The sequence below is a fragment of the Zea mays genome, chromosome 5 (assembly GCF_902167145.1).
Source record: "Zea mays cultivar B73 chromosome 5, Zm-B73-REFERENCE-NAM-5.0, whole genome shotgun sequence".
Lineage (NCBI taxonomy): Eukaryota > Viridiplantae > Streptophyta > Magnoliopsida > Poales > Poaceae > Zea > Zea mays.
The window spans coordinates 35,470,431-35,542,519 of record NC_050100.1 but is presented as its reverse complement, the minus strand read 5'-3'; the positions used below and the strand labels follow the sequence as shown (position 1 = coordinate 35,542,519).

At 45.5% G+C, this 72,089-nt stretch overlaps 2 protein-coding genes and 2 pseudogenes across 2 annotated transcripts; 1 reads left to right on the top strand and 3 right to left on the bottom strand.

Moving 5' to 3' along the window:
* Positions 1–16,775: 16,775 nt before the first annotated feature.
* Positions 16,776–22,774, top strand: LOC100193935 (uncharacterized). The gene is made up of 7 exons (NM_001139005.1): positions 16,776–16,994; positions 17,091–17,148; positions 17,237–17,341; positions 21,547–21,604; positions 21,710–21,885; positions 21,956–22,016; positions 22,257–22,774. Exons 1-7 carry the CDS (start codon positions 16,867–16,869, stop codon positions 22,565–22,567), a joined length of 897 nt encoding a protein of 298 aa, NP_001132477.1. The 5' UTR covers positions 16,776–16,866; the 3' UTR covers positions 22,568–22,774.
* Positions 22,775–32,472: 9,698 nt separating this feature from the next.
* On the bottom strand, positions 32,473–36,395 carry LOC103628132 (glycerol-3-phosphate acyltransferase RAM2-like; annotated as a pseudogene).
* A 2,130-nt stretch (positions 36,396–38,525) lies between these two features.
* On the bottom strand, positions 38,526–38,632 carry LOC111589503 (uncharacterized; annotated as a pseudogene).
* A 30,538-nt stretch (positions 38,633–69,170) lies between these two features.
* Positions 69,171–71,735, bottom strand: LOC100384111 (uncharacterized). The gene has a single exon (NM_001176700.2). It carries the CDS (start codon positions 71,687–71,689, stop codon positions 69,266–69,268), a length of 2,424 nt encoding a protein of 807 aa, NP_001170171.1. The 5' UTR covers positions 71,690–71,735; the 3' UTR covers positions 69,171–69,265.
* Between the last annotated feature and the right edge of the window lie 354 nt (positions 71,736–72,089).

Sequence of the window (72,089 nt, the reverse complement as noted above, 5' to 3'; positions counted from 1 at the left end):
TTGATGTGATTCTTGGATGCAACTGGTTGAAAAGTTGTGATGGAGTGATACGGTGTGCCAATGGAACAATTATGTTGACAAGTCCTCAAGGTGAAAGAATCCAAGTTAACATAGACAAGTCAACAGATGAAAAAGGGAAGACAGTGATCAATCACTTGGAAGAAAAGCCCTTGGAAAATATCAAAGTAGTGTGCGAATACCCAGACGTATTTTCGGAGGAATTACCAGGTATGCCACCTGACCGTGATATAGAGTTTTCTATTGAATTATTACCCGGAACCGCACCTATCTCGAAAAGACCTTATAGAATGGATGTTAAAGATTTAGTAGAACTGAAGAAACAAATAGAAGAATTACTAGAAAAATGTTTCATTCGCCCAAGTTCATCCCCTTGGGGAGCCCCAGTGCTATTTGTGAACAAGAAGGATGGTTCGAGGAGAATGTGCATTGATTATAGAAGTTTGAATGAAGTAACCATCAAGAATAAATACCCGTTACCTCGGATTGAAGATTTATTCGATCAAATGAAAGGAGCTAAGGTATTCTCGAAGATAGATCTGAGATCGGGATATCATCAGTTAAAGATTCGAGCAGAAGATGTACCGAAGACAGCCTTCACGACGAGATATGGATTATATGAGTTTTTGGTCATGTCATTTGGACTGACTAATGCACCAGCATACTTTATGAACTTGATGAATAAAGTATTCATGGAATATCTGGATCAGTTTGTGGTTGTATTTATTGACGACATACTGATATATTCTCCGAATGAAGAAACACACGAAGATCATCTAAGGCTAGTCCTACAAAAACTTCGTGACACCAACTGTACGCAAAGTTCTCTAAGTGTGATTTTTGGTTGAAGGAAGTTGCTTTCTTAGGGCATATTGTTACCGATGGTGGAATTAAAGTGGACCCAGGAAAGATAAGTGAGATACTAGATTGGAAGCAACCAAAGGATGCGTCCAAGATCAGAAGTTTTCTTGGATTGGCGGGATACTATAGAAGATTTATTGAAGGTTTTTCCAAGTTAGTAAAACCACTTACTTCTCTACTGGAGAAAGGCAAAGAGTTCAAATGGGATGAAGCTTGTCAGAATTGTTTTGAGGAACTCAAGAAGAGGTTAACCACTGCACCAATATTGGTAATGCCAGACATCCACAAGGGATTTGATGTGTATTGCGATGCGTCACACCTTGGACTTGGATGTGTGCTAATGCAAGAAGGAAAGGTGATTGCTTATGCTTCAAGACAGTTGAGGAAGCATGAAAAGAATTATCCTACGCATGATTTGGAACTAGCTGCCGTAGTGCATGCTTTGAAGATTTGGAGGCACTATATGATTGGAAACAAGTGCAAAATCTTCACGGATCACAAAAGCTTGAAATATATATTCACTCAAAAGGAACTCAACCTCAGACAGAGAAGATGGCTTGAGTTGATTAAAGATTATGATTTGGAAATACAATATCACCCCGGAAAAGCAAATGTAGTAGCTGATGCTTTGAGCCGTAAGGGTCAAGTGAACAACATCACTACTCATTTGATGTCACAAGAATTGTGCTGGGAAATGGAACGACTCAACCTTGGATTTCTCAATAATGTAGAAGCAACGATGATGGAAGTCGAATCTACTTTGGAAGAAGAGATTCGTAAAGGACAAGAATCTGACGAGAAAATTAAGGAAATTAAAGCTTTGATTGGTTTGGGTAAAGCACCAGATTTCACGGAAGATGAACAAGACACAGTATGGTTTAAAAAGAGAATCTGTGTACCCGAAATTGAGCACTTGCGCCAACTTATTTTGAGAGAAGCTCATGATTCAGCTTACTCTATTCACCCTGGAAGTACAAAGATGTACCAGGATCTTAAGGAAAAGTATTGGTGGTACGGTTTGAAAAGAGATGTCGCTACTCATGTTGCATTATGTGACGTGTGTCAGCGAGTTAAAGCCGAACACCAAAGACCAGCAGGATTGCTACAACCTCTCAAGGTACCTGAATGGAAATGGGAAGAGATCAGTATGGATTTCATAGTTGGACTACCCCGTACTCGAGATGGCTATGATTCAATATGGGTCATAGTAGACAGGTTAACTAAAGTAGCACACTTTATACCTGTGAAGACAACCTACTCAGGAGCCCAGTTAGCAGAGTTGTACATGTCGAGGATTGTTTGTTTGCATGGAGTACCGAAGAAGATCGTATCAGATCGAGGAACCCAGTTCACCTCGCGCTTTTGGAAAAGACTTCATGAGTCCATGGATACCAAGCTAAACTTTAGTTCAGCTTATCATCCTCAAACAGATGGGCAAACGGAAAGAACAAACCAAGTGTTGGAAGATATGCTAAGAGCTTGCGCTTTAAAGCATGGTAGAAGCTGGGATAAAAGTTTGCCTTATGCAGAATTTTTGTATAACAACAGTTATCAAGCAAGTCTCAAAATGGCACCGTTTGAAGCACTATATGGACGAAAGTGTAGAACACCGCTTTATTGGAATCAGACTGGAGAAAGTCAAGTATTTGGTCCAGAAATTCTCCAAGAGGCGGAAAAGCAAGTGCAAATTATCAGAGAAAATTTGAAGACAGCACAGTCAAGACAGAAGAGCTATGCTGATAATAGAAGAAGAGAATTGATGTTTGAAGTAGGAGACTTTGTCTACCTTAAAGTTTCACCGATGAGAGGAATGAAAAGGTTTAAGGTTAAAGGAAAATTATCACCTCGCTATATTGGCCCATTCAAGATTTTGGAAAGAAAAGGCGAAGTAGCCTATCAGTTAGAGCTACCCGATAGATTATCAGATGTGCATGACGTATTTCACGTATCACAACTCAAGAAGTGCTTAAGAGTACCAGAAGCACAGTTACCCATGGAAGAACTGAATGTTAATGAAGATTTGACTTATTCGGAGTACCCAATCAGAATTATGGAAACATCTCGCAGAATTACACGGAGTAAAGTCATTAACATGTGCAAAGTTCAGTGGAGTCATCATTCGGAAGATGAAGCCACTTGGGAAAGAGAAGATGAACTCAGAGCAGAATTCCCCCAGTTATTCTCGGAAATTTCTTAATCTCGAGGACGAGATTCTTTTTAAGAGGGGTAGGTTTGTAACACCACAAAAGCCATCTAATAAAAATAATGAATTTAGTTATTATATTAATTAGGGTAATAATTTTTTTAAGTGTTTAATTATTTATGTGCATTTTGATCGTTTTCTTTGCATGCGCTTGATTGATTATCGGATGTTTATTATCAATTCATTTTTAAAGAAAAACCTATTAAATAATATAATAATTAAATAATATAACAATTATTAGTCTAAAAATAAATATGTTATTTATAAATAGTTTTGGTGAAATTTTTATGTTTTTTAAAGCTATCTACAAATGCATTTCTAAATTAGAAAAAAAAACAAAAAAACAAATCCTAAGTCTAAACCGGCCCACCAGGGCCCATACTTCCTAAACCCTAGCTCCCACGCGCGCCTGCTCTCTCCCAATTCCCAGCCGCCTCCCACTCTTTCTCCCACTCTCTCTCTCTCTCCTCCCCTCGTTTCTCTCTCACGCGGGCAGCCGGCCGAACGGCCGCGCGCCTGCCCCGGGCTCCACCGCGGGACGCGCCGCGAGCGCCCACCGCGCCGACCCGCACGCTCGCCAGCAGCCGCGCGACACCGACCCGCGTCCAACCGCGCCACACGGCCGACGTCCGCGACCCCGAGTCCGTCCTGCGCGCGAAGAAGCCGCGTCCAACCGCGCCACACGCCCAGCCGTGCCCGACGTCCAAGCGCCATGAAGCGTGAACGTTTCGAATCTGGTTATGGAGCTTTAATTCTTCCGTTCCCTCCTCTCCATTACGTGCAGTAACAGCAGCACCATTGACAGTCTCTTTGATGACGCCAGTGACCTCTTCTCTCCCCTCCCTCTCTCTATAAAAGGGAACAGCAGAGCCTCCCCATTCCTGCCTACTCGAATTTGCCTCTCCCTCTAGCACTTCTCGCTCATCGCTAGTGCCGTTGCCGTTCGTTGTTGTTCGTCGCCGGAGTTTGCCGTTCGTCGCCGGAGCCCGTGGAGTTCGCCGGAGTGTGTCGTTCGTCGCCGGAGCCACGTATTCGCCGTCCGTAGTCGAGCCCCTGCTTTTCTTCACCCGGCCAAACCCCGTCGATCCATCCCCGTCACACGCACGGACCCGAGGTTGATGACGACCAAAATTTATTTTATGTATTTTATAAAGTACTTTTTGATTCGATTCATGAGTTGTATATTTTGTTTGTTGTAATATGAACACATGTGATTCCGATTTATGTATATATGAGCGTTATGGAATTGTTTGGTAGATTCATGCGATTATTAGCACCGTGTTATGTCATGTTAGTCGTGGCGTTGAATTTTGGATTAGAGAAATATGACAACATTTAGTAGTCACACGTTGGCGATAAAAATGCTAGATAGGAATTTTTGTAGTTAAATTTGGTCACAATAAATTTTAGAAACTACTTGGAGAATTATAGGTGCATTTTAAATGGATTTGGAAAATGGTATAGATGTCATATGAATATTATATGATTTTTAGATGATTTATCTAATTATTTTATTAGCATTTTCTTTTTAGAAAGAAAAGAGAAAAGATCACCGGTAGTGTGGTAAATAGATTTTTACTAGTTAAATAATCATGTTCGCAAATTGAGCACTTAGATTTTTATATTAAGCAAAATACTAGTTTATGTCAAATAACCCCGCTTGTGTTAGAAAATGTTCAATTAGTAGTTTATAAGGATTTTTAGAATATTATATTCATTTTTTTACTATGTTCAATAATTTGAGTTAGAAATAAAGAAAGATAAAAGGTATTAATTTATTTATTAGTATTAAAAGACAATAAATATTATTTATTTTTATTAATGATGTTAAAATATATTTATTACACTCACTCATAAATTCACCATTAGGATTCACATTAATAGCTGTAATTGAATTAATAAGTATTTACGCGATTAATACGTAATTAAGAGATAATTAGTGCGATGGGTAAATGTGTGCTTAATGACGTATTGGTGTATGTTTATGAATGGTGCATGTTTATTTATTGATGTATGTTTTATTTTTGTATGTGCGCTATGCGACCCTATTAGAAGCGGATTGTGCGGTAGACGATCCGAACTCGTTCGAAGACGATCCGCAGGACCCGCTTGAACAAGGCAAGTGGATTCTCCCTCTGCATACTCTTTTTGTACCCAGTCATTGCATTTAATAATGTTTACTTTTGATATACTGCATAATTTGATGGGTTTCACCTAATTAAGGATTTCCTAGATTTACTACCTGTATTCCTTGTTTAACCTGGGGAAATAATTAAGTTGTGCTAGATTTATGCTACCGCTCAACTTAATGATTTCTTAATGTCACTCATTAATTGGTTTTAATGTTCCAAAGATTTAATTGGCAATTATGGCATTAACCCGATGGTTAAGATAACTTTATTGCAAATTTAATTGAAACATGAAGTGACCACCCAGGATAACAGTGCAACAACGAGTGCTATCATGGCTCTGGCTTTGGTAAATAGCTCTATATGCTTAGTGATAGTCGCCTAGAGGGGGGGTGAATAGGGCGAAACTGAAATTTACAAATATAAACACAACTACAACCCGGGTTAGCGTTAGAAATATAAACGAGTCCGCGAGAGAGGGCGCAAAACAAATCGCAAGCAAATAACGAAGTGAGACACACGGATTTGTTTTACCGAGGTTCGGTTCTTGCAAACCTACTCCCCGTTGAGGAGGCCACAAAGGCCGGGTCTCTTTCAACCCTTCCCTCTCTCAAACGATCCACGGATCGAGTGAGCTTTCTCTTCTCAATCACTTGGAACACAAAGTTCCCACAAGGATCACCACAAGATTGGTGTCTCTTGCCTCAATTACAAGTGAGTTTGATTGCAAAGAAGGGATCAAGAAAGAAGAAAGCAATCCAAGCGCAAGAGCTCGAAAGAACACAAGCAAATCACTCTCTCTAATCACTATGGCGTTGTGTGGAGTTTGGAGAGGATTTGATCTCTTTGGTGTGTCTTGAATTGAATGCTAGAGCTCTTGTAGTAGTTGAGAAGTGGAAAACTTGGATGCAATGAATGGTGGGGTGGTTGGGGTATTTATAGCCCCAACCACCAAAAGTGGTCGTTGGAAGGCTGTCTGTTCGATGGCGCACCGGACAGTCCGGTGCACACCGGACAGTCCGGTGCCCCCTGCCACGTCATCACTGCCGTTGGATTCTGACCGTTGGAGCTTCTAACTTGTGGGCCCGCCTGGGTGTCCGGTGCACACCGGACAACTACTGTTCCTTGTCCGGTGTGCCAGTATGGGCACGCCTGCCATCTGCGCGCGCTGCGCGCGCATTTATTGCACCGCAGAGAGCCGTTGGCGCGGAGGTAGCCGTTGCTCCGGAGACGCACCGGACAGTCCGGTGCACACCGAACAGTCCGGTGAATTATAGTGGACTAGCCGTTGGAGTTTCCCGAAGCTGGCGAGTTCCTGAGGCCGACCACCCTTGGCGCACCGGACAGTCCGGTGAATTATAGCCGAGTCGCCTCAGGGAATTCCCGAAGGTAGCGAGTTTGAGTCTGAGTCCCCCTGGTGCACCGAACATGTCCGGTGGCGCACCGGACAGTCCGGTGCGCCAGACCAGGGGTGCCTTCGGTTGCCCCTTTGCTCCTTTGTTGAATCCAAAACTGGGTCTTTTTATTGGCTGAGTGTGAACCTTTTACACCTGTGTAATCTATACACTTGGGCAAACTAGTTAGTCCAATTATTTGTGTTGGGCAATTCAACCACCAAAATTATTTAGGAACTAGGTGTAAGCCTAATTCCCTTTCAATCTCCCCCTTTTTGGTGATTGATGCCAACACAAACCAAAGCAAATATAGAAGTGCATAATTGAACTAGTTTGCATAATGTAAGTGTAAAGGTTGCTTGGAATTGAGCCAATATAACTACTTACAAGATATGCATGGAACGTTTCTTTCTTATTTAGCATTTTGGACCACGTTTGCGCCACATGTTTTGTTTTTTTTTGCAAATTCCTTTTGTAAATCCATTTCAAAGATCTTTTGCAAATAGTCAAAGGTAAATGAATAAGAGTTTGCAAAGCATTTTCAAGATTTGAAATTTTCTCCCCCTGTTTCAAATGCTTTTCCTTTGACTTAACAAAACTCCCCCTAAAGGAGATCCACCTCTTAGTGTTCAAGAGGGTTTTGATATACATTTTTGAAAAACTAATTTTCTCCTCCTTTTGAACACAATAGGATACCAATTGATGAATACTCTTGGAAAGCACTAAGTTTTTGAAATTGGTGGTGGTGCGGTCCTTTTGCTTTGGGCTCATTTCTCCCCCTTTTTGGCATGAATCGCCAAAAACGGAATCATTAGAGCCCTCGAAGTACTATCTTCCCCTTTGGTCATAAGTAAATGAGTTAAGATTATACCAAAGACGAAGTCCTCTTGCTTTGGGCTTACTCTCTCCCCCACAGACGAAGAGAAGCTTGGAGCGACGGCGAAAGATGAGTTACGGAGTGGAAGCCTTTGTTTTCGCCGAAGACTCCAATTCCCTTTCAATATACCTATGACTTGGTTTGAAATAGACTTGAAAACACATTAGTCATAGCATATATGATCAAAAGTATAATTGAGCTATGTGTGCAATCTTAGCAAAAGAAGTTGCGAGAATCAAGAATATTGAGCTCATGCCTAAGTTTGGTAAAGGTTTGTTCATCAAGAGGCTTGGTAAAGATATCGGCTAATTGATCTTTAGTGTTAATATAAGAAATCTCGATATCTCCCTTTTGTTGGTGATCCCTAAGAAAATGATACCGAATGGCTATGTGCTTAGTGCGGCTATGCTCGACGGGGTTGTCGGCCATTTTGATTGCACTTTCATTATCACATAGCAAAGGGACTTTGGTTAATTTGTAACCGTAGTCCCGCAGGGTTTGCCTCATCCAAAGCAATTGCGCGCAACAATGGCCTGCGGCAATGTACTCGGCTTCGGCAGTGGAAAGAGCGACCGAATTTTGCTTCTTTGAAGCCCATGACACCAAGGATCTTCCCAAGAACTGGCAAGTCCCTGATGTGCTCTTCCTATTAATCTTACACCCCGCCCAATCGGCATCCGAATAACCAATCAAATCAAAAGTGGATCCCCGAGGGTACCAAAGCCCAAACTTAGGAGTATAAGCCAAATATCTCAAGATTCGTTTTACGGCCGTAAGGTGGGATTCCTTAGGGTCGGATTGGAATCTTGCACACATGCATACGGAAAGCATAATGTCCGGTCGAGATGCACATAAATAAAGCAATGAACCAATCATCGACCGGTATACCTTTTGATCGACGGATTTACCTCCCGTGTCGAGGTCGAGATGCCCATTGGTTCCCATGGGTGTCTTGATGGGCTTGGCATCCTTCATTCCAAACTTGGTTAGAATGTCTTGAGTGTACTTTGTTTGGCTGATGAAGGTGCCCTCTTGGAGTTGTTTGACTTGGAATCCTAGAAAATACTTCAACTCCCCCATCATAGACATCTCGAATTTCTGTGTCATGATCCTACTAAACTCTTCACATGTAGACTCGTTAGTAGACCCAAATATAATATCATCAACATAAATTTGGCATACAAACAAGTCATTTTCAAGAGTTTTAGTAAAGAGTGTAGGATCGGCCTTTCCGACTTTGAATCCATTTGCAATAAGAAAATCTCTAAGGCATTCATACCATGCTCTTGGGGCTTGCTTGAGCCCATAAAGCGCCTTAGAGAGCTTATAGACATGGTTAGGATACTCACTGTCTTCAAAGCCGGGAGGTTGCTCAACATAGACCTCTTCCTTGATTGGTCCATTGAGGAAGGCACTTTTCACGTCCATTTGATAAAGCTTAAAGCCATGGTAAGTAGCATAGGCCAATAAAATGCGAATTGACTCAAGCCTAGCTACGGGTGCATAGGTTTCACCGAAATCCAAACCTTCGACTTGGGAGTATCCTTTGGCCACAAGTCGAGCTTTGTTCCTTGTCACCACACCATGCTCATCTTGCTTGTTGCGGAAGACCCATTTGGTTCCTACAACATTTTGATTAGGACGTGGAACTAAATACCATACCTCATTCCTAGTGAAGTTGTTGAGCTCCTCTTGCATCGCCACCACCCAATCCGAATCTTGGAGTGCTTCCTCTACCCTGTGTGGCTCAATAGAGGAAACAAAAGAGTAATGTTCACAAAAATGTGCAACACGAGATCTAGTAGTTACCCCCTTATGAATGTCGCCGAGGATGGTGTCGACGGGGTGATCTCGTTGGATTGCTTGGTGGACTCTTGGGTGTGGCGGCCTTTGTTCCTCTTCCTCCTTGTCTTCCTCATTTGCATCTCCCCCTTGATCATTGCCATCATCTTGGGGTAGCTCATTTGATTGATCCTCTTCTTCATCAACTTGAGCCTCTTCCTCATTTTGAGTTGGTGGAGATGCTTGCATGGAGGAGGATGGTTGATCTTGTGCACTTGGAGGCTCTTCGGATTCCTTAGGACACACATCCCCAATGGACATGTTCCTTAGCGCAATGCATGGAGCCTCTTCATTACCTATCTCATCAAGATCAACTTGCTCTACTTGAGAGCCGTTAGTTTCATCAAACACAACGTCACATGAGACTTCAACTAGTCCAGTGGACTTGTTAAAGACCCTATATGCCCTTGTGTTTGAGTCATAACCAAGTAAAAAGCCTTCTACAGTTTTAGGAGCAAATTTAGATTTTCTACCTCTTTTAATAAGAATAAAGCATTTGCTACCAAAAACTCTAAAGTATGAAATGTTGGGCTTTTTACCGGTTAGGAGTTCATATGATGTCTTCTTGAGGATTCGGTGAAGATATAACCATTTGATGGCGTAGCAGGCGGTGTTGACCGCTTCGGCCCAAAACCGGTCCGGTGTCTTGTACTCATCAAGCATGGTTCTTGCCATGTCCAATAGAGTTCGATTCTTCCTCTCTACTACACCATTTTGTTGAGGGGTGTAGGGAGAAGAGAACTCATGCTTGATGCCCTCCTCCTCTAGAAAGCCTTCAATTTGTGAGTTCTTGAACTCCGTCCCGTTGTCGCTTCTTATTTTCTTGATCCTTAAGCCGAACTCATTTTGAGCCCGTCTCAAGAATCCCTTTAAGGTCTCTTGGGTTTGAGATTTTTCCTGTAAAAAGAATACCCAAGTGAAGCGAGAATAATCATCCACTATTACAAGACAATACTTACTCCCGCCGATGCTTATGTAAGCAATCGGGCCGAATAGATCCATGTGGAGTAGCTCAAGCGGCCTGTCGGTCGTCATGATGTTCTTGTGTGGATGATGGACTCCAACTTGCTTCCCTGCCTGGCATGCGCTACAAATCCTGTCTTTCTCAAAATTAACATTTGTTAATCCTAAAATGTGCTCTCCCTTTAGAAGCTTATGAAGATTCTTCATCCCAACATGGGCTAGTCGGCGGTGCCAGAGCCAACCCATGTTAGTCTTAGCAATTAAGCATGTGTCGAGTTCAGCTCTATCAAAATCTACTAAGTATAGCTGACCCTCTAACACACCCTTAAATGCTATTGAATCATCACTTCTTCTAAAGACAGTGACACCTACATCAGTAAAAAGACAGTTGTAGCTCATTTGACATAATTGAGAAACAGAAAGCAAGTTGTAATCTAAAGAATCAACAAGAAAAACATTGGAAATAGAATGGTCAGGAGATATAGCAATTTTACCAAGTCCTTTGACCAAACCTTGATTTCCATCCCCGAATGTGATAGCTCGTTGGGGATCTTGGTTTTTCTCATATGAGGAGAACATTCTTTTCTCCCCAGTCATATGGTTTGTGCACCCGCTGTTGAGTATCCAATTTGAGCCTCCGGATGCATAAACCTACAAAACAAATTTAGTTCTTGACTTTAGGTGCCCAAACTGTTTTGGGTCCTTTGGCATTAGAAACAAGAACTTTGGGTACCCAAACACAAGTCTTGGAACCCTTGTGTTTGCCCCCAACAAACTTGGCAACGACCTTGCCGGATTTGTTAGTAAGCACATAAGAAGCATCAAAAGTTTTAAAAGAAATGGCATGATCATTTGATGCATTAGGAATTTTCTTTCTAGGCAACTTGGCATGGGTTGGTTGCCTAGAGCTAGATGTCTCACCCTTATACATAAAAGCATGATTAGGGCCAGAGTGAGACTTCCTAGAATGAGTTCTCCTAATTTTACTCTCGGGATAACCGGCAGAGTACAAAATGTAACCTTCGTTATCCTGAGGCATGGGAGCCTTGCCCTTAACAAAGTTAGACAGATTTTTAGGAGGGGCATTAAGTTTGACATTGTCTCCCCTTTGGAAGCCAATGCCATCCTTAATGCCAGGGCGTCTCCCATTATAAAGCATGCTACGAGCAAATTTAAATTTCTCATTTTCTAAGTTGTGCTCGGCAATTTTAGCATCTAGTTTAGCTATATGATCATTTTGTTGCTTGATTAAAATCATGTGATCATGAATAGCATCAACATCAATATCTCTACATCTAGTACAAATAGTAATATGCTCAATGGTAGATGTAGAGGGTTTGCAGGAATTAAGTTCAACAATCTTAGCACGAAGTATATCATTTTTATCTCTAAGATCGGCAATTGTAACTTTGCAAACATCAAAATCTTTGGCCTTAGCAATCAAACTTTTATTCTCTAATCTAAGGCTAGCAAGAGAAATGTTTAATTCTTCAATCCTAGCAAGCAAATCATCATTATTAATTATCTCTAGGATTGGGAATTGAAACATTACAAACATGGGAATCAACCTTAGCATTTAAACTAGCATTTTCATTTCTAAGGTTGTCAATCATCTCACGACAAGTGCTTAGCTCACTAGATAGTTTTTGACATTTTTCTACTTCTAGAGCATAAGCATTTTTAACCTTAACATGTTTCTTGTTTTCTTTAATTAGACAATCCTCTTGGGAGTCCAAAAGGTCATCCTTTTCATGAATAGCACTAATCAATTCATTTAATTTTTCTTTTTGCTCCATGTTAAGATTGGCAAAAAGGGAACGCAAATTATCTTCCTCATCACTAGCATTGTCATCACTAGAGGATTCATATTTAGTGGAGGATTTAGATTTAACCTTCTTTTTGCCGTCCTTTGCCATGAGGCACTTGTGGCCGATGTTGGGGAAGAGGAGTCCCTTGGTGACGGCGATGTTGGCGGCGTCCTCGTCGTCGGAGGAGTTGCTAGAGCTTTCGTCGGAGTCCCATTCCCGACAAACATGGGCATCGCCGCCCTTCTTCTTGTAGTATCTTTTCTTCTCCTTTCTTCTCCCCCTCTTGTCGTCGCCTCGGTCACTGTCACTAGATATGGGACATTTAGCAATAAAATGACCGGGCTTACCACATTTGTAGCAAACCTTCTTGGAGCGGGATTTGTAATCCTTCCCCCTCCTTTGCTTGAGGATTTGGCGGAAGCTCTTGATGACGAGCGCCATTTCCTCATTGTCAAGCTTGGAGGCGTCTATTGGTTGTCGACTTGGTGTAGACTCCTCCTTCTCCTCCGTTGCTTTGAATGCAACGGGTTGAGCTTCGGATGTGGTGGCATCATCAAGCTCGTTGATCTTCCTCGAGCCTTCGATCATGCATTCAAAACTCACAAAATTCCCGATAACTTCCTCGGGGGTCATTTTAGTATATCTAGGATTACCACGTATTAATTGAACTTGAGTAGGGTTAAGGAAAATAAGAGATCTTAGAATAACCTTAACCATCTCGTGGTCATCCCATTTTACGCTCCCGAGGTTGCGCACTTGATTCACCAAGGTCTTGAGCCGGTTGTACATGTGTTGTGGCTCCTCCCCTTTGCGAAGCCGGAACCGACCGAGCTCCCCCTCGATCGTTTCCCGCTTGGTGATCTTGGTGAGCTCATCTCCCTCGTGCGCGGTTTTGAGCACATCCCAAATCTCCTTGGCGCTCTTCAACCCTTGTACTTTGTTATACTCCTCTCTACTTAGTGAGGCGAGGAGTATTGTTGTTGCTTGAGAGTTGAAGTGCTCGATTTGGGCCACCTCATCCTCATCATAGTTCTCATCCCCTACCGACGGTACCTGTGCACCAAACTCAACAACATCCCATATACTTTTGTGGAGCGAGGTTAGATGAAATCGCATTAAATCGCTCCACCTAGCGTAATCTTCACCATCAAAAGTTGGTGGTTTGCCTAATGGAACGGAAAGTAAAGGTGTATGTTTGGAAATGCGAGGGTAGCGTAGGGGGATCTTACTATACTTCTTGCGCTCTTGGCGCTTAGAAGTGACGGAGGGCGCATCGGAGTCGGAGGTCGATGATGATGAAGTGTCGGTCTCGTAGTAGACCACCTTCCTCATCCTTTTGTGCTTGTCGCCTTTCCGATGCGGTTTGTGGGAAGAAGACTTTTCCTTCTTCTCTTTGTGGTGAGAAGAGGAAGACTTTTTCTCCTTCCGTTTGGAGGAGTCCTTCTTCTTCTCCTTCCTCTTGGTGCGGGACTCTTCCGATGAAGTGCTCCCGTGGCTTGTAGTGGGCTTTTCGCTGGTCTCCATCTCCTTCTTGGCGTGATCTCCCGACATCACTTCGAGCGGTTAGGCTCTAATGAAGCACCGGGCTCTGATACCAATTGATAGTCGCCTAGAGGGGGGGTGAATAGGGCGAAACTGAAATTTACAAATATAAACACAACTACAACCCGGGTTAGCGTTAGAAATATAAACGAGTCCGCGAGAGAGGGCGCAAAACAAATCGCAAGCAAATAACGAAGTGAGACACACGGATTTGTTTTACCGAGGTTCGGTTCTTGCAAACCTACTCCCCGTTGAGGAGGCCACAAAGGCCGGGTCTCTTTCAACCCTTCCCTCTCTCAAACGATCCACGGATCGAGTGAGCTTTCTCTTCTCAATCACTTGGAACACAAAGTTCCCACAAGGATCACCACAAGATTGGTGTCTCTTGCCTCAATTACAAGTGAGTTTGATTGCAAAGAAGGGATCAAGAAAGAAGAAAGCAATCCAAGCGCAAGAGCTCGAAAGAACACAAGCAAATCACTCTCTCTAATCACTATGGCGTTGTGTGGAGTTTGGAGAGGATTTGATCTCTTTGGTGTGTCTTGAATTGAATGCTAGAGCTCTTGTAGTAGTTGAGAAGTGGAAAACTTGGATGCAATGAATGGTGGGGTGGTTGGGGTATTTATAGCCCCAACCACCAAAAGTGGCCGTTGGAAGGCTGTCTGTTCGATGGCGCACCGGACAGTCCGGTGCCCCCTGCCACGTCATCACTGCCGTTGGATTCTGACCGTTGGAGCTTCTGACTTGTGGGCCCGCCTGGGTGTCCGGTGCACACCGGACAACTACTGTTCCTTGTCCGGTGTGCCAGTATGGGCACGCCTGCCATCTGCGCGCGCTGCGTGCGCATTTATTGCACCGCAGAGAGCCGTTGGCGCGGAGGTAGCCGTTGCTCCGGAGACGCACCGGACAGTCCGGTGCACACCGGACAGTCCGGTGAATTATAGTGGACTAGCCGTTGGAGTTTCCCGAAGCTGGCGAGTTCCTGAGGCCGACCACCCTTGGCGCACCGGACACTGTCCGGTGTACACCGGACAGTCCGGTGAATTATAGCCGAGTCGCCTCAGGGAATTCCCGAAGGTAGCGAGTTTGAGTCTGAGTCCCCCTGGTGCACCGGACATGTCCGGTGGCGCACCGGACAGTCCGGTGCGCCAGACCAGGGGTGCCTTCGGTTGCCCCTTTGCTCCTTTGTTGAATCCAAAACTGGGTCTTTTTATTGGCTAAGTGTGAACCTTTTACACCTGTGTAATCTATACACTTGGGCAAACTAGTTAGTCCAATTATTTGTGTTGGGCAATTCAACCACCAAAATTATTTACGAACTAGGTGTAAGCCTAATTCCCTTTCACTTAGTGCCTAGCAACCTTACCTGAAAGATTGGCAAGAGGGGGAGCGGTAGGTGCTGGCAGCCCACGTTAACATGGGGTCGTATTCTTGGCTAAGGTACTTCACCCAGGGGGCCACCACCATCGTCTTAGAAACCTTAGCGGGTTGCTTTGTATTAAGTGTGTTTTGTGAAAACCTCATAATGGATCCCTAGCCATTCACCTCGGCAGTGTCTAAGGGTCCGATCAACCCGGGCTAGATGGGATACATGGCTTGTGGGTAAAGTTGTACCACCTCTGCAGAGTGTAAAACTGATATATCAGCCGTGCTCCCGGTTATGAGCGACCTGGACTCCTCACATGATAATTGAACTTAAAGATGGACATAAATTGAGATCCGATGATCTGCCAATAATTTGCTTAAGTGGTTTTCACTTAAGTGTTTTTGCTAGATTCATATTCCTTTGTTTAAATGGGATATGTGGGATTCACACTTATTAGTAAGACAGGTGTTGTTAATAAAATGTTGACCAATTAAAATGCTTACTGCTCAACCTTAGCCTCACCTTGTTATACCTGCATTAGTTTTTCCCCCACTTGCTGAGCCCCGACCATAAGTGAGCTCACCCTTGCTAATATTTTGATCAGAGGGTGATGCTGGAGACTTTGATGGAGATTTTATCGACGACGATGAATACTAAGTCTAACGATGCGCCGGTCATCTTCCTGTGGGAGATTGCCCAGTTGTTTATTTCCGCTTTACTTTGATGTGATACTTGTTAAAGATACAATGTTTCAGATGATGTAATAAAGTATTATACTCTCTTTACGCCTTTATTGCATTGTCTTTTGATATATTACACTTGTGATGTCAACATATGTGTGGAAAAGGATCCTGGCACACATATGGTATGCGCTCGGTTCTACCCCTAGAACCGGGTGTGACAATAGGACACGCTTAACAAGACACTACAATTCCTATTTACTGTTTTGTTGTGCATCTGTGTTCCTCATCTCGAGTGTTTGGACTCGCCTGATCACACGTGTCAGCTAAGTCTCGATAGAGCGAGAATACGAAACCTACATCAAATAAGGAGTTGGTGGGTGACAAATATTTATGCCGCAAATAGATATTTTCAAGTTTGGGAGCACCGATAAAAAACAGTTGAGTGCTGTTTTTTTCTTTTTCTCTAAGACTAGTTTAGCAACACTCTTTTTCAAAGAATTTTTTATTTTATTAAGAAAAATAAGTTTATTTTTTCTTGATAAAATTAGAATCTCTTAAAAAATAGGGTTGCCAAACTAGCCATAAAATAAAGATTAAAATTAAGGTTTTAAAGAGCTATGGAAATGCTCTATAAGAGCAACTCCAATAGTTATGTAAATTTTAGCTCTCTAAATCATAGATTTAAGAAGTTGCTAAATGTCTTTTGAAGTAAAAAATATAAGTTCTCCAATAGTTCTCTAAATATAGGTTGTAATTTTGTTTTGTATTTATCCACATAAAAAACAAGTCACAAAAACTATATAATGCAGTCAATATTTTTGTTTAGGGATTTGTTAAATGGTTGCTAAATGTAGAGAGAAAATGAGGTTAGATGACAAGTTGTTAAATTTAAAAAGTTCGTTTAGAGAACTGTTGGAGAATAGTTTTCATGTAACTACCTAAATTATTGATTTAGAAAGTCTTTTAGAGAACTACTGGAGTTGCTCTAACGGTCTAACCTGTCCCTTTTCATCTAGTCACCCTCTCCATTCTTCGTTCGGATCCACGTATTGCCGGACCCGCTGTCAGAGTCTGACATCGCTTGGGCGTCTGGACGGTCAACGTTAACCCCACGCACGCTTCTTCTCCCCCAGTTCAAGTGCCACACCGGCCGCTCGTCGCCTTCCCATCTCGCCGCGCCATGGATTTCTGCAGCCACCTCCGTCTCGCGGCTGTGCTCGCGCTCCTCACCGGATGCGCTTCTGCGGCGAGCCGGGGCGCTGGTTCCTTCGACCCATCCCGCGTGGTTCAACTCTCTTGGCGCCCCAGGTGGCGATCTGATCTCCCTCCCACTCTGCTCTCTCCTTCGCCAAACCCTAGGTCACGCGGGAGTTTGATGGCTGTGTGATTTCGTATGTCTATTAGGGCGTTCTTGCACAAGGGTTTCCTGTTGGATGCGGAGTGCGACCACCTCATCGCGCTGGTGAGTGCCCGAGGCTGGGTGGATTGGCTTGTGATGTATGCTTTGATTCGTTGGTTAGTTGGTTGATTCGGTGTTTGATTGGTTGAAGGCCAAGGACAAGCTGGAGAAGTCTATGGTGGCGGACAACAAGTCCGGTAAGAGTGTCCAGAGTGAGGTGCGCACCAGTTCCGGCATGTTCCTCGAGAAGAAGCAGGTGAGCATACGGCACTACGGTCGATTTCACTTTCTTTCCATCGTCATCTTCTGGGTTCGAATGGTTCGGAGATGGAAAGGAGTATCATGTAGAATCTTTGCCTGTGTACGGACTAATGGAAGGTAATGCTTGTACATTCATGGTGGTCTCCACAAGCAATTGAAATTTGTTAAACTGTTAAGGGCTAGTTTGGGAAGCCAATTTTTCCATGTGATTTTCATTTTACCAAGGGAAATTAGTTTTTCCCTTGGAAAAATAGGAATCCCTTAGGAAAATGTAGTTCCCAAACTAGCCCTAAGCAACAATTGCAACTTACTATGGGTATTGCAATCCTGAAATGAGAGGAAAATTTATTAGCTTGAATTACTGATAGTTCTAGATGGTTCTTAGGTTAATATTCCCTCCGTTCTTTTTTATTTGTCGCGTTTTAGTTCAAAAATGAACTAGCGGGTGATAAATATTCGAGAACCGAGGTACTTAACAGTGGTGATGGGTTAATGCTTTCATGCAATTAAATATTTGATGCTATAGCTCTTTTGTTGAAATTTCTGAAGTTTGATTGTTTCTTTGTGGGCTCTGCTGCAGCTAGCATGACTAAGTTCGGTTTTATACTTTTGGCGCTCGTACATAATTTTCATGTTGGGTTTCACTATCTATAACCAATAACTTCAACGATTAACTTCTTTTTAGAAAAACATTAAGATATAGTGATCCATTGAACACTGATGTTTGTAATTATCTGTACAAAAATGATACTAATTTACTGCCTAGAGCTTTTTATATGCTTTGTGATTTAAGGTCAACAAAATTGATTCATTCCTCTTTATTAAAAGTTTGTTTGTTTTACTGGCTTATTAATTATCTTGCTCTATTTTTTTTCTTGGACGCTGCACATCATTATATTAAGAAGGAAAAGAGAGTCCAAAGTGGACATTTACAAAACCACTTAATTATCTTGCTCTATGAAATTACCTGATTCAAATATGCATCTTAGATGTGAAACGTAGGACCATATGATCTCATATTTACACAAAACCACTAATAGTTATTCGTTCCCTGGGTTCCATCTTCACAAAATTTGTATCCTTTTTTTGGGGGTGCACATTTGATGCCATGTAGGTGCCAAAACAGGACACTAAATATTGCATGACTATGCAATATAACATTGTAATCTTGTACTGCATCTGTGATATTTTTAAGTTTCACGTTTTTAGAATAGTGCATCATGCACTTCTCACAATTATTTCTACAAATGGAGCATTGTACCTTAAACATATGGAAGGAAACTTGAATTTTATCGGGTGGCATAGAATGTTCTTATTTGCTTTCCACATTGTCCCCACACAAAATTTGGCTTGTCTCTTCAATAGACTTGAGTTTTGGTAGGACTGTTGTCCCTTGATAAGTTGATATTTTGGGTAATATGATGGATTTTGTCCTATGCCATCTTTGTTCTTTGAGTTTAATTGCCGAATTCGTTGTGCTAGACTGTATAAGATTTAAAATACCATGTTTGTATTGATGTACTGTTCTGCTGTAGTTTGTTTGATGGCATTTTGTCTTTGTTTTGTACATTATCTTTATTGGGTTATGGTTCAATGTCTGAGTTGTCCATGAAGTTCTGGCTTGTTTATGGATAGCTTTGTGTATGCTTGTTTCTGGCCTCCATAAGGAGTGCTTGTACTTGGGTCATTATGGCCCTTTATTTTCCCTCTACTTTAATATATGGGTGCGCAGTCCTCCTGCGCTCTTTCGAGAAAAAAAAGGATTTGGTCACAATCCCCTTTCACATATATGCATGGTCAACAACTCAACATGTGTTGTTGATCAACTTATTTGGTTACTATATGGCCCTATTTGACACAGCTCCTGCTCTGAAATGCATGAAGGATTTAGAGTTTTGGGTTTTCAGGATAAAATAGAAGGATTAGACATATGTGTTTAATCCAAAATAATACAATATTGTTTAATTTAAACCTTTAGCATGTCCTTAGCTCCAACTCCAAGATTTTCCGGAGCTAGGAATGACCAGCTCCAAATAGTCTTTGAGCTGGAGCTGTGCAAAAGAGACCCTATATGTGTGCATTATCATCTCATTTGAGGAAACCTGTTCGAGCTGTTGCTGAGTCATGTTCCACCTATGGGCATCAGTGTCTTAGCTCCATTCATCTCATGCATCTTACTGTGATAGTTTAGGACTTCCCAGTTGAACATGAGCTATCCCCCTAGGTTCAGAACATCATACACTTCTGTCTCGTGTCATGTGTATTAGTTAGATGGCCCTGAACCAGAGCAGCATGCTAATTGCTGATGACTGGTGGCCCACACAACATGGGCAGGGATAGATGATAAAATAGGACAGACCCAGTGCTGGTGGCTTCCACATGGGTGAGGTCTAGGGAAGGAATAATCGAGGCAAGTCTCAACCCTGCATTTTTATGGAGAGGCTGCGTCGAACCCAGGACCTTTGGCTCAAATACTAGATGGGATATACTAGAAATATTTCTTGATCATCGCATAGAGGTACAATCCTTATATAGATGAGATGACTGGACTTTTAATTAGTTAGTTAACCTCTATAATTAAGGAGAGTAACAATCCATTTCAGCTATAGCTGCGTTAAAAGTATTAGGCTCAAAAATTATGGTGACTGGTGAGTGACTAAGTCTGAGTTTGATGACCATAGGATGCACAGATTTGGGAATTCTTTTTTTTTAAATAACGGCAGGAGCTCTGCCTTTCAATTAAGAAGAAGAATAGAATTGATCTAGTTTTAAGGAAAATTGGGCCCGAAACCTTGTACAAACAGCTCAGACACTGGAAGCCCCCCACACAACCTATCCAAAGTTATCGTTGCTGAGCTCGACCCAAGGGACAAATGCCCAAACCTCCAAAACAAACCAGTCCACAAAAAGGGGGTCTCGACAATTATCATCGTTGTCGTGCCACATCCCCTGATACAGCAGCTTCGACTTCACGTTGCAAAGCCCCACCTTCACCCGCATACCGAACGCCGAGAAGCGAAAGCAACCACCAAAGGTGAAGCCGTGGCCGAGACAAACTTCAATGCGCCGCCATCAGGAAGGGAGTGACGTCGGGGACGACACTGTCGCGTGTCTGAGATGGACCGGGCTTTCGCCCAAGGAAGACATTGTTGGGGGATGCGACGCCCCCAACAGGGCAAGCGGCGCCCACGAGCGTCGTCTTGCCGAGGCTTTCGCCCAAGAAGCCCCCCAGCACCATCGTCAGGCCAAGACTAACCGGTTCCGCTGTCCTGACATCCCGCATGAGCCCCTCTAGAGGGGCATCGACGCGCCGGCAGCCGCAACAGCCACAAAGCTATGTCGGCCGCCACCCCTCCGGTTGGGCACACAGAACCAGACAACTCCTTGCCACGTGCGTCACAGTGGCGTGTGCCAGAGCTGAAGCCAGCTGTTGCCGGGCACCCTGCCACCGCCACCACCACCCTGCGCCATCCCGGGCGACTGGCCGGTGTCCGCTAGAGTCGATGCCGGTCGCCGCCGTCAGCTGGCACACACGCCACCAAAGGCAGCTGACATCGGGCACCCTGCCGCCACCACCACCACCCTGCGCTAGCCTAGGCCACTGGCACCCACGCCGCCAAGGCCAGCTGCCGACGGGCGCTTTGCCACCGTCGCCACCAACCCACGCAAGCCTAGGACACATGTTATAAACATGATGGAATTCTCTCCCGCAATATATTCTTGTTAGGCTAGCACATACAACATATTATAAACATGATGGATTATGCTTTGCGACAATCTTTACAGTGCAACTTAAGAATGCTATGCTCTAACTTTATACATTTCAACTGTCTATAAATATTTAATCAATATAATTTCATTTTAGTACCTAAAGTCTCTGATCTTAGTTGTTCAATGAATTTAATGTGCATTTATCCTCTGTGCATGTAACGCACAATAACTGTAGGGCCATTTTCTTTCGTTGCACAAATGCACACAGAATATTCTGAAATTCGGTACCCCCCGTGTCACCCAGGGAAAAAGACTGGGAAGGCCCCATGGTCCTAGGTTCAAAATGAAGCCTCAACATTTCATGGCTTATGTGGAATGAGTAATGTAGTGTAGAAGATCTATCTCTTGGCTGGCAACAATTATCTATGTACAGACTACAAAACGTAACATTGATATGACGATATGTTAACTGAGATACTCACCTGTCAGGATGAAGTAGTAACGAGGATAGAGGAGAGGATATCTGCTTGGACATTTCTTCCACCAGGTACCTCGAAAGCTTCAATTATATTACTCAAAAACCCTTTTAAGCTTGCATTTTTCTTCCTTTAGTTGTCGAACGTTCTTAACTCTATTATTCTGGTATGCTCAGAGAATGGTGAAGCCATTCAGATATTACACTACCAGAATGGTGAGAAATATGAACCCCACTACGACTACTTCCATGACAAAAATAATCAGGCCCTGGGCGGCCATCGCATTGCCACTGTGCTGATGTACCTATCAAATGTCGAGAAGGGTGGAGAGACCATCTTCCCCAATGCAGAGGTAGTGTACTTGTCCTTCCTGTGTTTACCCCCTTAAGAATGCCAGTTGTAATGACTTGAACATTCCATAGGGGAAGCTATTGCAACCCAAGGACGACACTTGGTCTGATTGTGCAAGAAACGGATATGCAGGTATAGCAGTTGTTTCTGGTAGAACTGTAGTTACATCGCAGATCTGCACTCTATATCATCTTGACCAGTTCTTACCTAATGTGACTAGCTATGGCCCATGGCTCCTTTTGCTTGATAATGTCACTAGAGTCTAGTTTCTCAGCAGGCTTTCTTACCTTGGTACTGCACATCACGCGAGTACCTTCCTCCATGCATATTCACTCACTCGGATGTCTATCTGCTGCTGGTTTCCTTCTGCAGTTAAACCGGTAAAGGGTGATGCCCTGCTGTTCTTCAGTCTCCACCCTGATTCAACAACAGACTCTGACAGCTTGCACGGTAGCTGCCCCGCCATCGAAGGCCAGAAGTGGTCCGCGACTAAATGGATCCATGTGAGGTCATTTGACCTCACCGTCAAGCAGCCGGGTCCCTCTGATGGATGTGAGGACGACAATGTCCTCTGCCCCCAGTGGGCGGCCGTGGGCGAGTGCGCCAAGAACCCTAACTACATGGTGGGGACCAAGGAAGCACCTGGCTTCTGCCGGAAGAGCTGCAAAGTATGCGCAGAGTAAGGTATCGGTCCTCTGCGTCTGATGAGTAATCGTGGCGTACGTGTTACGTAGTTGCTGTCACCATTTTACCAGGGTTTAGGTACGACCGAGTACAGCATGTATAAGACAGTACAAACCCGGAAGAAGGAATCGTAAGAGTTAGGGGACGAGTTACCAGGGTTTACCGAGTTAAAGCTGAGCAATCTAATCAATGGCAACAGTTCGAGCAAATCTTGTTTCCTTCATTTGTCATGGTAACTTGTCCTGTGGGAAATGAAAAGCTTGTTGGCGAGGGCGGTACGACGATGTGCTTTGTGGCGTGTGCGTGTGTGTATAAGAATGCCGCTTGGTGTCCGTTGAGCACCGTTTTGAGCCTGGCTGAGGCCAGACGGTCCGCGGTCCGGACAGTCCGCGCCTGTGGGCCGGACAGTCCGCGCATGCGCAGAGCAGTTTAGGGTTCCGAGTTTTGTGCTATGTTTGTTAGCTAGATTTGCGGAATTAGCTCGGAATCCAGTCGTGTAAAGGGTCCAGCCCCCCTCCTCTGTAAAAAGAGAGGTCTACGGCCGATTTGTAAGGATCAATCGAATCAATACAACTTTTATTTCACATTTTATCCTAGGAGTAGTTCTAGTCTAGTTTAGGTTTAGCCTCTCGATCCCCAAATTCTTTGCCTCTCTTCGACTCTACGCCGATTAGAGGAGTCTAGGTCGGCCGGCCCGAGCCTAGACAACTCCTAGGATCTCTCCTCCCCGACGGGGTCCCTCCCGGGAGCGAGATCCAGGCGCCGCCGGCGATCTTCCGCCGCCCCTGTGCACGCGCGGACCGTCCGACCCTAGGGCGCGGACCGTCCGGGCGGCAGGTAGGGAACCCGAGCTCCTGCACCAGGTCGCGGACCGTCCGACCCTGTGCCGCGGACCGTTCGTGTCTGACCAGAGAGCACCGCCGCCTCACACCAAGTCGCGGACCGTCCGGCCCCAGGCCGCGGACCGTTCGCGCCTGACCAGAGAGCACCGCCGCCGGTTCTTCTTGAGTATTTGGTGCTCCAAAAAAGCGTCAACATACTTTTTGGCGACTCTGCTGGGGAAAACATATTTAGACCTATCAAATCGGCCCTCAATGGCCGGTTCAAGGGATAGCTCTGATATTTCCCCAAGCAACATCATAGAGCCGACTTGGGATGCTGACGAACAGCTCCTGTTCGAGGAGCACAAGGAGCAGATGATCCAGGAGGCGAAAGCGAGGTTCTTGGCCAACTTCAAAGTGGACAGGAACAACAAGGTCGTCCGACATCGGGCAACAGATCCGGCTTCACTGCGACCCACGCCAGACATCCCCAATGTAAGTAATACAAACGAGCTGCAATCTCTTAAGAATTATGTAGATGAACAGCGTGAACAAATGCAAAATATCATAGGGGATATGCAAAACGACTATAGGAGATTAGCGCGTGCATTTGACAAATCTAGCATAGCAAATTTTCCATCACACGAGGTAGAATTAGGGGGTAACACGCGTAATACATCGGCTGCAGGTTGTCACGACCAGTCACAACCCCTTTATGGGATGCCGATGGACACGTACCCTGAGCAACCGCAAATCGGCAGCAAAACAGCCGATCTGCACATGCCCGGACCGTCCGCACGTGAGCGCGGACCGTCCGGGCCAGCCACGGCCGGACCTATTTTTAATGAAGTACCCACACACGCACCCGAGCCACCACATATGACACAGAACCCAAACTACCCAGTCGGACGGTCCGCATACAACGACGGACGGTCCACATATAACCATAGACGGTCCGGGTACGTATCCGGACAGTCCGCGCATGAGTCTTTTGAGGAGGATTATTACCTGAATCCTCGCCCGTCCCAGCAACACTTCCCATCACACTATGCAATGCACCAGCCCATTAATTCAGGATCCAGAGCCCAGGAAAGCTTTCCGGCCCCACCAAGAAGGCCGGAAAGAAACGATCAAACCTATGAGCCATATAGGGCAAATGGAAATGCACCACGTAGCTCCAACCAATGGGGGGAACGACAACATACTAACATGCAACCAACCCCACCTATGTTTGACCAGAGAGCCGGTGGTCTTGCACCGGCTGCCATTGATATAGTGAGGGAAGAAATAGCCGAGGCGTTCCGAGATAAGCTCGGAGTAAGCATGGTCCCTGGGGGGCAATCATATCGGAAACCTTATGACAGCCGATTTGATCACCACCCGTACCCACAGGGAACTAGAATACCCGAATTCGCAAAATTTTCGGGTGACCAAGGGAAAAACACGCGCGAACATATAGGCCAGTTCTTAGCGCAATTGGGAGAATTGGCCGACACAGAGGCATTTCGCGTGCGTTTATTTTCATTATCTCTAACAGAAACTGTGTTCGCATGGTATGCCACTTTACCTCCTAATTCCATTTCATCGTGGGGGGATCTAGAACAAAAATTTCATGATCATTTTTTCTCCGGTGACTATGAGTTGGATTTGGTAGATTTAGTGTCATTGCGACAAACAAAAGATGAATCGGTTAATGATTACATCCGGAGATTCCGAGATACAAGAAACCGATGCTTTCAGATTCATTTAGCAGAAAAACAGCTAGTAGGATTAGCCTTTAATGGTCTACGATATTATTTAAAAGAAAGATTAGAAGGCATCCAATTTTTTACACTAGCACAGTTACACCAGAGAGCTTTGGCTTGCGAAAGCCGGGCAAAGAAACTGCTAAAACAATGCGTCACAACGTACATATAGTAGAATGCGACCAAAGTAGCTCAGATGACGAATCAGCAGAAGTGTACGCTGCTGAAATGGTTTGGCCAAAACAGGTCAAATCTTCGGCTTGTTCCTCCTTACAGCCGGTTCAAAAGAAACGGCAAGAGGAGGTTAAGTTTACGTTCAATGTTGGTAAGTGTGATAAAATATTTGACGAATTACTCAAAAATGGCAATATTAAAATAAATCACACTGTTCCATCCGTCGACGAGCTAAAACGTCGTGCGTACTGCAAGTGGCATAACTCATTTTCTCATGCCACTAATGATTGTAATGTATTTCGGCGACAGATTCAATCGGCCATTAACGAAGGACAATTGAAATTTCAGGAAATGCAGGTGGATACAGAGCCCTTTCCGATGAACATGATTGACTTCGAGGGCAAGAAAGTCCTGGTTCGGCCAAATACAGCCGATAAAGGCAAAGGCAAGGAAACAATCATCGGCAATGCTAAAAGGGCCGATGGTGATTGTAAAGTTTCTTGTAGGAAAGTGGTGGCCGAGAAGACTCCCGATGGAGGGGAGACCCTGAAGGTGACCATCACAGCCTCTAGCACTGGGGGGCAAGCGCAGACAGGGAGACAGTTGCGGGAACCCATGCTGCATCACGGACAGTCCGCCGTCCAGACGCGGACGGTCCGACGCTTCTCCGGACGGTCTAGAGGACTCCAGCGGACGGTCCGGCCATGCTCAGGACTCGCAGCGACCACGTACCTTCAAACCACGACAACCAGAGATAAGTACGTGGAAAACAAATACATTTAAAGCAGCTGGTCGGCTGATCAAGCCTGGCCCGACTTTCGATCAATTGTTGTCTAAATACGTAAAAAAGAAGGCCGACCCCAGTGACCGGCCAGCAAAGCGACCCCGCTCACCCATTCATGAGCAACGTCAGGTCAGACCGATTGGATCACCCCACCAATCGGAAGAAATGAAAGGTCATATTGTACAATTGAGACCTAACATACCGACATGGACACCTCCACCCCCTTATCCATCTATGTCATATCCATACACATACTTACCTCCACCATATGTCCCAAATCAAATGTGGGGCATGCCACCATATCCATTTGGCATGCCACAGTACCCCGCCTGGGGGGCACCCCAAACATCCGTTTTTGACAGGTTGGCGCCGCCAGTACAAGACCGATTGAGCGCTGCTGAATCCGGTCACCAGGCACAGGCCCAACAAGATTGCCGGACTACTCGGCCTCCTAGGCCGACCAATCAGGCAGGGGGGCATATGCTTGTAACAACTCAAAGAACAACAAAAAAGGACATCATCAAAATAGGCACTGCAGATGTTGTCATACAGGGAGACAATAAAGGGCCGATGATTTTTGGTGAATCGGCCAACACAACCAAAAAGGATACAGTTACCATCAAAACAGTCGATCCAAAATACTCCATGCCTCGATGGTGCCCAGCGGGATTGACACGGTCCCAAAAGAGAAAATTACAGCGCCTAAGAGTAAAGGAGAGCCAGGAGAAAGAGGCAGAAAAGATATTCAATGACACACATCCACTATACCCGCCACCGCAAAAGAAATGGAGACCAAAGGCCGTTGAGGAAAAACAAACGGCCACAGAAATAGAAAATCAAACAACACATGCGCAGCACCTTGCAGGTATGGCAGATAGCACGACCAGCAAGGCTGGACAATCTGCACCAGGCACGGACCGTCCGGCCTCTGCGCGCGGACCGTCCGTCCTTCACCAGGAAGCGTCTGGACAATCTGCACTAGGCGCGGACCGTCCGGCCTCTGCGCGCGGACCGTCCAGCCTTCACCAGGAAGCGTCTGAACAACCTGCACCAGGCGCGGACCGTCCGGCCCCCGCGCGCGGACCGTCCGGCCCCCGCGCGCGGACCGTCCGGCCCCCGCGCGCGGACCGTCCGCCGTTCACCAGGAAGCCTCCAACGACACGACAACATCAATGGAGGAGGACGACCTGCTGGGAGAAGACCTGGTCGACTACGAGGCTTCTCTAGAACGCCCAGGTATGGATGTAAATATTATTACATTTTCCGCCGATTGTACTATTATCGGCGACGATGAACCTGTTGTTGCCCAGTTTGATTTTGGTCCTAAAGAAGCCGCCTTTACTAAACCAAAAGAATCGGTAAATCATTTAAAGCCGCTCTTCGTGCGCGGCAACATTGATGGAATACCGATTGCTAAGATGTTGGTAGATGGAGGGGCGGCTGTAAATCTAATGCCTTATTCATTGTATAGAAAATTAGGTAAACAAGATGACGAACTTGTCAAGACCAACATGACCCTCAGTGGTGTTGGAACTGATAGTTCGATCAAAGCCAGGGGAGTCACATCCGTTGAATTAACCATCGGGACTAAGACCCTTGCTGCTGCATTCTTCGTCGCTGATGTAGAAGGAAATTACAGTTTAATCCTAGGCAGAGATTGGATTCACGCCAAACAATGTATACCTTCTACATTACATCAAATGCTAATACAATGGGTAGGCGATGACATAGAACAAGTACATGCTGATGTATCGGCCTGCATCGCTGTGGCCGATGCCCCTGTACTCTGGACTTATGAGACTGCTACATGTCTCACAGGAGTAGATTTTTCTGATTATCAATTCATAAGTATAGATAAGAAAGGTTTCATTCCTGTAATGCTAGAACCGATGGAGAATCCGCTAAATCCTACATAAAGTTTAAATGATGGATACACACAAAGTTCATGAGTCTCTAGTCACGGACAGTTCGGCTTCCAAGGTCGAATGGTCTGGTCTTTCACAAAAGGGTTCGGACTTTAAGACCGAACATATATCACAGCAAAAGAACAATATTATGGATGATCCGGTCCCCGAGACCGGAAATTCCGCCGTCACACAAAGATCTTCTAATTCCTCTGTGGGGAACATGATAGAGGAATTCAGAGATCTTGATAAACTAGGACAGGGGTTTACATCGGTCGATCCTTTGGAGGAGATTGACATAGGAGATGGTAAAACTCCAAGGCCAACTTTTGTAAACAAGACCCTGGAGACCGATCCTAGAGATGAGATGATCGGTCTATTGAAGGAATATTCAGATTGCTTTGCTTGGAATTACACTGAGATGCCTGGATTAAGCCGAGAGATCGTAGAGCATCGGCTGCCTATTAAATCTGGTTTCAGACCTTTCAAGCAAAGAGCTAGAACATTTCGTCCAGATCTTCTCCCACGCATCAAGGACGAAATCCACCGGCTGCTAGAAGCTGATTTTATCAGACCTTGCAGATACACAGAGTGGGTCTCCAATATTGTGCCGGTGGAGAAGGAGTCAGGTAAACTTAGAGTATGCATTGATTTTCGCAATTTAAATAGAGCAACTCCTAAAGACGAATATCCCATGCCCATAGCTGACACATTAATCAATAATGCATCAGAAAATAGAATTATTAGCTTCCTTGATGGTAACGCCGGATATAATCAGATTTTCATGGCCGAAGAAGATGCGTCTAAAACGGTCTTTATATGTCCAGGCTTCATTGGTTTATTTGAGTGGGTTGTCATGACATTTGGTCTGAAAAATGCTGGTGCTACTTATCAGAGGGCTATGAATTTGATCTTCCATGAATTGTTAGGAAACAATGTGGAAGTTTACATTGATGATATTGTAGTCAAATCGGCTAAGTTTAGTTCTCATATAGCTGATTTGCGCAAAGCCTTTGATAAAGTGTGTCAGTATGGTTTGAAAATGAACCCACGTAAATGTGCTTTTGGAGTGTCGGCTGGTAAGTTTTTAGGATTTGTCATACATGAACATGGTATAGAGATAGACCCTGACCGAATCAAGTCTATTCGGAATGTGGGACCTCCGACCTGTAAGGTCGAGGTACAGAGGTTTCTCGGCAAGGTGAATTGTTTACGAAGGTTTATTTCTAACCTAGCCGGGAAGATTGATGCGTTCACCCCTATTCTTCGGCTTAAGAATGATGCCGAATTCGCTTGGGGGCAGAGCAGCAAGAAGCATTTGATCTCATCAAAAAGTACTTATCTTCGGCTCCCGTATTAAAAGCACCACGAGCAGGAGTACCATTCCGATTATACATTGCAGCTGAGGATAAGGTCATTGGGGCTGTTCTGACACAAGAAACTGAGGGGAAGGAGCATGTGGTGACATATCTAAGCCGAAGGTTGGTGGATGCCGAAACAAGCTACACTTTTATTGAAAAGTTATGCTTATGCTTGTTTTATGCATGCACCAAATGTAGATGTTATTTACTGTTTAGTCATTGCACTGTTTCTGGTCAAGCCGATGTGATCAAATACATGTTGCATAACCCAATTATGAGTGGTAGAATTGGTAAGTGGGCTTATGCACTCATAGAATATGACTTGGCCTATGAACCATTGAAATCTATGAAAGGCCAAGTCGTAGCGGATTTCATTGTAGAACATCGGGTTAATGATATTCATGAACTAGACATGTCATACCTCACTATTACTCCTTGGACTTTATATTTTGATGGATCGGTTTGCAATGAAGGGCAAGGAATTGGCATTGTGCTTGTTTCACCAAGTAATGTCTCCTTTGACTTCTCTAGCCGATTGAAAACTTATTGCACTAATAATCAAGCTGAATATGAGGCCCTCCTATTCGGCTTAGAACTTTTAAATGGTATGGGAGTAAAACATGTGAAGGTATTTGGTGATTCTCAGCTGGTTGTCCAACAAGTGTTAGAAGAATATCAATGTTTTGATGGTACTCTAAATAGTTACCTTGAGAAATGTTGGAGCATAATCCATTCTTTTGACGAATTCAGTATTCGGCATATCTCTAGAGTTGAGAATCATAGAGCTAACGATTTGGCACAAGATGCATCAGGTTATTGGATAAAGAGAGGGAAATTTCACAAAACTGAAAATCTGATAACCAGTGCGGAGCCAAATTCCCAGGTCGCGGACCGTCCGCGTGATGACGCCGGACCGTCCGGGGTTACCAGAAATGTTCTCTTAATCAATTCGGCTGACAATGAAGCCGATGCAAGTGATTGGAGGACACCTATACTTAATTATTTACGAAATCTCAATATCAGGACATATAAGAACATTCGACGAACAACTTTCAAGTATGTTTTGATGAGTGATGAACTTTATCGCCGAACAGTCAATGACGTCCTGCTTAAGTGCTTGGGCCCAGATGATGCTATATTAGCCATGACCGAAGTACATGAAGGAATTTGCGGTACTCATCAATCAGCTCCAAAGATGAAGTGGTTGTTGCGAAGGTCTGGTTTTTATTGGCCTAGTATGATAACTGATTGTTTCAAGTACTACAAGGGTTGCCAAGTGTGTCAAAAATTCGGCGACCTACAGTTGGTCCCTGCAGCCGAATTACATCCTATCATTAAGCCTTGGCCATTCAGAGGATGGGGATTAGACTTTATTGGAGAAATTCATCCTTCATCATCAAAGGGGCATCGGTTTGTGTTAGTTGCCACTGACTATTTCACCAAATGGACTGAAGCCGTTGCTCTAAAGAACATGACACACAAGGAGGTAATTGAGTTCATAACTGAGCATATTATTCATAGATTCGGCATTCCCCAGACCTTGACTACAGATCAAGGTACTTCTTTTATGTCAAAGGAGGTACATGAATTTGCTGAATTATACAGAATTAAGCTGTTTAATTCATCTCCATATTATGCTCAGGCCAATGGACAGGCCGAGTCTAGTAATAGGACATTGATTAATTTGATAAAAAAGAAGATATCTGATAATACTAAACATTGGCATAAGATTTTGTCTGAAGCTTTATGGGCTCATAGGATATCTAAACATAGGGCTACTAAAGTGTCTACTTTTGAGCTTGTCTATGGGCAGGAAGCAGTGTTGCCTGTGGAAATAAGTTTGAATGCTGTCAGGTTCGCCAGACAAAATGATTTAACTGCTACTGATTATTATAATTCAATGATGGATAATATTGATGAGGTGACCGACAAGAGGATGATAGCTTTGGGAGCAATAGAAAAGGACAAGATCATGGTAGCCAAGGCCTACAACAAGAAGGTCAAAGCAAAATCATTTCAAGTAGGGGACCTGGTGTGGAAGACTATTCTGCCTCTAAGGAATAAAGACCGGAAGTTCGGGAAATGGTCGCCAAGCTGGGAGGGTCCTTATAAAGTAAAACAGGTGATGTATGTCAACGCCTATTTGCTACAAACATTAGAAGGCAAGGATTTGCCTAAGGCTTTGAATGGGCGTTTTCTCAAACAGTACCATCCTAGTATGTGGCAAGATGCCTAAGAGAACCGATGTAATCACATCGAGTTAGTTGCTTTTGGTTTGCTCAGCTCCACCAAAAGGCAGGGGGCATATGTTGAGCACCGTTTTGAGCCTGGCTGACGGTCCGGCCCTCAGGCCGGACGGTCCGCGGTCCGAACAGTCCGCGCCTGTGGGCCGGACGGTCCGCGCATGTGCAGAGCAGTTTAGGGTTCCTAGTTTTGTGCTATGTTTGTTGGCTAGATTTGCGGAATTAGCTCGGAATCCAGTCGTGTAAAGGGTCCAGCCCCCCTCCTCTATAAAAAGAGAGGTCTACGACCGATTTGTAAGGATCAATCGAATCAATACAACTTCTATTTCACATTTTATCCTAGGAGTAGTTCTAGTCTAGTTTAGGTTTAGCCTCTCGATCCCCAAATTCTTCGCCTCTCTTCGACTCTACGCCGATTAGAGGAGTCTAGGTCGGCCGGCCCGAGCCTAGACAACTCATAGGATCTCTCCTCCCCGACGGGGTCCCTCCCGGGAGCGAGATCCAGGCGCCGCCGGCGATCTTCCGCCGCCACTGTGCACGCGCGGACCGTCCGGCCGTCAGGCAGGGAACCCGAGCTCCTGCACCAGGTCGCGGACCGTCCGGCCCTGTGCCGCGGACCGTCCGCGTCTGACCAGAGAGCACCGCCGCCTCACGCCAGGTCGCGGACCGTCCGGCCCCAGGCCGCGGACCGTCCGCGCCTAACCAGAGAGCACCACCGCCGGTTCTTCTTGAGTATTTGGTGCTCCAAAAAAGCGTCAACAGTGTCGTTCTTAGCTGTTGGTTTAATTCAAGTCGGTACATAGCCGTGCTCTACAATATAGTATCACAATGAATATACTAGTAAGCCAATTTTCTTTTCCTTATTTTCCTATCTAGCAACCATTGGGATATTCTTGGCTGGCGCCGGCGGCCTGTGGGTGGCGACGACTCCGTCGTTGCCTTCAAGCGCCCTGTACTTGTCCCTCCTGGTGAGGCTTGTGCACTCGTAGGAGAGCGTTGAGGTAGCCACCGGCGGAGAAGGATTCACAGCAGAGAAGAGAAGGGAGAGTTGGAGAAGAAGAAAATAGGCGCTCGGGAGAATCGTTTGCATGTTACTCGCTAACGCGGCCCTTGACCCGATTCCAGCGTATATCCATTCCCTTACAGGCCGGTTCATGGGCCACAATTATATACTCCAATCGGTATTCCGGAAGCGGCTGTTTGGACGCCTGAAACGAGAACTGCGTCGATGTCCATATTGCATTCTTGCTGTGCTGACGGCTGATCCTGAGCCGAGGAGGTAACAATGAGCCTCTGGATGTAGTTGGTCACCTCGTGGCTGGTCCTGCCGCCGGCGCAGCGCAGGTGAGCTCTGGCGGGAGCTTGTTGTTCGAGTTCATGAAATAGAAGTAGGCCATCCCCTTCCACCCCCCTGGCCGTGGTGCCGTGGAACAAGCTCATCCGGTTCTCCATGGCGACGGCCGACGGGGCACCACTTCGTGGGTGAGGTCCGCGAAGAGCGCCGAGAAGCGCAGCAGGAAGGGCTCCCGGCACGTGGTCCCCTCGGGGCAGCTGATCAGGTCGCCCTCCGCCAGCAGGTCCCGGATCATGGCTGCGTCTGAGGCGCGATCCCGCGTGAGGCGCACCGTCCGAATCCGGATGGGCGACATAAACTCGGAGAGGCGCGAGAGCGAGTAGGTGACCCCGGCGACGGGACGGTCCAGAACGGTGGGCAGGAAGGTGGGGTCCAGGCTCCAGCAGCGTCCGTGTTAGGGAATGTGAGCCTAATGGCCCATTTGCTAAGGGAAACACTACAAATGATCAGTGTGGTCACCCGGACGGGATATGGAATATTCAGAATACGGCTGTTCGTCTTTCTTCTCCAGTTTCCTCTCTTTCATGTATTCTCTACCCCCTCTCTAGATTTTTCTAGACCTTTCTAGAGTGGTTTCGGTATTCTTCTCCTATCCTTAATTCTCATGTCGTTCTTCCTTTCTAGACTCTAATCCTCTGTAATCGCTACTGTTGAGTTGAATCAATACACACTGGAAGTGAGTTGCTAACAATTGGTATCAGAGGAGTTGATTATCGATCAAGCTCCATGGATCCCGCTGCCCTCAAGTTTCTCCTCGACGAGATCGGCAGGCTTTTCGACGAGCAGAACGCGAAGTGGGACGCAAGGTTTTCTCAGTGGAATGCGAAGCGAGAGCCAGAACCGTACCTTGGACACGAAGATGCGGCAGAGGAAGTAGCGACCAGCGATCTGCGCGAGGCACACGATCTGGAACGGGAAGAGGTCGAGCATTCGAAGCTCCACGAAGATAGAAGCAAGGGAGCGGCCGATGCGGGGCGAGAGGTCGCGCTCGCGGCACACTTGCTTGTCGCCGATGCGTGCGCAGCCAGAATCGTCAACGGCGCTGCGCCCTTCGACTCCTACGTCCCGGCCTACGCCGCCCAGTTCGACGGCTTCGACCTCGACCACGCGGCCTTCCTCAGCAACGGGGCCAACTCCGACCTCATGGGCTCCGCCTTCTTCAAGGAAAGAGAGGAGGCCAACAAGTGCATGCCCTCACAGGACAAGCTCGTCATCGACCTAGATCCGCCAAACGACATGGAGACGTCGTTTTTGGAGTCAGCCCTCCACGACGTTCTCGCTGCCAACTACATGGAGGCGCTCACCACATGTTCGACTCCGGGCATCACCGAGCGCGCCATGGACGAGCTCATCAGGATGACGCAGGCTGGCGAGCGCCTGTGGGTTCATACAGGTGGTCGCGAGGTGCTCCATATCGACACGTACGACAGCATCTTCGCCAAGCCCGGTGGCTCGTTCCTCAGCCCAGACGTGCACGTCGACGCCAGGTTCGACGCGCCCCCGTCGCGCTCAGGCCACCTTCCGTCGGGATGCTTCATCGCTGACATGGGCGACGGCTCCTCCAAGGTGACCTAGGTCGAGCTGGAGATCGAGGACAGGGTCTCCATCCACCTGCTTTGGTCCGGCCAGGAACGCGGCGTGTCCGACACCTTCGACGCCGACGTCACGACGGACTTCCTCCGCGCGCAGGAGCTGGACATCTTGTGCAGGGCGCACCAGGTGGTGGAGGACAGATACGAGTACATCCCCGACCGCTAGTTCGTCACCTTCTTCTCTACCCCCAACTACCGCCAACTCGGCTACTCCTTCACCATCTTCAAGTCGAAGACAGATAGCATCAGCAGCTCGCCCCTTGGGTGTTTGACCAAATGTCCTAGCGAGGTGCTGCACCCCATTGTCAAGCTCAATCCGGTAGACGTGGTGAATATTGCAGGCGCTGGGAGCAAGTTTTGTGGAGGATTTGATATCAACGTTTTCACAATGGTTCATCAGATTAGGGGTCAAGGAGATATCTAGGGTTCATTGCCAGTTACTCTAGCTGCTTGTGGTCACTGTGTGATGGTTGTGATGGTAATGGAGCCCTGCGCACGAGGGAAGCTATTCGATCGCATCAATGGCAAGGGTTACTACACGGAGCGTGTTACTGCTATATCCTGCAGAGCAGCTGTGAATGTCCAGCAACAATTCTTGTGGGATCCAGGTGTCGTGGTGGCATTCGGCAACAAACTACGACACACATGTGTAGACGGTCGGACGACGCACTGCTACGACTGCGAGTCGCTGACCGGTGAAACACTGCTACGACTGCGAGCCGCTGACCGGTGAAACATTGGAGCCTTGGTGAACGCGCAGCGCAAGACAACAGCTAAGGAAATAGTGCCTGGAGATTCCCTGGGCAGAGCTGTGGTGCATGGCCGAGCCAAGCGTTTTGCATTACGATGAACAAAAATCTGGACCAGTTCAACGAGTGGTGGATGAGCTTGTTGTGTGTTTGGATCACCAGCAATCACGTGGACTGTGCAGTTGTCAATGGTGACGACATATTTGAGAAAAACGAGGGACTTCCTTGACTTGTCCAAAGACAACCTGAAGATCAAGCACAATGAAATCAAAGGCAATTACATCTCTGGAGCAACAAAGTTATCTATCCTCAACAGTTCAGATGCATTAGAGAACCTTTTTCCAGGAATTGCCAACAGAGTTGTTGGGAAAACACAAATGAACCTAGCTAGCAGTAGAAATCTCTACCTGTAATTTTTCTCAGTACAATATATATCCACTTCAGATGAGAGAGTACCTTCAGGGAAGATTAGACTTATTGACTTGGATGGCTCTGAGACAATTATGAAAATTGGTGCTGAAGGATGGGGTGTTGCAGAGGCGAAGGCAATCAACAGTGTCGTTGACTCACTAAGCTTTGTTTCAATCTCAGTCTTTCAACTTGAAGAGGCTGTATTGGGTCTAATAGCCAGTGAAGCCAAGATATTTGGTCTGGGTGCTGTCAGCAGTGGTCAAGACAATTTCTCAGTCTTTCTTTAGGATCCTGGTGAATTTGATGACATGTATCGGCTTGAGGGCAAGCCGATTTTTAAGAAGGGGGAATGTTAGGGAATGTGAGCCTAACGACCCATGTGCTAAGGGAAACACTACAAATGATCAGTGTGGTCACCAGGACAAGATATGGAATATTTAGAATACGGTTGTTCATCTTCCTTCTCCAGTTTCCTCTCTTCCATGTATTCTCTACCCCCTCTCTAGGTTCTTCTAGACCATTCTAGAGTGGCTTCGGTATTCTTCTCCTATCCTTAATCCTCATGTCGTTCTTCCTTCCTAGACTTTAATCCTCTATAATCGCTACTGTTGAGTTGAATCAATACACACTGGTAGTGAGTTGCTAACAGTCCGGTGCGAGCAGGCGAAGAGGACGCCCCTCTGGCCCATGCCCCATGGCGCGCTCAAGCCTCAGGCTCAGCGTGCGGCGGCAGGGCGCCCCGGACGCGAGGGCGTGCAGGCCAAGCGCCCAGAACCACAAGGTTTTAGGGTCTGTTTGGTTCGTGGCTAACTACGCCACACTTTGCCTAAGGTTAGTCGTTCAAATTGAAGAACTAACATTAGACAGAAAAGTTAGGTAAAGTATGACAAGTTAGTCAGAGAACCAAACATGCCCACCACAGACATGGGCAGCAGCGCTCCTGCCGCGATGCGCACCACCAGCGTTGTCGGCCGGCGCGCACCAGGTGGCCGTCGTGGAAGATGACGGGCCGAGGCAGCTGGTCCATGGGAGCTGGATCCACACAGTGCATGGAGCAATATTTCGTCTAGAGAACTAAAAGGAGCTCGATCTCGGTCCTAACTAACACGAGTTTGCATTGTATTGTGTGTGTGTGTTGACACTTGATAGTTTGCAGTCAAAACAAAAACGCTCGGTCCTAACTACCGGACAAACTGTAGGCGTAGACGACGTGATTAACGGCAACAAAATTGTCGGGGACCATAGTTAGGGGTACCCACAAGACTCCTAAACTCGGCTGGTAATCACCATCAGCACAAGTTGTAGAAGCCTGATGGGCGCAATTTAGGTCAAGGCTCCGTCCACTCAAGGGACACAATCTCGCCTCGCCCGAGCCCAGCCTCGGGCAGGAACAGTAGACCCAGGCGGATTCACGCCTCGCCCGAGGGCCTCCTCAAGCAACGGGCGCACCTTCGACTCGCCCGAGGCCCAGCTCGGGCAGGCTTCACAGTGAAGCAACCTTGGTCAGATCGTCTCGCCAACCGACCGTATCGCAGGAGCATTCAATGCAAGGATCGCCTGACACCTTATCCTGACGCGCGTTCCTCAGTCGACAGGGCCGAAGTGACCGCAGTCACTTCGCCCCTCCACTGACTGACTTGACAGGAAAACAGCGCCGCCTGCCCTGCTCCGACTGCTGTGCCACCCGCCAGGGTGAGGCTGACAACAGCTAAGTCCCGCCTCAGGCGCCACAGGAAGCTCCGCCTCGCCCGACCCAGGGGCTCGGCCCACGCCTCGGCCTCGGAAGGTGGACTCCGGCTCGCCCGACCCCAGGGCTCGGCCTCGACCTCAGAAGGAATCGCGTCCTCACCCAACCCCAGCCTCGGCCTCAGGAGGAGTCTCCGCCTCGCCCGACCTTGGGCTCGGACCGACCACGCCACAGGGGGATCATCATTACCCTACCCCTAGCTAGCTCAGGCTACGGGGAATAAGACCGGCGTCCCATCTGGCTCGCCCCGGTAAACAAGTAATGATGGCACCCCGCGTGCGCCATGACGACGGCGGTTCTCAGCCCCCTACGGAAGCAAGGAGACGTCAGAAAGGTCCCGGCAGCCCCGACAGCTGCGCTTCTACAGGGCTCAAGCGCTCCTCCGACGGCCACGACATCACATGCAAAGGGCCCTAGCACCTCTCCGACAGCCACGTTGGCATATACATAGGGCTCTGGCTCCTCTCTGCCGGACACATTAGCATATTGCTACACCCCCATTGTACATCTGGACCCTCTCCTTACATCTATAAAAGGAAGGTCCAGGGCCCTCGTACGAGGAGGGTGGCCGCGCGGGAGGACGGGCTGACGAGCAGACTCTCTCCCTCTCTCGCGAACGCTTGTAACCCCCTACTGCAAGCGCATCCGCCCTGGGCGCAGGATAACACGAGCCGCAGTTCTCTTTTCCCCCTTGTGTTCCATCTCGCGCCGACCCATCTGGGCTGGGACACGCAGCGACAATTTACTCGTTGGTCCAGGGACCCCCGGGGTCGAAACGCCGACAAAAATAAAAGAAAAAAGGCAAATATATATTGGCAAATTAGTATAAATATTATTCTGAAACAAAGTAGCTATATAATAAGCTATTCCATGGTTGATCACAAATTATCTTGACATCCCCTCTCTATGTACACCATCTCTCTATATACCATGCCGGGTCCCTGAACAACGAACACTCCGCTTTTCTGGCACGCAAATCCGTGACCAACGAACACTCTTGCTCAAATTAAAGATAATACACTACCCCTTTGCATTACAACGACAAACAATTATATATGATACCCATAAAAATAAAAAGTAAATTTAGTATCAAAGTAAACATATGATCTATATATCAGATATTAAACTGATAAGAATAAATATTACACATTATCTTAGTCAAAAGGCCGAGAAATGTATAAGTTGAAAAGGAGCTTGTCCCTATTTTTTTGACAACTTGCTTAATCGTTCGTCCTCATTTATCTAATGAGGTGGTACTACGTGAGAGCGCGCCGCTGCGTGTGACTTTCTGTTATAGTAGGGTTTATGTGGTTTCTCACGGTCTATCTATAGTGTAACAACATGTTGGTAGATGAGAAGCGTGGATGTGCTATCATATATGCATGACTATTCACGTGAGCGACCAAGCGACGACAGTGATGTGCTCGTCATTAAGGGACAAGTTATTAATATGTCAGCTTCATTGAGCATGTGTGTAGTTAAGGGCTTATTTGTTTAAAATTATAATCTGTCAGAGTTATAAAATCCAACATATTTTAAATTGAATGTTAGTTTAAATATATTAGATTATATAATCTGGACATATTATAATTCCAAACAAACGGGTTCTAAGAGCATGGTTGGAGCAGTATGCTTTGAACCAAATACAAGCCTTCAAAGTTTTCAGAAACGTACAATTTGGTAAGGCCTATTTGTAACGTGTATTTTTATCTTTGATTTTGTACTTTTCCATCGTTTACACGAAACCTTTGTGTTCCAAACAACGAGCGTGTTCACTTAGCTTTAATCCGTATCAGCTTCTACCGTTTCTACACTGTCTTTGTCTCTATAGATTATAGCAGCAGCAATCTAAACAACCAGCTCTAATCCGAAGCGAGCTCATTGCTTTTCTACACATGACTCACAGGGAAACTTTATGATCTATTGTCTACAACTAACTAGTTTCTGTCAGGTCATGGGGTGCGAGGACATTTAAAGTCGATCGACAAGTGATGAACTGGCTCAACTAACTCACCATGCATTTTTATGCCGCCAGATACATATTCGATATAGAATTATTAAGAAACTTATCACTTAGGGGTTTTCCTTTTCTTTTTCTTCATTGCAACTAGTGACCTAGTGTGTGTATTACGCAACAGCGCCACATATTTCCAATCTGTGGAGGGAAACATGCAAAACTCATGCGCGATGGCGATGCAGTGTGGCTCGCCTGGTACCACATCATCGACATGGATTTCAGTGACATGGGTGGTGGCTACATATGTCCATATGGGTCGAGCCCATTGGGTGGCCCGAGGCCCAGCACGGCCCACTGGTCGTGCCGGCCTGACCCATTGAACGTGTCCTGTCTAGGCCGGGGGAGCGGCACATTGTGTTTTGTCTAGCCCGACACGCTCAAACGCCCCGCACGGTCCCAACCCAACACTGATGTATACACATCACCCCAACGTCCCTCGGCCGCGTGCCCGCATCCTAAACCTAATCTCCCCTTCCTGGCTCCTCGCTCCTCTGAGGCCCCACTACATCCATAGCTCCTATTCGTCTTCCTCTCGGTCTTGGCTTGGCACCTGCAACTCCTGTTCGTCTTCCTCTTCTCTCTCAATCCCCATTCGCTCCTCTCATCTCTCTTCGTCGGCTTCCCTTCTCTGAATTGCATTTGTAATTGTAATCTCCTATGTTGAGTCTCGGAGTTAGATCTTCTTTATCCTTTGGTGTTTGTTGTCGGTAGCCGACTAATCGGCGACTCCGGAGCTCCGACTACACAAGGTTAGCTAGTTCTTTCCTTTATGTTTGTGATTTTTAGAGGAACTTCAATCCTAATCGGCTAATACCCTTCCCCTTTGTGGATTTGGGTTTGTTGCCTAGGTATCAGTCACGTGCTAATGTCGTGTAGTCGTTGAGGAGTCGGAGGCGTCAAGGAGCCGGTCGACGTCAAGGTCCTCGTCGTGGACCTTGATCTAGCTGCCAAGGAGGAAGAGCACCGACTCCAGACGTTTAACGAGGAGGAGGATGTTCATGCTTTGTTATGTGTCGGTGCTGGTATCGATCTAGACATGCCTGGGATGGGGATAGGCATAGGCTCCACGAGCCCTACCCCTACTGACTATACAGTTGACTTGTGTCCGCTGATTTCCTGTTGGGAGCCGAGGCAGAGGCCGAGGGGATGGCCGTACTGAAAGTCGCCTAGATGGGGGGGGGGTGAATAGGCAAATCTGAAGTTTATATTGTTTAAGCACAACTACAAGCCGGGGTTAGCGTTAGAAATATAAATGAGTCCGAAAGAGAGGGCAAAAACAAATCACAAGCAAATAAGATCGGATGACACGATGATTTGTTTTACCGAGGTTCGGTTCTTGCAAACCTACTCCCCGTTGAGGTGGTCACAAAGACTGGGTCTCTTTCAACCCTTTCCCTCTCTCAAACAGTCACTTAGACCGAGTGAGCTTCTCTTCTCAAATGGGACACTTAGTCCACTACAAGGACCACCACAACTTGGTGTCTCTTGATTTGATTACAATGATCTTGAGAACAAGAAAGGAGGAAGAAGAAAAGTGATCCAAGCGCAAGAGCTCAAAAGAACACAAAAGTCTCTCTCTCTAGTCACTAATTTGTTTGGAGTGATTCCGGACTTGGGAGATGATTTGATCTCTTTGTTTGTGTCTTAGAATGAAGTCTAGAGCTCTTGTGTGAGGTTTAATGGCTGAAAACTTGGATCATTGAAGTGTGGTGGTTGGGGGGGATTTATAGCCCCAACCACCAATATGGTCGTTGGTGAAGGCTTCTGTCGTATGGCGCACCGGACAGTCCGGTGCGCCACTGAACACTGTCCGGTGCGCCAGCCACATCACCAGGTCGTTGGGTTCCGACCGTTGGAGCTTCTGACAACGGGGTCACCGGACAGTCCGGTGGTGCACCGGACAGGTCCTATTCACTGTCCGGTGCGCCATCTGACGCCTGCTCAGACTCTGCGCGCGCAGTCGGCACTGTTCATTGTTCACTGTAGCGTTGCAGACGACCGTTGGCGCTTGTACCCGTTGCTCCGCTTGGCACACCGGACAGTCCGGTGCTACACCGGACAGTCCGGTGAATTATAGCGGAGCGGCCTCCACGAATTCCCGAAGGTGGCAAGTTTGGAGTTGAGCTCCCTGGTGCACCGGACACTGTCCGGTGCGCTAGACCAGGGCTGCCTTTCGGTTGTCTTTTGCTCTATTTATTTGAACCCTTTCTTGGACTTCATATAGGTTTGTGTTGAACCTTTGGCACCTGTAAAACTTATAATCTAGAGCAAACTAGTTAGTCCAATTATTTGTGTTGGCAATTCAACCACCAAAATCATTTAGGAAAAGGTGTAAGCCTATTTCCCTTTCAATCTCCCCCTTTTTGGTGATTGATGCCAACACAAACCAAAGCAAATATATAAGTGCAGAATTGAACTAGTTTGCATAATGTAAGTGCAAAGGTTACTTGGAATTAAACCATTATACATTTCATAAGATATGCATGGATGCTTTCTTCTAATTTTAACATTTTGGACCACGCTTTGCACCACTTGTTTTGTTTTTGCAAACTCTTTTGGAAATTCTTTTCAAAGTCTTTTTGCAAATAGTCAAAGGTAAATGAATAAGATTTTGAGAAGCATTTTCAAGATTTGAAATTTTCTCCCCCTGTTTCAAATGCTTTTCCTTTGACTAAACAAAACTTCCCCTCAATGAAATTCTCCTCTTAGTGTTCAAGAGGGTTTTGGATAATAATTTTGAAAGGGGTTATACCAATTTGAAAATTCTATCAAAGATAAGATACCATTTGAAAAACCTTCTTTTAATACAAATTTGAAAAGACTTTATTTTTGAAATTGGTGGTGGTGCGGTCCTTTTGCTTTGGGCTAATACTTTCTCCCCCTTTGGCATGAATCACCAAAAACGGACACTTGTGAGTGAAATATAAGCCCTTTTACTTTCTCTCCCTTTGGTAAATAAAATAAGAGTGAAGATTATACCAAATTGGTGAGCGATGCGGAGTGTCGGCGAAGGATGAATAATGCGATGGAGTGGAGTGGAAGCCTTGTTTTCGCCGAAGACTCCATTTCCCTTTCAATCTATGACTTATTATGAAATACACTTGAAAACCATATTAGTCATAGCACATGAATGAGATGATCAAAGGTATATAAATGAGCTATGTGTGCAAAATATCAATCAAAATTCCTAGAATCAAGAATGTTTAGCTCATGCCTAAGTTTGGTAAATGTTTTTTCATCTAGTGGCTTGGTAAAGATATCGGCTAATTGTTCTTTGGTGTTAATGTAAGCAATCTCGATATCCCCCCGTTGTTGGTGATCCCTCAAAAAGTGATACCGAATGGCTATGTGCTTAGTGCAGCTGTGTTCAACGGGATTATCCGCCATGCGGATTGCACTCTCATTATCACATAGGAGAGAAACTTTGGTTAATTTGTAACCATAGTCCCTAAGGGTTTGCCTCATCCAAAGCAATTGCGCGCAACAATGGCCTGCAGCAATATACTCGGCTTCGGCGGTAGAAAGAGCTACAGAATTTTGCTTCTTTGAAGCCCATAACACCAGGGATCTTCCCAAGAACTGACAAGTCCCTGATGTGCTCTTTCTATCAATTTTACACCCTGCCCAATCAGCATCTGAATATCCTATTAAATCAAATGTAGATCCCCTAGGGTACCAAAGGCCAAACTTAGGAGTATAAACTAAATATCTCAAGATTCGTTTCACGGCCCTAAGGTGAACTTTCTTAGGATCGGCTTGGAATCTTGTACACATGCATACGGAAAGCATTATATCCAGTCGAGATGCACATAAATAGAGTAAAGATCCTATCATCGACCGGTATACCTTTTGATCTACGGATTTACTTCCGTGTCGAGGTCGAGATGCCCATTAGTTCCCATGGGTGTTTTGATGGGCTTGGCATCCTTCATCCCAAACTTGGTGAGTATGTCTTGAATGTACTTCGTTTGGCTGATGAATGTGCCCTCTTGAAGTTGTTTGACTTGAAATCCTAAGAAATATTTCAACTCCCCCATCATAGACATCTCGAATTTTTGAACCATTATCCTACTAAACTCTTCACAAGTAGAATTGTTAGCAGACCAAATATGATATCATCAACATAAATTTGGCATACAAACAAATCATTTGCAATAGTTTTAGTAAAGAGAGTAGGATCGGCTTTTCGACTTTGAAGCCATTAGCAATAAGAAAATCTCTTAGGTATTCATACCATGCTCTTGGTGCTTGCTGGAGCCCATAAAGCGCCTTAGAGAGTTTATAACATGGTTAGGGTACTCACTATCTTCAAAGTCGGGAGGTTGCTCAACATAGACCTCTTCCTTGATTGGTCCATTGAGGAAGGCACTTTTCACGTCCATTTGGTAAAGCTTAAAGCCATGGTAAGTAGCATAGGCAAGTAATATGTGAATTGACTCAAGCCTAGCTACGGGTGCATAGGTTTCACTGAAATCCAAACCTTCGACTTGTGAATATCCCTTGGCCACAAGTCGGGCTTTGTTCCTTGTCACCACACCATTCTCATCTTGCTTGTTACGGAAGATCCACTTGGTTCCTACAACATTTTGATTAGGACGTGGAACTAAATGACATACCTCATTCCTCGTGAAGTTGTTGAGTTCCTCTTGCATCGCCAACACCCAATCCGAATCCCTTAATGCGTCTTCCACCCTGTATGGCTCAATAGAAGACACAAAGGAGTAATGTTCACAGAAATGAGCAACACGAGATCGAGTGGTTACCCCCTTATGAATATCGCCGAGGATGGTATTCACGCGGTGATCTCATTGTATTGCTTGGTGGACTCTTGGGTGTGGCGGTCTTGGACCGTCGTCATCTTCCTTGTCTTGATCATTGGCATCTCCCCCTTGATCATTGCCCTCCTCTTGAGGTGGCTCATCTTCTTGATCTTCATTTTCATCCTCTTGAGCTTGATCCTCATCTTGAGTTGGTGGAGATGCTTGATTTGAAGATGATGGTTGATCTTGTGTATGTGGAGGCTCTTCGGATTCCTTAGGACACACATCCCCAATGAACATGTTCCTTAGCGCAACGCACGGAGCCTCTTCATCATCTAGCTCATCAAAATCAACTTGCTCTACTTGAGAGCCGTTAGTCTCATCAAACACAATGTCACAAGAAACTTCAACTAGTCCAGTGGACTTGTTAAAGACTCTATATGCGCTTGTGTTTGAATCATATCCTAGTAAAAAGCCTTCTACAGCCTTAGGAGCAAATTTTGATTTTCTACCTCTTTTAACAAGAATAAAACATTTGCTACCAAAGACTCTAAAATATGAAACATTGGGCTTTTTATCAGTGAGGAGTTCATAGGATGTGTTCTTGAGGATTTGGTGAAGGTAGAGACGGTTGGGGGCGTAGCAAGCGGTGTTGATTGCTTCCGCCCAAAACCGGCCCGAAGTCTTGTACTCATCAAGCATGGTCCTCGTCATGTCAAGTAGAGTTCTATTCTTCCTCTCTACTACACCATTTTGTTGTGGCGTGTAGGGAGAAGAGAACTCATGCTTGATGCCCTCCTCCTCAAGAAAGCCTTCAATTTGAGAGTTCTTGAACTCTGTCCCGTTGTCGCTTCTTATCTTTTTGATCCTTAAGCCGAATTCATTTTGAGCCCATCTCAAGAATCCCTTTAAGGTCTCTTGGGTTTGAGATTTTTCCTGCAAAAAGAACACCCAAGTGAAGCGAGAATAATCATCCACAATAACTAGACAGTACTTACTCCCGCCGATGCTTATGTAAGCTATCGAGCCGAATAGGTCCATGTGGAGTAGCTCAAGCGACCTGTCAGTCGTCATGATGTTCTTGTGTGGATGATGAACACCAACTTGCTTCCCTGCTTGACAAGCGATATAAATCCTGTCTTTCTCAAAATGAACATTTGTTAGTCCCAAAATGTGCTCTCCCTTTAGAAGCTTGTGAAGATTCTTCATCCCAACGTGGGCTAATCGACGGTGCCAGAGCCAACTGAAAGGGAATTAGGCTTACACCTATTTTCCTAATTGATTTTGGTGGTTGAATTGTCCAACACAAATAATTGGACTAACTAGTTTTCTCTAGTGTATAAGTTATACAGGTGTCAAAGGTTCACACTTAGCCAATAAAAAGACCAAGTATTGGGTTCAACAAAAGAGCAAAGGGACAACCGAAGGCACCTCTGGTCTGGCGCACCGGACTGTCCGGTGCACCAGAGGACTCCAAGTCAAACTCGTCACCTTCGGGAAAAACCAGAGGCGCTCCGCTATAATTCACCGGACTGTCCGGTGTACACCGGACAGTGTCCGGTGCTCCAAGGAAGAGCGGCTCTGGAACTCGCCAGCTTCGGGAATTCGCAACGGCTAGTCCGCTATAATTCACCGGACATGTCCGGTGCACACCGGACTGTCCGGTGTGACATCGAAGCAACGGATACTTCGGCGCCAACGGCTACCTGCAGCGCATTGAATGCGCGCCAGCGCGCGCAGAAGTCAGGCACGCCCATACTGGCGCACCGGACACTCTACAGTACATGTCCGGTGCGCCACCGGACATCCAGGCGGCCAAGAAGACAGAGCTCCAACGGTCGGAACCCAACGGCTTTGGTGACGTGGCTGGCGCACCGGACATGTCCGGTGTGCACCGGACTGTCCGGTGCACCATGCGACAGACAGCCCCACCAAACAGCTAGTTTGGTGGTTGGAGCTATAAATACCCCCAACCACCCCACATTCAAGTCATCCAAGTTTTCAACCTTCCAACCACTTACAAGAGCTAGGCATTCAATACAAGACACACCCAAGTGATCAAATCCTCTCCCAATTCCACAAAAGTGAGAGAGATTTGCTGTGTTCTTTTGAGCTCTTGCGCTTGGATCGCTTTCTTCTTTCTCATTCTTTCTTGTGATCAAAGCTCACTTGTAACCGAGGCAAGAGACACCAATTGTGTGGTGGTCCTTGCGGGGAAGTTTTGTCCCCGGTTGATTTGAGAAGAGAAAGCTCACTCGGTCCGTGGGACCGTTTGAGAGAGGGAAGGGGTTGAAAAAGACCCGGCCTTTGTGGCCTCCTCAACGGGGAGTAGGTTTGCAAGAACCGAACCTCGGTAAAACAAATCCTTGTGTCTCACCGCTTTACTCGCTTGCGATTTGTTTTTAAGCCCTCTCGCGGACTCGTTTATATTTCTAACGCTAACCCGGCTTGTAGTTGTGATTATTTTTGAGAATTTCAGTTTCGCCCTATTCACCCCCCCTCTAGGCGACTTTCATTTGGTATCAGAGCCCGGTGCTTCATTAGAGCCTAACCGTTCGAAGTGATGTCGGGAGAACTCGCCAAGAGGGAAATGGAGACCGGCGACAAGCCCACTACAAGCCACGGGTCGACTTCATCGGAAGAGTCCCGCAACAAGAGGAAGGAGAAGAAAAACTCCTCCAACAAAGGGAAGGGAAAGGAGAAGAAATCCTCTTCCCACAAGTCGGATTGGAGAGGCGACAAACACAAGAGGATGAGGAAAGTGGTCTACTACGAGACCGACTCTTCATCACCATCGACCTCCGACTCCGATGCACCGTCTGTCACTTCTAAGCGCCAAGAGCGTAAGAAGTATAGTAAGATTCCTCTACGCTATCCCCATGTTTCAAAACGTACTCCTTTGCTCTCCGTTCCATTAGGCAAACCACCGGTTTTTGACGGTGAAGATTATAATATGTGGAGTGACAAAATGAGGCATCATCTAACCTCACTGCACACAAGCATATGGAATGTTGTTGAGTTTGGTGTACAGGTACCATCCGTAGGGGATGAAGACTACGACTCGGACGAGGTGGCCCAAATTCATCACTTTAACTCCCAAGCCACTACTATACTCCTCGCCTCTCTAAGTCGAGAGGAGTATAATAAGGTGCAAGGGTTAAAAAGTGCGAAGGAAATTTGGGACGTACTCAAGACCGCGCACGAAGGAGACGAGGTGACAAAGATCACCAAGCGGGAAACGATCGAGGGGGAGCTCGGTCGCTTCATGCTTCACCAAGGGGAGGATCCACAAGCCATGTACAACCGCTTGAAGACCTTGGTGAATCAAGTGCGCAACCTCGGGAGCGAAAAATGGGATGACCATGACATGGTCAAGGTTATTCTTAGATCCCTCGTATTTCTTAACCCTACACAAGTTCAACTAATTCGAGGTGATCTTAGATATAAGCTAATGTCTCCTGAGGAAGTTATAGGAAAATTTGTGAGCTTTGAGCTAATGATTAAAGGCTCAAAGAAAATCATCGAGCAAGGCACCTCCTCCACACCCGAAGCACAACCGGTCGCGTTCAAGGCAACGGAGGAGAAGAAGGAAGAGTCTACATCAAGTAGACAACCCATCGACGCCTCCAAGCTCGACAACGAGGAGATGGCGCTCATCATCAAGAGCTTCCGTCAAATCTTCAAGCAAAGGAGGGGGAAAGATTACAAGCCCCGCTCCAAGAAAGTGTGCTACAAATGTGGTAAGCCCGGTCATTTTATTGCAAAATGTCCAATATCTAGTGACAGTGACAGGGGCGACGACAAGAAGGGCAAAAGGAGAGAAAAGAAGAGGTACTACAAGAAGAAGGGCGGTGATGCCCATGTTTGCCGGGAGTGGGACTCCGACGAGAGCTCCACCGACTCCTCCGACGACGAGGACGCCGCCAACATCGCCGTCACCAAAGGCCTTCTCTTCCCCAACGTCGCCACAAGTGCCTCATGGCAAAGGACGGCAAAAAGAAGAAGGTTAAATCAAAATCCTCCACTAAATATGAATCTTCTAGTGATGATAATGCTAGTGATGAGGAAGATAATTTGCGTACCCTTTTTGCCAACCTTAACATGGAACAAAAGGAAAAGTTAAATGAATTAGTTAGTGCCATTCATGAGAAGGATGACCTTTTGGATTCCTAAGAGGACTTCCTAATTAAAGAAAATAAGAAGCATGTTAAGGTTAAAAATGCTTATGCTCTTGAAGTAGAAAAATGTGAAAAACTATCTAGTGAGCTAAGCACTTGCCATGAAACTATTAACAACCTTAGAAATGAAAATGCCAAATTAATTGCTAAGGTTGATTCTCATGTTTGTAATGCTTCAACTTCCAATCCTAGAGATGATAATGTTGATTTACTTGCTAGGATTGATGAGTTGAATGTTTCTCTTGCTAGGCTTAGGATTGAAAATGCGAAATTGCTTGCTAAGGCTAAAGATTTTGATGTTTGCAATATGACTATTTCTAACCTTAGAAGTGAAAATGATATATTACATGCTAAGGTTGTAGAATTAAAATCTTGCAAACCCTCTACATCTACCGTTGAGCACACTTCTATTTGTACTAGATGTAGAGATGTTGATGTTAATGCTATTCATGATCACATGTCTTTAATTAAACAACAAAATGATCATATAGCAAAATTAGATGCTAAAATTGCCGAGCATAACTTAGAGAATGAAAAATTTAAATTTGCTCGTAGTATGCTTTATAATGGGAGACGCCCTGGCATTAAGGATGGCATTGGCTTCCAAAGGGGAGACAATGTCAAACTTAATGCCCCTCCTAAAAGATTGTCTAATTTTGTTAAGGGCAAGGCTCCCATGCCTCAGGATAACGAGGGTTACATTTTGTACCTGCCGGCTATCCCGAGAGCAAGATTAGGAGAATTCACTCTAGGAAGTCTCACTCTGGCCCAAATCATGCTTTTATGTATAAAGGCGAGACATCTAGTTCTAGGCAACCAACCCGTGCTAAGTTGCCTAAGAAGAGAACTCCTAATGCATCAAATGATCATGACATTTCTTCAAAACTTTTGATGCATCATATGTTTTAACTAACAAATCCGGCAAGGTAGTTGCCAAGTTTATTGGGGGCAAACACAAGGGCTCCAAGACTTGTGTTTGGGTACCCAAAGTTCTTGTTTATAATGCCAAAGGACCCAAAACCGTTTGGGTACCTAAAGTCAAGAACTAAACTTGTTTTGTAGGTTTATGCATCCGGGGGCTCAAGTTGGATACTCGACAGCGGGTGCACAAACCACATGACAGGGGAGAAAAAGATGTTCTCCTCATATGAGAAAAACCAAGATCCCCAACGAACTATCACATTCGGGGATGGAAATCAAGGTTTGGTCAAAGGGTTGGGTAAAATTGCTATATCTCCTGACCATTCTATTTCCAATGTTTTTCTTGTAGATTCATTAGATTACAATTTGCTTTCTATATCTCAATTATGCAAAATGGGTTACAACTGTCTTTTCACTGATGTAGGTGTCACTGTCTTTAGAAGAAGTGATGATTCAATAGCATTTAAGGGAGTGTTGGAGGGTCAGCTATACTTAGTAGATTTTGATAGAGCTGAACTCGACACTTGCTTAATTGCTAAGACTAACATGGGTTGGCTCTGGCACCGCCGACTAGCCCATGTTGGGATGAAGAATCTTCACAAGCTTCTAAAGGGAGAACACATTTTAGGACTAACCAATGTTCATTTTGAGAAAGACAGGGTTTGTAGCGCATGCCAAGCAGGAAAGCAAGTTGGTGCCCATCATCCACACAAGAACATCATGACGACCGACAGGCCACTTGAGCTCCTACACATGGACCTATTCGGCCCGATCGCTTACATAAGCATCGGCGGGAGTAAGTACTGTCTTGTTATTGTGGATGATTATTCTCGCTTCACTTGGGTATTCTTTTTGCAGGAAAAATTTCAAACCCAAGAGACCTTAAAGGGATTCTTGAGACGGGCTCAAAATGAGTTCGGCTTAAGGATCAAGAAAATAAGAAGCGACAACGGGACGGAGTTCAAGAACTCTCAAATTGAAGGCTTCCTTGAGGAGGAGGGCATCAAGCATGAGTTCTCTTCTCCCTACACGCCACAACAAAATGGTGTAGTGGAGAGGAAGAATAGAACTCTATTGGACATGGCAAGAACCATGCTTGATGAGTATAAGACTTCGGATCGGTTTTGGGCCGAGGCGGTCAACACCGCCTGCTACGCCATCAATCGGTTATATCTACACCGAATCCTCAAGAAGACATCTTATGAACTCCTAACCGGTAAAAAGCCCAACATTTCATATTTTAGAGTCTTTGGTAGCAAATGCTTTATTCTTGTTAAAAGAGGTAGAAAATCTAAATTTGCTCCTAAGACTGTAGAAGGCTTTTTACTAGGATATGATTCAAACACAAGGGCATATAGAGTCTTTAACAAGTCCTCCGGACAAGTTGATGTTTCTTGTGACGTTGTGTTTGATGAGACTAACGGCTCTCAAGTAGAGCAAGTTGATCTTGATGAGATAGGTATTGAAGAGGCTCCGTGCATCGCGCTAAGGAACATGTCCATTGGGGATGTGTGTCCTAAGGAATCCGAAGAGCCTCCAAATGCACAAGATCAACCATCCTCCTCCATGCAAGCCTCTCCACCGACTCAAAATGAGGATGAAGCTCAAGTTGATGAAGTAGAAGATCAAGCAAATGAGCCACCTCAAGATGACGGTAATGATCAAGGGGGAGATGCAAACGATCAAGACAAGGAGGATGAAGAACAAAGACCGCCACACCCAAGAGTCCACCAAGCAATCCAACGAGATCACCCCGTCGACACCATCCTTGACGACATTCATAAGGGGGTAACCACTAGATCTCGTGTTGCACATTTTTGTGAGCATTACTCTTTTGTTTCCTCTATTGAGCCACATAGGATAGAGGAAGCACTACAAGATTCGGATTGGGTGGTGGCGATGCAAGAGGAGCTCAACAACTTCACTAGGAATGAGGTATGACATTTAGTTCCACGTCCTAACCAAAATGTTATAGGAACCAAATGGGTGTTCCGCAACAAGCAAGATGAGCATGGTGTGGTGACATGGAACAAAGCTCGACTTGTGGCCAAAGGATACTCCCAAGTCGAAGGTTTGGATTTCGGTGAAACCTATGCACCCGTAGCTAGGCTTGAGTCAATTCGAATATTATTAGCCTATGCTACTTACCATGGCTTCAAGCTTTATCAAATGGACGTGAAGAGTGCCTTCCTCAATGGACCAATCAAGGAAGAGGTCTATGTTGAGCAACCTCCCGGCTTTGAAGATAGTGAGTACCCTAACCATGTGTATAAACTCTCTAAGGCGCTTTATGGGCTCAAGCAAGCCCCAAGAGCATGGTATGAATGCCTTAGGGATTTCCTTATCACTAATGGATTCAAAGTCGGAAAGGCCGATCCTACTCTATTTACTAAAACTCTTGAAAATGACTTGTTTGTATGCCAAATTTATGTTGATGATATTATATTTGGGTCTACTAACGAATCTACTTGTGAAGAATTTAGTAGGATCATGACACGAAAATTCGAGATGTCTATGATGGGGGAGTTGAAGTATTTCTTAGGATTTCAAGTGAAGCAACTCCAAGAGGGCACCTTCCTAAGCTAAACAAAGTATACTCAAGATATTCTAACCAAGTTTGGAATGAAGGATGCCAAACCCATCAAGACACCCATGGGAACCAATGGGCATCTCGACCTCGACGAAGGAGGTAAATCCGTCGATCAAAAGGTATATCGGTCGATGATAGGTTCTTTACTATATTTATGTGCATCTCGACCGTATATTATGCTTTCCGTATGCATGTGTGCAAGATTCCAAGCCGACCCTAAGGAAGCTCACCTTACGGCCGTAAAACGAATCTTGAGATATTTGGTTTATACTCCTAAGTTTGGGCTTTGGTATCCTAGGGGATCCACATTTGATTTGATTGGTTATTCGGATGCCGATTGGGCGGGGTGTAAGATCAATAGAAAGAGCACATCGGGGACTTGCCAGTTCTTGGGAAGATCCTTGGTGTCTTGGGCTTCAAAGAAGCAAAATTCCGTAGCTCTTTCTACCGCCGAAGCCGAGTACATTGCCGCAGGCCATTGTTGCGCGCAACTACTTTGGATGAGGCAAACCCTTAGGGACTACAGTTACAAATTAACCAAAGTTCCTCTTCTATGTGATAATGAGAGTGCAATCCGCATGGCGGATAATCCCGTTGAGCATAGCCGCACTAAACACATAGCCATTCGGTATCACTTTTTAAGGGACCACCAACAAAATGGAGATATCGAGATTTCTTACATTAATACTAAAGATCAATTAGCCGATATCTTTACCAAGCCTCTTGATGAACAAACTTTTAACAAACTTAGGCATGAGCTAAATATTCTTGATTCTAGGAACTTCTTTTGTTGAATTGCACACATAGCTCCTTCTATATACCTTTGATCATGTCTCTTTCATGTGCTATGACTAATGTGCTTTCAAGTGAATTTCAAACCAAGTCATAGGTATATTGAAAGGAAATTGGAGTCTTCGGCAAAGACAAAGGCTTCCACTCCGTAACTCATCCTTGGCCGTCACTCCGAGCAACTCTCCATCTTTTGGGGGAGAGTTCAAAGCAAAAGGACTTCATCTTTGGTATAATCTTCACTCATTTATTTATGACCAAAGGGGGAGAAAGTAATTCAAGGGCTCTAATAATTCCGTTTTTGGCGATTCATGCCAAAGGGGGAGAGAGTATGAGCCCAAAGCAAAAGGACCGCACCACCACCAATTTCTAAAATTTTAGATTTTCAAAGAGTATTTTCAAATTGGTATCTTACTTGTGATATAATTTCAAATTGGTATAACCTCTTCAAAATTAATATCAAAACCCTCTTGAACGCTAAGAGGAGGATTTCATTAAGGGGGAGTTTTGTTTAGTCAAAGGAAAAGCATTTGAAACAGGGGGAGAAAATTTCAAATCTTGAAGATGCTTTGCAAAATCTTATTCATTTACCTTTGACTATTTGCAAAAGAACTTTGAAAAGGATTTACAAAAGAATTTGCAAAAACAAAACATGTGGTGCAAGCGTGGTCCAAAATGTTAAAAATGAAGAAACAATCCATGCATATCTTATAAATATTCATATTGGCTCAATTCCAAGCAACCTTTGCACTTACATTATGCAAACTAGTTCAATTATGCACTTCTATATTTGCTTTGGTTTGTGTTGGCATCAATCACCAAAAAGGGGGAGATTGAAAGGGAATTAGGCTTACACCTATTTTCCTAATTGATTTTGGTGGTTGAATTGTCCAACACAAATAATTGGACTAACTAGTTTGCTCTAGTGTATAAGTTATATAGGTGTCAAAGGTTCACACTTAGCCAATAAAAAGACCAAGTATTGGGTTCAACAAAAGAGCAAAGGGACAACCGAAGGCACCTCTGGTCTGGCGCACCGGACTGTCCGGTGTGCCACCGGACAGTGTCCGGTGCACCAGAGGACTCCAAGTCAAACTCGTCACCTTCGGGAAAAACCAGAGGCGCTCCGCTATAATTCACCGGACTGTCCGGTGTACACCGGACAGTGTCCGGTGCTCCAAGGAAGAGCGGCTCTGGAACTCGCCAGCTTCGGGAATTCGCAACGGCTAGTCCGCTATAATTCACCGGACATGTCCGGTGCACACCGGACTGTCTGGTGTGACATCGAAGCAACGGATACTTCGGCGCCAACGACTACCTGCAGCGCATTGAATGCGCGCCAGCGCGCGCAGAAGTCAGGCACGCCCATACTGGCGCACCGGACACTCTACAGTACATGTCCGGTGCGCCATCGGACATCTAGGCGGGCCCAGAAGACAGAGCTCCAACGGTCGGAACCCAACGGCTTTGGTGACGTGGCTGGCGCACCGGACATGTCCGGTGTGCACCGGACTGTCCGGTGCACCATGCGACAGACAGCCCCACCAAACGGCTAGTTTGGTGGTTGGGGCTATAAATACCCCCAACCACCCCACATTCAAGTCATCCAAGTTTTCAACCTTCCAACCACTTACAAGAGCTAGGCATTCAATACAAGACACACCCAAGTGATCAAATCCTCTCCCAATTCCACAAAAGTGAGAGAGATTTGCCGTGTTCTTTTGAGCTCTTGCGCTTGGATCGCTTTCTTCTTTCTCATTCTTTCTTGTGATCAAAGCTCACTTGTAACCGAGGCAAGAGACACCAATTGTGTGGTGGTCCTTGCGGGGAAGTTTTGTCCCCGGTTGATTTGAGAAGAGAAAGCGCACTCGGTCCGTGGGACCGTTTGAGAGAGGGAAGGGGTTGAAAAAGACCCGACCTTTGTGGCCTCCTCAACGGGGAGTAGGTTTGCAAGAACCGAACCTCGGTAAAACAAATCCTTGTGTCTCACCGCTTTACTCGCTTGCGATTTGTTTTTAAGCCCTCTCGCGGACTCGTTTATATTTCTAACGCTAACCCGGCTTGTAGTTGTGATTATTTTTGAGAATTTCAGTTTCGCCCTATTCACCCCCCCTCTAGGCGACTTTCACCAACCCATGTTAGTCTTAGCAATTAAGCAAGTGTCGAGTTCAGCTCTATTAAAATCAACTAAGTATAGCTGACCCTCTAACACTCCCTTAAATGCTACTGAATCATCACTTCTTCTAAAGACAATAACACCTATATCCGTAAAAAGGCAGTTGTAACCCATTTTGCATAATTGAGAGACAGAAAGCAAGTTGTAATCTAAAGAATCTACAAGAAAAACATTGGAAATGGAATGGTCAGGTGATATAGTAATTTTACCAAGTCTTTTGACCATGCCTTGATTTCCATCCCCGAATGTGATAACTCTTTGGAGATCATGGTTTTTCTTGTAGGAGGAGAACATCCTTTTCTCCCCAGTCATGTGGTTTGTGCATCCGCTATCAATGATCCAACTTGAGCCCCCGGATGCATAAACCTACAAAACAAGTTTAGGCCTTGTTCTTAGGTACCCAAACGGTCTTGGTTCCTTTCACATTAGAAACAAGCACCTTGGGAACCCAAACACAAGTCTTTGATCCCTTGTGTTTGGCCTCAACATATTTGGCAACTACTTTGCCGGATTTGTTAGTGAGCACATAAGAAGCATCAAAAGTCTTAAATGAAATATTAGGTTCATTTGATGCTATAGGAGATTTCTTTTTAGGCAATTTAGCATGAGTGGATTGCCTAGAACTAGATGTCTCACTCTTATACATAAAAGCATGATGAGAGCCAGAGTGAGACTTTCTAGAATGAATTCTCCTAATTTTATGCTCGGGATAACCGGCAGGGTCTAAAATGTAACCCTCGTTATCTTGAGCCATGGGAGCCTTACCCTTAACAAAGTTAGACAATCTTTTAGGGGCATTAATCTTGACATTGTCTCCCTGTTGGAAGCCAATGCCATCCTTAATTCCTGGGCGTCTCCCACTATAGAGCATGCTTTTAGCAAATTTAAATTTTTCATTTTCTAAGTCATGCTCATTAATTTTGGCACTAAGTTGAGCTATGTGATCATTTTGTTGTTTAATTAAAGCTAGGTGATCATGAATAGCATCAACATTAATACCTCTACATCTAGTACAAATAGTAACATGCTCAACGGTAGATGTAGAGGGTTTGCATGCATTTAATTCATCAATCTTAGCATGTAAAATAGCATTTTTATTCTTAAGATTGGAAATAGAAACATTGCAAACATTTAGATCTTTAGCCTTAGCAATTAATTTTTCATTTTCAATTTTAAGGCTAGAGAGTGATGCATTCAACTTGTCAATCTTAGCAATCAAATTAGCATTATCATTTTTAAGATTAACGATTGAATCATCACAAACATTTGAACTTTCAACCTTAGCAATTAATTTAGCATTCTCATTCCTAAGGTTGGCAATAGTATCATGGCAAGAACTTAGCTCACTAGTTAATTTTTCACATTTTTCTACTTCTTGAGCATAAGCATTTTTAACTTTAACATGCTTCTTATTTTCTTTAATAAGGAAGTCCTCTTGGCTATCCAAGAGTTCATCCTTCTCATGAATGGCACTAATCAATTCATTTAGTTTTTCCTTTTGTTGCATGTTTAAGTTGGCAAAAAGGGTGAGCAAGTTCTCCTCATCATCACTAGAATTTTCCTCATCACTAGAAGTTGCGTACTTAGTGGAGGATCTAGATTTTACCTTCTTCTTGTCGTCCTTTGCCATGAGGCACTTGTGGCCGACGTTGGGGAAGAGGAGACCCTGAAAGTTCCCTTTGACCCGGGAACAGGATCTGGATGTCGCCTAGAGGGGGGTTGAATAGGCGAATAAAACTTATTACTTTAAAACTTAAATTCTTACTCTACTCGAAGACTTAGTACGCAGTGGAGTGAGAAGACTCTTCGAGTAGGTTGCAGCGGAATCAGAGATCCTGTCTCAAAAATGTCCTGCACTTCAAATAAAGCTTATACCACAGATAAGTATTGAAGTGCAGATATAAAGACGAGTGAGACAGAGAGTCAGGGTACAATACAAAACAGAGCACACAGACGCAAGGATTTATCCCGAGGTTCGGCCAAGCCTGAAATGCTTGCCTAGTCCTCGTTGGAGTTAGCCACACCTGGGCTTGGAGTCTATTTCAACTCCTTCCTCCGTTTGCTCAGATCTGTCAGTATGACAGATAGAGCCTTTCACTATTGAGTGGGGTTACAACAGAACCGCGGCTGCTTACAAACTTCTTGGCAGCACCCCGGCAGAGTAACGATATGCTCAAGACCTTGCTCTAGCTCTTAGCAGCACCACTCCTCTCTCTAAAGGCTTATAGCTGTGCCTTCTACACAAACTATAGAGTTACACACAAGAGGGAGAGCGAGAATTGATTCTAGTAAAGTCTACACTTGTTGGCTGCACTTATATATTGCTTGAGGCGCCTAGGGGTCCCTTTTATAGGCACAAGGGGCCTAGGGGCCGTTGGAATCCCATTTGGAAGGCAATACTTTCTTTCTGTCGGGTGGCGCACCGGACAGTCCGGTGCACACCGGACATTGTCCGGTGCCCGATTTCTTTCCTTCTATGGCGAAGCCGACCGTTGGCAGTCTTGGAGCCGTTGGCGCACCGGACATGTCCGGTGCACACCGGACAGTCCGGTGCCTCCATCTAGCCGTTGATTCGGCCACGTGTCCCGCGCAGATCGCGCGGCCGACCGTTGGCCCGGCCGACCGTTGGCTCATCGGACAGTCCGGTGCACACCGGACAGTCCGGTGAATTATAGTCGTACGTCGCCGGTGAATTCCCGAGAGCGGCCAGTTCGCCAGAGTTCAGCCTGGCGCACCGGACACTGTCCGGTGCACCACCGGACACTGTTCGGTGCACCACCGGACAGTCCGGTGTGCCAGACTGAGCTGCTTTGGCTGTACATAGCCAAGCCCTTTGCACCTCTCTTCTTTTCTTCTTCTTTCTGTTTCTAACACTTAGACAAGTATATTAGTCCATAAAACCAATGTACTAAGTATAGAAACATACCTTCTCTTAATCATTAAATCTATAGCATTCCACATGCTTGAGCTTTGATGTTGGACTCATAAATCATCAAGTCGGCTTGTCTTGATCTAGATTGACATTACTTGGCTCCAACATCCTGTAAAGGTCACATAGAACATCTCCAAACATAGGAACAACCCAAACTAAAGATCAAGGTGAACTTAGCTCTTTTAGGCTGCTTCCAGTTCTGGTTTTGACACTTGTTCTCCTTCTAGTGACCTTGATCTCCTTCTTAGAGCTTGTTCTTGAGCCTTATGACTTACACCACATAACTGTAGCTGTTACCTCATTGGCTGTAAGTCACGTTCTTATGTAGTGATCCTTGATGTGTCGTAGCTGTTCTCAACTCGATCACCCTTGACTTTGCAAGCCTTCTTCTTCACCCTTGGCTTTGGGTTCCTCAGCCTCCTTGACCTTCTCCCGTGCACTTGGTACCTCGAAGCTCTTCTTGCCTCCGTCCTTGGCTTGATCAGTTGTCTCCGAGCTACGCACCCGAGTCTCACTTTTGCAATGTCCATCTTACTTGTGATGTCCATTATGTATCCATAATCCAGTTCTTGGACCATCACATTTGTTCACTTGTGTTGAACCCTGTAGGCTTTACTTTAAGCACCTGTTCAACACTTAGTACACTTGTTAGTCCTTTAATTGAGTTGTCATCCAAACACCAAAACTCACAAGAGAGCTTTCAATCTCCCCCTTTTTGGTGATTGATGGCAACACAATTAAAGCTTACATAAGAATAAGATTTGAAGCACAAATTTTAATTCTAAGATTATAGAATGCTCCCCCTAAATAAGTGCTTACTTCAAAAACATAATTTTGGCCTCAGACGCCAATTTGCACATACTTAGGCAAATCAAAGATTTCTGCACCTTAGCACTTTTTAGTATGCATTGTGGCAAGAATCAAACCATGATGCTATAACACACAAATGCACATAATCAGAGTTAAACCCCATTCAAAATAGTGGATATATCATAGGAATATCAACCTACCACTATTCATCATTAAGATACCAATTCAAACTAATACCAATTTAAACTAAGACACTAAGACAATCTTAAAGCACCATTAACCACATGACTATCTATTACACTATAGAAGCCAAATAATTCATCGCAGCGGAAACACTAGTCCATATGAGCAACATTGCAAGAAACATGAATATCACACTTGGCAAAGCTCAAACTAACACATCACCCATTAGGATAAGCTTTCCTCTAAGGTTGAGATAAGCTTTAATACACAAATTCTCCCCCTTTGACATCAAACACCAAAAAAACATACTCAAGCAAGAACATATGATGATGTCAAGAGACAGCAGGGTGTTAAGGAGGAAAACGACTATCAAAACTCCCCCGTACTTATTGAGCATATGCCCGAACAACATTTAGGCGAGATACATATATGCAAAAAGATTAATACTCCCTTTGTACCTTTACCATGTTGTAGTGTACTTCCCATCTTGAAAGTATCTAATCTCTCAAGAGCTTCTTCACACTTGTGCCTGATTCTTTATCCTTACTTTTTCTTGTTGCTAAGACATCAAACTTAGAACAAGTTATAGTATTGGGCACAAGAAGAAACTTCTATTCTCATGATTATCAAAAGATGTCAATTGAAGCGAACTATTACGGCTACCAATTGAAAGATACCAATTGCAAAGTTCATTTATTATCATGGCTCCATGATATTTAAGCATCTATTATCACCAGATATTATAGAGCATGAGCAATCTAAAGATATGCACTTACTCACAACTTGAGATACCAATTTCTTGACTTACAGAGGTACCCAAGTCCAGATTGCTCCATTTCTTGCTTATCTTCTCTTTTCCACCTAGAGACTATACATGATCGCTCAAGAAACAGTTAGTCTCAAAGGACACAAGTTATGTGTGCTCCCCCTCAAGTTGTGCATCAAGTATTTGAATGACTTGCACTTTGCACATTCTAGCTTCCTCAGAACTAGAGGGGATCACAACATACCTTGGTCAAGGCATACTCTATCACTTTCATCACACAAGGATGCCAATTTGAATATCAATTGTAAAACCACTTAACACCAATTTAAGGCTAAATGAAAGGTTGACTAAATTCAACAATGCATGCCTCAGTGGCACCTAAGCCAATTCAATACTCAAGGAAGTCTAACATTTACTCAACCTGTACATGCTTCATATTTAACTATCATTGCATATACCAATTGAAGATCAACACAATCATGTATATAAAGCGAAATATCTAAGCATGTCATGATTAAGAAGGTTTCTTAGGTGCACAAAAGAAACAACATTTTAAAGGCATAAATTACCTAAACCAAGATATTACCAATTGAAAGACAAGAACATAGCTATGATCACAATGAATGGAATTTCAAGAATATTTAATGAAATTGTATAGCTCCATTTTCCATACATTTGCCTTTATGAGAGCACTTGTTATCACCAATTCAGGGCTCCTTTTGCTCACGCACCTCATAGCTCATGGATTTGAAATTCACACAATACTAAACTAGGGTAATCATGTGAACATGGACTAAACAAAATGTCATAATTGCACATAGCATGACTTGCAAAAAAAAGTTACAGGTTTATCCATATACACCAAGGGAGTTAATCGTTGTGGATATAACAAATGAAATAGCTACCCATGAATGATTCAAAAGATATATCCTATATAGCACCAGTCATGATTAAGCAAACATCATTATGATTCATTTAACACAGGCAATCATAAAGCATAACTACTCCAAAGACAGGTAGCACAACAAGCCAACTTAAGAGCAATACTAAATTGCAATTATGTACTTAAAATACACGGGGTACCGTCCTTTGGAGAGCTAGCTGTAGATTCTCATCAAAGTCCTTTTACTTGATTCACCAATAATGATTAAGGACCTATACACCTTATTTTACTTGAGATGAACATGGGATTAGTGTCTCACAATAATTCAACCTTGGGACAATAAACACCAAAACAATTAACAGCTTAAGCATAGAGTTTTAGATAACCGTCTTAAGCTCTCCCATGGTCTCCAGTCCATCTCAAGGCACCTGCATGGTCTAGTTAGCACAGTTTGGTACCCATCTCGAGATGGGTCCATAACGTTCATCTAAAAGGGCCTTTGGTACCCAAATAGCAGTTGTGCTAGTTCTAGGTGATCTCATTATAGATCTAGCACAAGTGTATGATTTGGGTCTCCTAAGCGAATGAGATTGACACACATTCACTTCTTTAGGAATCTTACCTTTATAACATACCTTTGATATATGACCCTGCTCACCACACTTGTAGCAGAAGCGTCGCTCAACCTGACATGACGCTTGTTGTTTGTCATTTTCCTTGGAGAGGGTCATCTTGGAGGATGCACAACCTTGATTCTTCATGACCGGACATGAAGTGATAAAGTGGTCCTTATTGTTGCATCCAAAGCAACTTCTTGTCCCTTCATCCTTGTCTTTGTACGGACAGGATGCGATGAGGTGGCCTATCTCCTTGCATTTGAAACACCTCCTTTTTCCTCTTCCCTTTTTGTGCTTGAAGGACATGGAGAGATGATTAGTACAAACAACATGACTAATTGAATTTTTACCTTTTTCCTCGTTCATGTTGATTTCTTCATTTATAGCTTTGGGAACATTCTTCTTATTGAGCTTAACACTTGCTGCAGTTTTTCCTTTCTCAAGCTTCTTCACCACGCGCTCGTGGATATCTTGAGAGAGTTGAGCTAAGCGTCTTCTCCTCAGTTGTTGTTGCTTCTTATTCCCACAGAATTTCTTTTGTGACCCTAAAACTTGTTGCTCAATCAATGATTGGCTTTCTTTTGAGCAACAGGGGTTAGCACATGATGATATACAATTCAAATGCGCACACGTGCGAGAATGAGGTTCACATGAATTTAAGTTTGAAATTACAACCTCATGAGCAACATTAAGCATGATATGGTCATCAACTAATTCATTATGAGAATAAGATAGCATATCATATTTTTCACTTAGAGCAAGTTTTTCTAAATTTATCATTTCTACTTGACTCTTAAGCATAGAATTCTCAGTTTTAAGTTGAGCAACATCAGATAATACATCATGATTATTTCTTTGCTCAAATAAAATAGACTCATACCGTTGGACCAAATTATCATGAGAGCACTTTAGCTCCTCATGTTCTTTGGTCATCTTTTCCAGGCTGTCGTTGGTTTTGATGAGAGTCTCCTCTAGCCTGAGAAGCGTCTCGCCTTGTTCCTTGTTCCTCCTCAACAACTTAACCAAGAGCACTTTGTCTTCTTTGTTGAGATGGGTGTGGAACTGGCGAATCTCCTCTTCTTCCACATCACCGGTCTCATTTTCCCTGTCATTATTATTAGTGGAAGCAATACAGGAAAATGTACCTTGTGGTGATGAAGACTCATCCTCGCTATCATCCTCATATTCCTCCTCATCATCGCTTTCGTCTCCACTATCATTGTTAGCAATAAGACATTTATAACTAGTGGAAGACAAACCTGTCGGTGAGGTGGATTCATCGTTTGGGTGCCATCGTTCTTGTTCTTCTCCCTTTGAATGGTTAGTATCACAAGTAATATAGGGAGTAGAAGTAGTACAATTTGCCACACAATATTTTACTTTAATTCTATCCCATAAATCATGAGCATCAATAATTAAATCATTATCACTACTCATGATGGCAAAATAAGCACCTCTAGAAAGAGAATCAACTAAGATGCTGCAAGCACGGTGATTTAGAGAAAAACATCTTAGTTCATCATTAGAGGGATTTTTACTAATATCAGATGGAAAAATACTTCTACTAAAGATCTGTCTCAAATCAGAATCAACACTCATGAAAGCATTATAAATAGAGACAGACCAAGATTTGTAATTAGAGCCATCGCCTAAAAGAAGTTCTACAGTTACCTCTTGTGACGACATCGTTATCTCCGGACGGCTAAGCCCACACTGGAGAGGCCTAGCTTTGATACCAATTGAAAGTTCCCTTTGACCCGGGAACAGGATCTGGATGTCGCCTAGAGGGGGGGTTGAATAGGCGAATAAAACTTATTACTTTAAAACTTAAATTCTTACTCTACTCGAAGACTTAGTACGCAGTGGAGTGAGAAGACTCTTCGAGTAGGTTGCAGCGGAATCAGAGATCCTGTCTCAAAAATGTCCTGCACTTCAAATAAAGCTTATACCACAGATAAGTATTGAAGTGCAGATATAAAGACGAGTGAGACAGAGAGTCAGGGTACAATACAAAACAGAGCACACAAACGCAAGGATTTATCCCGAGGTTCGGCCAAGCCTGAAATGCTTGCCTAGTCCTCGTTGGAGTTAGCCACACCTGGGCTTGGAGTCTATTTCAACTCCTTCCTCTGTTTGCTCAGATCTGTCAGTATGACAGATAGAGCCTTTCACTATTGAGTGGGGTTACAACAGAACCGCGGCTGCTTACAAACTTCTTGGCAGCACCCCGGCAGAGTAACGATACGCTCAAGACCTTGCTCTAGCTCTTAGCAGCACCACTCCTCTCTCTAAAGGCTTATAGTTGTGCCTTCTACACAAACTATAGAGTTACACACAAGAGGGAGAGCGAGAATTGATTCCAGTAAAGTCTACACTTGTTGGCTGCACTTATATATTGCTTGAGGCGCCTAGGGGTCCCTTTTATAGGCACAAGGGGCCTAGGGGCCGTTGGAATCCCATTTGGAAGGCAATACTTTCTTTCTGTCGGGTGGCGCACCGGACAGTCCGGTGCACACCGGACATTGTCCGGTGCCCGATTTCTTTCCTTCTATGGCGAAGCCGACCGTTGGCAGTCTTGGAGCCGTTGGCGCACCGGACATGTCCGGTGCACACCGGACAGTCCGGTGCCTCCATCTAGCCGTTGATTCGGCCACGTGTCCCGCGCAGATCGCGCGGCCGACCGTTGGCCCGGCCGACCGTTGGCTCACCGGACAGTCCGGTGCACACCGGACAGTCCGGTGAATTATAGCCGTACGTCGCCGGTGAATTCCCGAGAGCGGCCAGTTCGCCAGAGTTCAGCCTGGCGCACCGGACACTGTCCGGTGCACCACCGGACACTGTCCGGTGCACCACCGGACAGTCCGGTGTGCCAGACTGAGCTGCTTTGGCTGTACATAGCCAAGCCCTTTGCACCTCTCTTCTTTTCTTCTTCTTTCTGTTTCTAACACTTAGACAAGTATATTAGTCCATAAAACCAATGTACTAAGTATAGAAACATACCTTCTCTTAATCATTAAATCTATAGCATTCCACATGCTTGAGCTTTGATGTTGGACTCATAAATCATCAAGTCGGCTTGTCTTGATCTAGATTGACATTACTTGGCTCCAACATCCTGTAAAGGTCACATAGAACATCTCCAAACATAGGAACAACCCAAACTAAAGATCAAGGTGAACTTAGCTCTTTTAGGCTGCTTCCAGTTCTGGTTTTGACACTTGTTCTCCTTCTAGTGACCTTGATCTCCTTCTTAGAGCTTGTTCTTGAGCCTTATGACTTACACCACATAACTGTAGCTGTTACCTCATTGGTTGTAAGTCACGTTCTTATGTAGTGATCCTTGATGTGTCGTAGCTGTTCTCAACTCGATCACCCTTGACTTTGCAAGCCTTCTTCTTCACCCTTGGCTTTGGGTTCCTCAGCCTCCTTGACCTTCTCCCGTGCACTTGGTACCTCGAAGCTCTTCTTGCCTCCATCCTTGGCTTGATCAGTTGTCTCCGAGCTACGCACCCGAGTCTCACTTTTGCAATGTCCATCTTACTTGTGATGTCCATTATGTATCCATAATCCAGTTCTTGGACCATCACATTTGTTCACTTGTGTTGAACCCTGTAGGCTTTACTTTAAGCATCTGTTCAACACTTAGTACACTTGTTAGTCCTTTAATTGAGTTGTCATCCAAACACCAAAACTCACAAGAGAGCTTTCAGACCCTTGTTGACGGCGATGTTGGCGGCGTCCTCGTCGGAGGAGGAGTCGGTGGAGCTCTCGTCGGAGTCCCACTCCCGGCAAACATGGGCATCGTCGCCCTTCTTCTTGTAGTACCTCTTCTTCTCCTTCTTCTTCCCTCTCTTGTCATCGCCCCTGTCACTAGAAATAGGACATTTTGCTATAAAGTGACCGGGCATACCACACTTGTAGCAAACCTTCTTGGAACGGGGTTTGTAGTCTTTCCCCTTCCTTTGCTTGAGGATTTGGCAAAAGCTCTTGATGATGAGCGCCATCTCCTCGTTGTCGAGCTTGGAGGCATCGATGGGGAGTCTACTTGATGTAGACTCTTCTTTCTTCTCCTCCGTCGCCTTGAATGCGACGGGTTGCATCTCGGGTGTGGAGGAGACACCTTGCTCGATGATTTTCTTGGAGCCTTTGATAATCAATTCAAAGCTCACAAATTTTCCTATTACTTCCTCGGGAGACAATAGTTTATATCTAGGATCACCGCGAATTAATTGAACTTGAGTAGGATTAAGAAATACAAGTGATCTTAGAATAACCTTTACCATTTCATGGTCATCCCATTTGGTGCTCCCGAGGTTGCACACTTGGTTCACCAATGTCTTGAGCCGGTTGTACATAGCTTGTGGCTCCTCTCCTTGGTGAAGCATGAAGCGACCGAGCTCCCCCTCGATCGTTTCCCTCTTGGTGATCCTTGTCACCTCGTCTCCTTCGTGCGCGGTTTTGAGCACGTCCCAAATATCTTTGGCGGACTCTAACCCATGCACTTTGTTATACTCCTCTCGACTTAAAGAGGCGAGGAGTATAGTTGTTGCTTGGGAGTTAAGGTGCCGTATTTGGTCGGCCTCATCCGAGTCATAGTCCTTATCCCCCACCTGTGGTACCTGCGCTCCATACTCAACAACTTCCCATATGCTTTTGTGGAGTGAGGTTAGATGACCTTTCATTCTAGCATTCCACATAGAATAATCTTCACCCTCAAAAACCGATGGTTTGCCTAATGGGACGGAAGGTAAAGGAGTATGTTTAGTAATGCGAGGATAGCGTAGGGGAATCTTACTAAACTTCTTGCGCTCATGGCGCTTAGAAGTGACGGATGGCGCGTCGGAGCCGGATGTAGAAGGTGATGAAGAATCGGTCTCGTAGTACACCACCTTCTTCATTTTCTTTTTCTTCTCGCCGCTTTGATGCGACTTGGTGTGTGAAGGGGATCCCTTCATTTTGTTGCTGGACTCCCCCGATGGAGCCTTCCCGTGGCTTGTGGTGGGCTTCTCGCCGATCACCATCTCCTTCTTGGCGTGATCTCCCGACATCACTTCGAGCGGTTAGGCTCTAATGAAGTATCGGGCTTTGATATCAATTGAAAGTCACCTAGAGGGGGGGTGAATAGGCAAATCTGAAATTTATAAAGTTTAAGCACAACTACAAGCCGGGGTTAGCGTTAGAAATATAAACGAGTCCGAAAGAGAGGGCGAAAACAAATCACAAGCAAATAAGAGCGGATGACACGGTGATTTGTTTTACCGAGGTTCGGTTTTTGCAAACCTACTCCCCGTTGAGGTGGTCACAAAGACCGGGTCTCTTTCAACCCTTTCCCTCCCTCAAACGGTCACTTAGACCGAGTGAGCTTCTCTTCTCAAATGGGACACTTAGTCCACTACAAGGACCACCACAACTTGGTGTCTCTTGCTTTGATTACAATGATCTTGAGAACAAGAAAAGAGGAAGAAGAAAAGCGATCCAAGCACAAGAGCTCAAAAAAACACAAAAGTTTCTCTCTCTAGTCACTAATTTGTTTGGAGTGATTCCAGACTTGGGAGAGGATTTGATCTCTTTGTTTGTGTCTTGGAATGAAGTCTAGAGCTCTTGTGTGAGATTTGATGGCTAAAAACTTGGATCATTGAAGTGTGGTGGTTGGGGGGTATTTATAGCCCCAACCACCAATATGGTCGTTGGTGAAGGCTTCTATCGTATGGCGCACCGGACAGTCCGATGCGCCACCGGACACTGTCCGGTGCGCCAGCCACGTCACTAGGCCGTTGGGTTCCGACCGTTGGAGCTTCTGACAACGGGGTCACCGGACAGTCCGGTGGTGCACCGGACAGGTCCTGTTCACTGTCCGGTGTGCCATCTGATGCCTGCTCTAACTCTGCGCGCGCAGGCGGCATTGTTCACTGTTCACTGTAGCTTGCAGACGACCGTTGGCGCTTGTAGCCGTTGCTCCGCTTGGCACACTGGACAGTCCGGTGCTACACAGGACAGTCCGGTGAATTATAGCGGAGCGGCCTCCCTGAATTCCCAAAGGTGGCAAGTTTGGAGTTGAGCTCCCTGGTGCACCGGACACTGCCGGTGCGCCAGACCAGGGTTGCCTTTCGGTTGTCTTTTGCTCTATTTATTTGAACCCTTTCTTGGACTTCATATAGGTTTGTGTTGAACCTTTGGCACCTGTAAAACTTATAATCTAGAGCAAACTAGTTAGTCCAATTATTTGTGTTGGGCAATTCAACCACCAAAATCATTTAGGAAAAGGTGTAAGCATATTTCCCTTTCACGTACGCCTGAGCCCTCATGGGAGGGGTTGCCCATAGCGTACTTGTTGTAACAACGCCGGGGTATGGTTAAAGCCTGCTTACGGGGTGCGTCAGCGTCCCTATGTGGAGTGACATCGTGATTCCTTGTTGTGTTTATCGAGGTTAGAGCCCTGCTCGAGCGAGTCGGAAAGTCTTCCTGAGGCGTTAGTTGAGCCATCCTTTGACGTGTGCCCCAGCTGGCGGAGTGGCCACCCGCGGGATTCGCGATGGAGCAGGTAGCCGAGGCCAAGCTCGGGCGAGGTAGAGAAATCATCCGAGGCTGAACTCTGCGTCGGGCGAGGCAGAAGTTTGCGCCCGAGGGCCAGTCTGCTTCACCCGTCGTATTAGATGTCCCATCGGGGGATGGCAGGCGGCATGCGCGTACTGTAGCGGGGGGGGGGGGGGGTGTAATCATGCTGTTGCGCCCAGGTTTGACCGATGTCTTGTTAGCCATTGTGCTTCTGCTGCCGCGGCGTGGGGAAGGTATGCGCATTAAATGTGTGATATCCTGGCCCCTGGGATGGGATATCCTGGCCCAAGGCTTAATAGAATTAATAGAGTAATCATATCAACAAGGTGCATCTTCTTTTTCGGAAGCCTATCTCGAAAGAACCTCCAAGTTAAGTGTGCTTGGCTTGGAGCAATTTGGGATGGGTGATCGACCGAGAAGTTTTCTCGGGTGCGCATGAGTGAGGACAAAGTGCGCACAAAAGACTCGTGTTGGTCTGTGGGGACGATATATGATCCTAGAGAGCTGCCAGGAGTAAGTACCGCTAGTCCAGGGATTGGACGGGGTGTTACAAGTGGTATCAGAGCCGACCCTCGAGGTTTCACGGGCGTGTGTGGGCTAGGGGGTTCGGGTATATGGCGCATGGTGCATGTGGGCCCGGAGTGGTCACATGGCATGGCATATGACGACACTAGACATACAGACGTGGCCAAGATGGGAGGTTTCTGGATTGGGGTTGACCGACGAGGACGTCGGTCTTCTAAGGGGGTGGATTTTGATATCCTGGCCCCTGGGATGGGATATCCTGGCCCAAGGCTTAATAGAATTAATAGAGTAATCATATCAACAAGGTGCATCTTCTTTTTCGGAAGCCTATCTCGAAAGAACCTCCAAGTTAAGCGTGCTTGGCTTGGAGTAATTTGGGATGGGTGACCGACCGAGAAGTTTTCTCGGGTGCGCATGAGTGAGGACAAAGTGCGCACAAAAGACTCGTGTTGGTCTGTGGGGACGATATATGATCCTAGAGAGCTGCCAAGAGTAAGTACCGCTGGTCCAGGGATTGGACGGGGTGTTACAAAATGCGAGTGTTCCCACCTGTTTTCAGGCGCCTTTGTCTTTATCTGCCTGGGATCAGCTCGGGCGAGACGGACGGAGCGGTTGTGATTTGGGGCGAGACAGAGTTTTGCATGAGGTGGGAGACTCTCAGAGAGAGGCCTCGGGTTAGGAGGTACCTCGGCTGCTTCCCCTCGGGGATTATGTCTTTACCAATCTTGAGTGCTGTCTTTCATAGGGATAATCTAGGTACCCCTAATTATCACCCTCAATAGTTGTGGAATGTCACATTCTAAAAAAATAGCCCACTTCATTAGTTAAATTCCAATTACTCAAAATGAAGGAAAACAAACGGGCCCTAATATGATTTTATGCGGAATATATTTTATATAACTTTTACTCATATGAAAGATATATTATATGCTACATTTCTATTATAGGAGGATAAGTCGCAAAGTAGAAATACAACATGTCGATACATGAAATCAATTTCTATCCTCCACTCTATGAATTTAAGGTAGTCTTATATCTAAACTTTAAAAATAGTGGAATGTCAAATTTGAAGCCAAATAGCCTACTTTATTAAGTAGAGCCCGATTTCCTTTAAAATGAACCGATCCAAAGGGCCTTAAGCTTTATATAAATGATATCAACAACACAGAAAAACGAAGTTCTCCATAGAGGAATGGAAACTAATGATCCAAACCACAACCATACTCCACATACAACTCCGGCAATAATCGAGTAGTAGACATACACACCTTCAATTTCTTTATTACTCCTGTCCAATACTTGTACACCTGAACTGTTGGGACATGATATACTCAACGGAAAGCCACAAAGACCATAGTTGTTGCTGTAAATTGAAGGATCGGCTAGCGTTTGGAGTTGATTACCAGTTGGTATCTCACCTGAGAGCATATTGTTAGAGAGATTCAGTGAACTAAGAGACGTGAGTTCTGAGATGCCTGAAGGAATGAGACCAGACAGTTCATTCCATGAGAGGTCAAGGGACTCGAGTAGTTTTAAATCTCCAACGTTAGCTGGAATAGTACCAGAGAGATTATTTCTTGATAAGTTCAGAAACCGAAGGCCTTGAAGGTTTGTTATCTCGGTTGGAATTTCACCACCGATAGAATTGCCTGACAAGTCTATACCGGTCATCAGCGCAATCGCTCCTTGAAATTCATAAGTGTGTGTCTTCCAGCTCACGTCAACTCGATCGGCATAAGAGAAGTCTGCTTCTAGGTTTAAGATCTGGTGATGGACTCCCGATCTGATGTCGAATTCAGTCTGTGGCTGCACCCCCATGGACGTTAAGCTAGCGAGACCATGTGGTATTGGTCCCTGCAAATTGTTGCTAGCCAGGTCCAGAAATCGGAGGTGGGAGAGCTGTAGTAGCTCCAAGGGAATACTACTGCCACTGAACATGTTGGACCGCAACCGGAGGATTCGTAGAAATGGTGACCCTGACCCTACCCACGATGGGATTTCACCAGAGAAGTAGTTGTCACCAAGGTCTAGGACAACTAGCATCTTCATGTTCTTGATCACAGGTGGAAACTCTCCTGAGAATCTGTTATTTGACAGATGCAAAGATTCCAACGACAAACTGGAGTTTGTGGATGAAGCCAGTACATCCCCTGAAAGAGTATTGCTGGACAGATCCATGAACACGAGGTCTTGCAAGTCCCATATGCAGGTAGGGAGCTGACCGGAAAGTTGGTTGCTCGATAGATCCAAGACCTCCAATGATGTCAACAGGCAAAATGACAGGGGGAAGCCTCCCGAGAAATTGTTACCGTCCAATTGAACAGTGGTCAGCTTGCTACTACGGAAGTTGGGGACACCGCCGGTGAAGTTGTTGCTGTTCAAGGAAAGATCGTAGAGATCTTTGAGCAACGACAGGGTTTCAGGCAGCTCACCTTCCAGCCGGTTGTTGTTCAGGTCAAGGTCTTGGAGCGCCGTCAGATATCCAATCTCAGCAGGGATCGTGCCTGTGAGGCCGTTGAAGGACAAAACAAGTATGACAAGGTGAGCCAGGTTCCCTACCGAAGAGGGGATCGGTCCTGTGAGACAATTCTGTCCCAAGTGCAGCATCTGCAGGCTCGCCATGCCGCCGATCTGCGCCGGAATCACGCCGGTGAGGTTGTTGGAGAAAAGCGACAGCAGCTGCAGCTTCTTGGCCTTTTCGAGCTCCAGAGGGATGCTTCCGGTGAAGGAGTTGTAGTGCAGGTAGAGCAGTGTCAGGTCCGGCCAGCTGCTGAAAATGTCAGGTGGGATCGCACCGGAGAGCTGATTTCTTGACAGGGAGAACTCCCTCATCTTCCTCATCCCCGCGAAGGACGACGGCAGCTGACCGGAGAGCTCGTTGACGGAGAGATCAAAGAACCTGAGGCTCGCCATGCCCCCCATCTCCGGCGGCAGCCTGGAGGCCAGCCGCGTGGCCCTGAGGTCCAGCCGCTCCAGCGCGTGCAGCCGGCCGAGAGACGCCGGGATGGCACCGCCGAGGGAGTTGTTGCGCAGAACGAGGACCCGCAACGCCGGCAGCGTCCCCAGCGCCGCCGGGATGCCGCCGGTGAGGCGGTTGCTGGACAGGTCGAGCGAGACGAGGGACGTCAGTTTCGAGATGGTGGTCGGGATGGCGCCGGCCAGGCGGTTGCCGCTGAGGTTGAGCGCTGTGAGCGCCGGGAACACGGCGAGGTTCAGGGCCTCGAGCGTGCCGGCGAGCCCGGCGCCCTGGAGCGCGACACCGGTGATGCGGCCGTTCTCGCCGTCGGCGCACGTGACGCCGGCCCATGACGTGCACACGGAGCCCGCGGCCCCTGGTAACCACGAGGACAGTGGGGAGCTGCTGCTGCTGCTGGTGGAGTTGGGCGGTAGCAGGCTAGACTTCCATCGCAGCAGCGCCTGGGCTTCGGCGGCGGCGGCTGGCGATGGAGAGACGGTGGAGGATAACGAGCGTTTCAGTAACTCGGACGTGAGCGCGTAGAAGAGGAGGACGGTGATTCTCCATGCGGCAGCCATGGCGATGGCATCCTCTGGGATCGACTGGGATTTGGGAGCAGCAGAAATGTTTCGCCACGCCACCAGTGGACACTTTCGTGGAACCAGTCGGGCGTCGGGGTGTTCGGCGTTGACTACTAGAGTCCAAGCACGTTGTTTCTTATTCAACGGTGGATCAAATAGGAAATTATTCCTTAGAGTTGGATACTTGGATTATACAGTAGTCGATGCCGAGCTGTTTATAATTGATACTCAGAGCAACTCCAAAAGTTCCCTAAAAAATTCTTCCCCAAAACCTCTTATTGGAGGCTGTTGCAAAAAAATCTCCCCCAAAAAAAATGTTAACCCACAGCAGAATGCTAAAAACTTGCCCTGAAAATTTTAAAAGGAATCACATGGGCCAAGAAAAGCTGTATTGGGC

Coding starts and splice junctions, on each gene's coding strand:
- LOC100193935 (NM_001139005.1), top strand. CDS start 16,867: ATGGATTTCTGCAGCCACCTCCGTCTCGCGGCTGTGCTCGCGCTCCTC. Junction 17,149..17,236: donor GCGACCACCTCATCGCGCTG/GTGAGTGCCCGA, acceptor GATTGGTTGAAG/GCCAAGGACAAGCTGGAGAA. Junction 22,017..22,256: donor TGCAAGAAACGGATATGCAG/GTATAGCAGTTG, acceptor TTCCTTCTGCAG/TTAAACCGGTAAAGGGTGAT.
- LOC100384111 (NM_001176700.2), bottom strand. CDS start 71,689: ATGGCTGCCGCATGGAGAATCACCGTCCTCCTCTTCTACGCGCTCACG.